The following is a 72,089-nucleotide window of genomic DNA, read 5'->3' on the forward strand; positions in this document are numbered from 1 at the left end:
TCCTGCACAGCAGAGGGGGACAAAAATCACAGCCATAAGTGGCAACGCTTTTTCTAAAATCAATATACAGAACAACAGGAAGTGGACAAGATCAAACTTTTAGTAATATATATTGTCTATTATCTTTATTTTTTACTACGGCTCGCAAAAATGTGTCAAATATATAATGTGGCCCTCCTGCTGAAACGTTTGGAGACTCCACTCGATTAATGGTGAAAACAGATTAAAAAATACTGATACATTGCTAAGCATTATTGAAAAGATTAATCAGTTTTCTCTACCAGGACCAACGAGTTGAACAATTACATGGGTTTCAGTAAATCAGTGTCAGATTGCCACTTCCATCTTGCAAGTCCTCTGTAGCCTTAGCTAGAACACCTATCTATTCTATATACGTATTTTAGGGGTGACAAGGTGCATAGTGAACAAATTGCAGGACTACTTAACTGAAAGGCAATCTTATCAGAAACCAATTACCTTTTGTTCTACATTGTTATAAATACATAAATTTAATATCCTGAATTAATCATCTGTAATGTATGCGAGCAAAAAAATGTAAAGAGAAGATGAACAATAATGGAGTTCCCATTATTATCTCTTAAATTATTGAAAGTACTCCTTCAACAGCACAAAATGCACTGCAGTTAAATCTATCTCCAGTATTCTAATAAACTTGACTTGGTATTCAAGGTGTCCAAAAGATGTTTTAAAAAAACCCACAAAGCACTGGAGAAACTCAGTGGGTCAGACAACATCAGTAGCGAGGGACTGGACCAACGATATTTTGGGTCTCTGAGGTAGGGTCCCGGACCAAAATATTGACTTTGTGTCTTCTTAAATAGGAACTTTGAAGTAGAGAATGTCAATTTAAGTCAGCAGTTGTAATCTGTTTCTTGTGCTGCAGGGAGGGAGTGGAGTAATGGAGACGAGGGGGGAACAGAACAAGAATAGAGTAATTAAAAGTTCTCCTTTACAGCCTGCATCTCTCTGATTCCGATCAAGATCCGGAGCTATATCTTTGACTTTCTTCTCTAGTGATATTTAATTTTTGGAATCTGTAGGAGGGAATTTTGTGCTATACATGTATCCTCTACCTGGATTTGCTCAGATAGGCACAAAACATCCTTCCTTTTAAATGTTAGAATTTTGCTCGAAATATTGACATCCAATGGTAAGAAAAAGCCATTGATCTTTTCAAATTCATCCCCTTCGTATTTAAATTTTCACCTCACAACATTCAGCTGGTTTGAAAATTAAAGGTGCTGTTTACTGTGAACTGCTTTGCAGATTTACCAAATAACTCTCAAAATTCTGATCCCCCATACCGCTTTTCTAATTAAATTTGATGTAATATTTGGATCTTATCTAAATGCCAATTAATATTTAATACCTTGATGTAAAATTAATACTTTCACGCAATAGTTTACTTACAACATTTATGTCTTCTGTGATTTATTCATCAAAATTATTAGTGCAGCAATGCTAAGAATCTGATAACAAAATGTTCTTAAAGTGAATACATATTGAAGAAAATACAGATAGTATCCTTTTATTCTTTTAAACAAATGAGGTAAAATGTCTTCAAACATGGTTCCCAGCCAGGAAGGCAAAATTGAGATGTTCATCCTTTGAAAGAGGATTTCTTTATAATTTACTGCAAATTATTTTTCTGTGCATCTGTAGAGCAAGGCAGAGGTTAGATGTAATCTATTCCCAAAAGGCTCAATTGAGATATTACAATTCTCTGAGGCCTGGCAAAAGCATTGCAGCTCAGACTAAAACAGTGAGGAATAGCAAATGTTATGAAAATGTATACTCAGGGGATTAACTAGCTGGAGTCTTGTAGCTAACCATTGCTTAGTTGCAATTCCTTGTGTTTCTTTGTCTTTACTTGCCCTATAATCTTGGCAGCAATCATGTTAGACATGTTAGAGGGAGCTGCGAGGGTGGAAGATTGTGGTTCTTTTGCGGTCTCTGTTTCTTCCAACTTTATTTGCCTCCACATATTTCATATCCCTCCATGTCCATGTCCCTGTCCAAAAGACTCTTCAATGTTACTATTGTATCTGGCTCAACCACCATCCCCGGCAGTGTGTTGCAAACTCTCTCCACCCTATGTGTGTGTATATATGCAAAAGAAAACTTGCCCTAGGCATCTCATTTCAACTTTGCCCTCCCTTGAGCAACTTCTCAAGACAGGCAGTTTGGGGGGGAGGGTTCTCCTAATGGTGATATAGTGTACCCTAGCTTTCTGCTCAGGCTGATCAGTGCACATGCCTTGCCCATGTGGAACGTGCGGTTGACCTTTCTCCACCGGCTCCCACTGCTGCTGGTGACGTCCTGGCTGTTCATTCTGGCCGGTGACTTCAACTGCATTATTGATGTGACTGCAGACTGGACAGCACCTCCAGACTCCTGATGGAGACCGTCATCAATACAAGGGTTCTTCATCTTCAACATCATTCAGAAAATAAGAGAGAGTCAGTGGGGAATAGTCCAGAAAGACTTCAATTTCCTGCAGTTGAGGGGTAGATATGGCGGAAGAACCCAGAGGTGAAGAACATAGAAACATAGAAACATAGAAAATAGGTGCACGAGTAGGCCATTCGGCCCTTCGAGCCTGCACCGCCATTCAATATGATCATGGCTGATCATCCAACTCAGTATCCTGTACCTGCCTTCTCTCCATACCCGCTGATCCCTTTAGCCACAAGGGCCACATCTAACTCCCTCTTAAATATAACCAATGAACTGGCCTCAACTACCTGAACTGGTAGGCCACGCATTTTGCCTCAGAATCCTCAATGCCTCAATCATCTTGCAATCCAGAGTTCACTATGTTAAGATGCAGGCGAGATGTGCTTGCACACCTTCCAAAAGATTCATAGGGGTGTTTATGATCCACAGCCCAGAGGAGGAGGGTGACTTGGTAACATTCTCACAGACGAACAGATTGAGGATCCCCTCAAGTAAGGGAATCATCCAGAGGGACCACAAGAGTGGCAATGGTGTCTTGTGGAAGGACAGGTGTTAATACTATGACACTAACACTATTGAATGTGTAGTCTATACATGTCTATACTAAATACATTTTTATTGTCTAAAGTGTATTGTGGCTTGTTTTCATATATATTTTTACAATGATTAAAGCTTATTTTTTAAATTAAAAAAGGCACATCCTTTGTCTTTGTAGCAGTCTAAATCACTAGAGTCACCTTATGACCTATCTTCTCTGGTCTATTTCCCTGACCCATGGTACTACTAAGGGATGGAGGGATTCCACAGCTATTCCTAAGTCTAAAACATCTTGCTTGGCTGTGCTCTGCTCTTCTATCATCATTTTCAGGAAGATTGGATCATCCTGACCAACATTGTCTGCACCTGGATATTCTTCCTTAGCACAGACTTTACGCTCCACATAATCCATGGCAGGCTCATCATAACTTATATTATCATTCCCCTATTACTCTTGTCTCCCCCGGTCACTGCCTCACTTCTCCTTTAAAGTAATAATATTATCCTTGTTTCTGGCACTCCTAGATGCCCGTGTAATTTCCTGCACTCCCTGGGCCAGACTGTCCCACATATTCCTTGGCATTTAGCTTTAAACAACACGTAAGCCTATGGAATGCATCTGATGCATTTCAGTAATTTCTTCTAACACGCCAGAATTCTGAATTCCCACAAACAACTCTAAGTGGCAATCGCTCAGACAGAATATTCTGCTTTTCTCCAGGGGTGAGGGACTTATGTATGATGGTAATCAGTGTAAAGGCCTGGTTTAGGTTGTCAGAATCTTGGGGCTGCCATTGTCTGACCTTTAAATGCCATCCTGATAGTTACGGGAGGGAATAGCATCTGCCTCAAGTAATTCTATACTAATTCCCATATTAAATTAAAGAGCATGTACTTAAAACCAGAGAGTATGTATTGTGTAATCTCTCCCTCTGTGTCACTGAGCTCATGATGTCTGCTGTGCTCCCTGTCATGTAACATTTTAAAAGTTTCTGCAGTTCCTCTTTCTTTTTATTTCATTGATATTCATCGCACACGCAGGCGCACACACACACGTGTACTGCCATGCAGTCTTCTGCTCAAGGTCACAGGCACTCCTCTGACGTTTCAAATGGTTAGCAATCATCTTTTGCAACTGGTGGCCCTGTTGCGCCAAACTGTCCAGTTCTGTCTCCTAGCTGTTGCCTTATGGGCTTGCCCCACTTAGGCAACTTTTTAGGCGACTGCAGGAGTCTATGTGAAGCGAGATCCAGCTAAATTCAAAGGGGGAGTGTGATGTTTGCTGGACTGTGTGGTGTGGGAGCACCCGTTGATCCTCCTGTGCAGCAGGTGGCGCTGCACAGGACAAAGGGAGATGTTTTGTATATAGTTTTTTCTGTCTATAGACAGTGGGAGTCTACAGCCATTTTTGAGTTGGCTTGCTGCCATCATTGAGTAATGTAATAAAGATTTCTGTTGTACCTTGAAGACTCTCAAGTTTTATACAGACCTAGAAAAAGAACACGAAAGTGGTGTCAGGAGTGGGATACTTCGATTTAAAAATAAAATGTTTTTGAGTTCTGTAGTGTACCCAAACTAACATGTCTCAGCAATTTGATCATTTCGATCCCAAGCGAGAAATGTGGTTGTCATATTTAATGCAAGCTGAGTTTTATTTTGAAAGTATGGCAATTACTACTGACCTGTAGAAGAAAGCTCTCTTGTGTTCATCAATGTCTCCAGAAACCTTTGCACTGCTTCAAAATTTACTTACAGAAGAAGTAATTGAAGTTTCATATGCTGAAATCACAACAGCTTTGCAGCTGCATTTTCGAAGAGTCAAAATTTCCTCGCAGCTCGCCTCGATTTCTACCGGAGGGTGCAACAGGAAGGGTAATCGATCACCGAATTTCTTGCCGAACTTCGCAACAAGGCAAAGGCATGTGATTTTAAAGCTCGATGCTGCGAAAGTGTCAAGACAATGCATTGCGGGATAGACTGGTCATGGGCTGCAGGTATGCATTCATCTAGCAGGCAATTCTCAAGGAATCGGACGCCTCATTGAAGAATGTGCTGCAGTGTGCAAAGATGGCTGAGCTGCTAAGTAAAGAACTGCACAAAATGGCTGGCGAAACAGCATCGAAGCTCCCTCAGGAGGTGCATACAGTTCGGCAGACTCGGCCGCAATGCCAGAAATCCCTTGATTGACCCAGTGCAAATCTGGAGAAGGTGGGACAGGTTCAGAAGAGCCATCCCCCTGCGGGGGGAGGATCGAAATCTTGCTACCGGTGCAGCTCGACTGTTCATCATCACCGTGAGTGCCCATATATCGAGTCCATTTGTTATGCCTGTTACCGAAAAGGTCATCTCCAGGCAGTGTGTCAATCCGTAGGAAAGCTGAGATAGGGCAAGAAAGCGCAAAACACAGTCAAGCAAATCGTGGAGACCATTTCTATTGAAGTGCTCGGTGTGTCTATGATCACTGACAAGCCGAGGCGAGAATTTTGCTGCGGGTCTCGAACGTTGATCTACAGTTCCAGGTGGACACTGGTACAGCTGTGTCGCTAATGCGTCAGGACATCTGGGAGAGGAATTGAAACCGGCCAACATCCACCTTTTCGGTTACGGACGACAGCCCATTCCCACGAAAGGCAAATGCACTGTCACCGTTTCCTGTAATGGTATGACACAGATGTTGCTGCTGATCGTCGTTGGCAAAGAAGATACATCCTAGTGCGCCATCGACTGGATCCATGCTTTCAAGGTTGACATGCACGCCTTGATCTACGATGGATCAACTATGGCATTGTCATCTACCATGGATTGCAACATGGTTAGCAAGTGCGAGAACAACCTGCAGAAGGTTCTTGTCCCATTTCCAGACATTTTCGCACATGGACTAAGATGAAGGCACGGCTCATACTCAAAGACAATGTTGCCCCTAAGTTCTTAAAACCAAAACCAGTTCTGTTCAGTCGGGTGAACGTCGTCGATAAGGAACTCTGCTGTCTTGAAGAAATGGGAATTATCACCCATGTGGACCATTCAGAATGGGCCACATCCATACTTGTCATTCAGAAGCCTTGCTGCAAGGTGCGCATCTGTGGCAACTCCAAAGTGACTGTAAATCCTCAATTGCACATTGATCGACACTCCATAGCAAGAGTTAATAATAATAATAACTTTATTTATAAAGCGCTTTTAGACAACATCAGTTACCACAAAGTGCTGTACATGGGAAGTCAACAAAAAGTTATTACAAACTACTAAAACCATTAAGATGACAGGACTATAAAAAGAGTAAAAATTAAAAGACATTAAAAGCACTAAAACAGGAACAAAGTCTCAGCCAGTGTCGGAAGCCAATGAATAAAAGTGAGTTTTTAGGGAGGATTTAAAGATGGACAGTGAAAGTTGACGAGCTATTCGTCAAGCTGCAAGGAGGACAGTAATTCTCGAAATTGGACATGTCTGACGTGTATCTACAAGTGGAACTGGACGACGAGACAAAAAACCTGCTCGTGATCAACACGCACAAGGGACTGTTCAGATACAACCGATTGTCATTTGGACCGGCACCAGAACCCCATCTTCCAGAAACTGGTCGACAATCTGGTTGCCGGGATTCCGTACGTAGCCGCCTACGTGGATGACATAATTGTCACCGGCCGGACAGAGGAAGAACACCTGCAGAACCTAAAGCAGGTCCTCGTGGCATTGAACAACTATGGCATGAAGTTGCGAATGGACAAGTGCGCATTCGTCCGACAACAGGTCACATATCTTGGACATGTGATCTCGGCCAGAGGTCTGAAGCCATCGGAAGAAAGAGTGGATGTCATTGTGAAATTGCCAATGCCCGAAAATGTGAAGCAGCTTGAAAGCTTCATTGGCAAAGGTGAAATATTATGGCAAGTTCATACCAGCACTTTCGACCTTGTGCACCATTGAACAACTTGTGAAAACAGGACGTCGAATGGCACTGGTCCAAAAAGTGTGACCATGCATTCACCAGGTTAAAGAAGATGCTCGCCCAGAAGACGTGTTTGGTCCACTATGACCCATCAAAGCTGATCTCGCTGTCTTCCGATGCATCGCCGCATGGTCTTGGAGTTGTAATCTCACAAACGGCGCCAAACGGCAAGGAAGGACCGCCGAGAAAAACTACAGTCAAGAGGAGAAAGAACAGCATACAGAAAAAGCAAATACTGATATCTCTTCAAAAGAGAACGCTGAGGAAATCTCTGTTGCTTCTGAACCTTTAGCAAGAGTTGTGAAACGCTAAAAAGGCTGGGAAAAAATGAGTGAAGCGAGTTCCAGCTAAATGGAGACTTTCAAACTGGAAAAGGGGGAATGTGTTGTTTGGTGGACTGTATGGACCTATTGCTCCTCCTGCGCCATGGAGAGTAGCGAGAATTCTTGTGCCATCGATGGGTCGCCAGGAGTTCCTAATGGGTTGCCAGGAGGTCGAAGGTTCTCGGAGGTTCTCGTAGGTTGTAGCCAGTGCTGACCGGTGAATTTCATTGGCTCATTGGGAAAAAAAAGGAAAGCAGTAGTTTCCAGGACCAAGGATAACTGACTGGTAATGTTAAATGTCTGCCGAGCTTCACAGCCGTGTATCTCTGGCTTCTTAAAAGTTGTCTCCACTTCTTCTCCCCCCTTCTCCACCTCTCTCCCCCCTCTTTTAATGGACTTACCGTACACAGTGCTTTAGTCGTCTTTTTACAGCGCCATCCTTCCTGTTCATCGCGGCGTGTGCTGTTTCATCTTGGCTTTGCACCGTGTGAATTTTTTAGACAGCACTCCCCCTGCTTGCCCTGATCCCTGCCTGCATAATGGACTGATGAAGAAAGCGATGTGTTTGTGTGTGTTCCACTCTGACAGTCGCCGTTCCAGTTGCCGGTTTTTCAGGCAACTGCCGGCCACTTGACTGTCGCCGGCAGTCTGCTGAAAAATCGCCTAAGTGGAACAGGCCCATTATACATACTTTTATGTCTATCTCTTCAGCTCTCCTTTGTGATCTGGCCTGAACGGATTTAAGGATGGGGTTCTGTACTTAAAATACGTGCCCCCTTAGATGGCTAAGTCTAAGGTTGATGGCCACATAATAGGCCACAACGCATCCCAGAAGAGCCCCCAAATGTTATGATCTTTTGAACCAAATCACTAGGAGGCTAAAGCTGGTTGAAATAAATGTCTTTATTCATCAAGAGGATTGGACATTCTCTTGGAGAGTCCCTTCAGCAGAATCTCCAGACTCAAGGACAGCAAGTTTGTGTTTTTTAAACACAAACAATAGACGATTGTTTAGTTTGAATGGCTATAATTATCAGCACATTTTCAGTGTAGCAAGAAACCGCAGCATTACATATTTACAGTGGGGGCATATTGTAACTTTCAAGTCACCTCTGAATATTCAGACACCTTTGCTGGAGCATATTAATTCAAATCCATGGCCTAAAAGCTAAGGACAGAAAACACAAATGCCCAAAATTGGTGCTGCGAGGGCCGAATCTTGAATACACAATATATTTTATATATTTCAAAAATAACCTTTATACAGAATACAAAAAATGTACCAAAACGTTCTATATTCTCAGAGTCTATACATTTAATAGTGACATACTCTGTGGTGTTACCACCTATCTTTAAACAAAACACCCTTCTATTCATGTGGCCTCCTGGGCTCAGCCCCTCAAAGTCCAGCAGTGGAAGGACCTTAGGCTGTGATCTTACCCACAGAGCCTTCACATTGGCTGCATCAAGCTTCAGTGTGTCCCTCAGCATGTGCTCCCATCTATTGATAAACAGACAAGTATTCTTATGACCATGCTTGATGTGCCAAGTGATAAATATTGTATTGATTTTGCATGTTTAACCCCTACCCTTAGCATTTATCAATGCTGAAAGTGTAGATTCATTTAATTTCCAGGGATGGGGGAGGTAAAGATAATAGCCCTTGGCACTCCTATTATGTTTGAAAAATTGTCATCTTCTCAACATACTTCATGGCTAAGAGTAATGGCTGTTAAAAGATTCAGGGCCACTTGCTTGTCAGATTTTGAAGAATAATGGAGATGATGAGAAAGAGAGATATATGAGCATTCCATTACTCTTTTCATTCAAAGGCAATGTTTCTGTTTGTGTTACAGTCGGCAGCCTGTGCTAGTGATACAATGAGAAGCAGGGGAAGTTGCTCCATCTGCTTTTAGCTTTATCAGAATATACAGACTGGAAATGCAATCCTAATTTGATGTCCTGTGCAAATTAGTAAACTCAAGGAAACTTAATATAAATACAGAAGAAAAATCCTTTGCAATTTACTGACCACTTTCTACAAAACAAGATGTGCCTGGTTAAACATTGTGGCATCATAAATCATGGGCTACTCACTTTTAGGAAGCTTACAGATAAGGATGGCAGATCAGGGCTTGACTGTCAATGTATATTCTTCTTCTTCTTGCGTATGGCGTGCACAGCTTAAAGTTGGTCAACTTGTTCTATTTGATCTTATTTGATTGTGCACGTCAGGTTGATTGCATTCGTTGAAACAGGGCGGACCACGTAAAGGATGCAATCTCCCACCCTACTGTCAATGTATTATAACATTGTTGTATTTCTTCATGTATGTTTTTCATGGAGTTGCAGTGCAAAATTTCCCAATCCAGATGATCAAATGAACATTTTTACAAACTAGTATTTAAGGTACTAAGGAAACTATTTTGGCACATCAAACCCATATTTTATCTGTTTCTACTGCTTCTTCATCTCTATGACATTGCCAGACAGGAAGTGACACAGCTGATGTCCTGGTGCCTTAGTAACAACCTGGAGCTCAATGCTCTTAAGACAGAGGAATTGATAGTAGACTTTAGGAGAGTTCCCCCTCACCTCCCCCCACTCACCATCAGCCACACCACAGCCACATCTGTGGAGTCTTAAATTCCTCCAAGGACCTTAAACAGGACCTTAAACTATCGACTCCACAGTCAAAAAGGCCCAACAGAGGATATACTTCCGGCGGCAGCTGAGGAAACACAATCTGCCACAGGCAATGATGATTCAATTCTATACTGCCATCATAGAGTCTGTCCTCACCTTCTCCATCATGGTTTGGTTTGGCTCAGCCACCAAGCACGACATCCAGAGGTGGCAGCGAAACGTTTGATCAGCTGAGAAGGTTGTTGGCTGCAACCTTCACCCCATTGACGAACTGTACACGGCAAGGGCCAGGAGCGGGTAAGATCATCTCTGACCCCTCTCACCCTGGCGACAAACTCTTTGAAGCACTTCCCTCTGGAAGGCGACTCCGGACTGTCAAAGCTGCCACAGCCAGACATAAAAACAACTTTTTTCCACGAGAAATAGCTCTACTCAATAACCAAAAGTCTGTAGCCTCCTTTTGCTCTGTTATTTTATTTCATTCACCTGTTTAAACTATAATGTTTTATTCTTAATGTTTTAATGTTTTATGCTTTATTCTTAATTGTTTACTGTATGTCATGTTGTTACTTGTGAATGGAGCACCAAGACAAATTCCTTGTATGTGCACATACTTGGCCAATAAACTTATTCATTCATTCATTCATTATTTCTTCAACCACATGTTCTTTTGGTCTAATTAGAACATAATGGGAAAATAGTGGCTGGAAGACATTAATCTGAGGCATGTTATAATAAAATAGTGCACTGCAGGACAGATTTATGAACTGAATTAACTTGACATTTTCACTGAAGCAATTTACTTGTATCAGAGCATTCATGGGGTAGGGAGGAGGAAGGAAGAAGCTGAATGTGCAGTTATACCATTGCATACTTTGTAAGTTTTGGTTGCAAATTAGCACTTTAAAAAGACCCTTCGAAACATTATCACTCACAAATGCAAGTGTTCATATCCTATATTTGTTCCCTAGAATCACTGGGTCATAAAGTATAGAAACTGCAGATGCTGGAATCTTGAGAGAAAAAAACAAATTGCTGGAGGAACTCAGCAGTTCAGGCAACATCTATGGAGGGGATGAACAAATGACATTTCAGATCAAGACCTTTCCTCAACTTGAACTCTTTTGAATACATTACTGCCTTTGTCCTTGCATCAGACCTGCTCGAGTACACCAGCAATATCTGGATTCTAACATTTATTGAATTCCCCTGATTGTGGCCCACCCCATCTCTGTAATCTTCTCCACTCTCCATCTCAAATATACTCAGTGATCAGGCTTCCACAGGCCTTTTGGGTCATGAGTTCTAAAGAATCTTGCACTCCTATTATTTTGGTCTTGTATTCCTTCTCAAATTTATTATCCCATAACAAGTAGGCATGTCTACAGTTGTCAGGTTCCACACCTCTGGCCAGTCGCACGGGATGACAGAAGCACCTGGCATACATTGGCCAGGCTGGCTTGCCGGCTGTGGAACTGGCAACCCACCTGGAGATGTCCGACGCTCGTCCCCTATGACCAAACACCGGGAATCGGTGAGGGGAGGACTGCAGTGGATGCTGGACAAAGGCCTGTTTTCAAGACACCGGCAGATAGAGGAAAGGATTGGTGCCACCAGGCAAACAAGCCTTTAAGGCTAAGATAAGGCTGAACACTTAAGAACTTTGAAAAATTTAACCTCCCACCTGCTTTCATTTATGCTTTGAACCATCTCACAAAGCCCCAATCTCTCCTTCCCAGCAGACTACTAAGGATTAAACCTATTTGTTTCTCTTCACTGTCTCCTGCCACGCATTTTCACAACATGTGATCTATTAGTTTAGCTGACTCCTGTTTGGAAAATGAAAGAAAATCAATACAAATTAAGGACATCTGCAACTTTTTGTTCCCTGCACTACTTCTCTCTCCCCTGTATTCTCTCCACATAAATCAGGGGCTATTCCTTTAAACTGTTCTGCCCATAACTTTTGTTCCTTCTTCAACTAATGCAACTTGTATATACTTTGTTAGGTCAGTACAGGTTAAAAATAGATTTGGTAGTATAGTGTATTCATTCTGAGTAAACCCAGGTTCAGTTCCACCTTGAAACATTGATTATCAGCTGTGTAAAGCCTTCATTGCATATGTAGATGTCACTATCTGAAGGCTTACTTCAAATTTGCCTGTCAGGAAATTTGTTCAGTCCTCTTTCAGGCATTCTTACATGTTAGAAGATCTGCCAAATTCACTTTGTGACAAAACATTGTTTACAACATAATCCATTTTCTATTCGACTGGGACACTTTTTTTAGGTTGGCTGCAATATCAGGCATTTTTTTTAAAAGTCCAGACCTTGCATTATTTCCCACACCATGCTCTGCAATTGAGTTACTATGTCAGATGCCCTACTTGCTCCATTGCACAGTTATATTGTCTGAATGTTTTTTAACCTTGTCCTGTGGACACCTCAGCAATTTTCCTCCATTTCTCCTTTACTGGGGGTCACCATTAGCTCAATTACATAAAGAGTGCACTGGACCTTTTGAATGTAACTCTTATAGTTGTGTGTCACATTTGCTTGGTCAGCTTCATTTGGTTTAATGACAAACTCAGGTTCATTTATCATAACTCTTTCCCAAAGCTGCTTCCGCCACAGCTCTCCTTGCATTTAATATGGCATGTTACATTTCTTTGTCAGTTTCTACATGGTCGGCCATGTAGCTTTTATCCATTTAACAAGCAGCTTTATTTATTTTGTTCCTGTAAACTTATGTGCTGCTTTGCAGATCTGTTTCCTATATTATTGTAATTATGTTTTGATTGCTTGTTGGAAAATGTATTATTCGTACTGGCTGAATATTATTTTTTAAATCTGAACTTCAACTCAACTGGACAACGTTGCCCAACAAACAGGACACAATATGTAGGAAGGAACTGCAAATGCTGGTTTATACCGAAGATGGACACAAAATGCTGGAGTAACTTAGTGGGACATGCAGCCTCTCTGGAGAAGAGGAACCAGGACACATTTAAATATGTAAAAGATACTAAACAATTATTACCTACAACATATTGCAGAAAATTAAAATGTAGGAAGCCGTTCTGTCCATCACATCCAAGGCATAAGTCAAACAATGGTGTTTGGTGTCAGCCGTTACCTCAAACTCGATTGCTAATTCTTTTAATCTCTTCCATGTACTCATGCCTCTACTATCTATTTCAGGCAGAAATCCCATCACTTGTTGAAGGCAATATTATTTTCTCAAAGTTCCCTCTAATTCCTACTCTAATTAACTTAAGTTTATGTTTCCCAGTTATTGACCTCTTCTGTAAGGGAAACAGGTCTACATCACCTGTATTTTCTTGTCAATAATTCAATCCTGCTTAAGCCCAGTTAGTAAACAGAAATTAAAAAGAAATATAACACAACAGAAATAGCTTAAACCATAACTTTTTGTTTTTAGAGATACAGCATGGAAACAGTCCTTCAGCACACCGAGTCCATACTGACCAATGCACAGTTCCATCACACTAGTTTTGTGTAATCCCACTTTCTCATCCAGTCCCTGCGCATGAGGGACAATATTAAAGAGACCAATTGACCTACAAACCTGCAAGTGTTTGCGATGCGGGAGGAAACAAAGGACCCAGAGGAAACCCATGCAGTCATAGGGAGAATGTGTAAACTCCACGCAGACAGCACCCGAGGCCAAGATCAAGCCTGGGCTTTAGGCGCTTTGAGGCAGCAGGTCTACCAGATGCACCACAGGGCTGCCCAAGCATTAGCTGTGTGCAATGGTTAATAATAACTGATATGGCCACAAAAATATACATATGTCAGAGTCAGTTGATTACATCTGTACATAGTAGTTTCTGCAAACAAAATTGGAAAATAACATTAGATAGGGCTTAAATAGTTAGCATTCCTGGTTTGCATTAAAATATCTGATAAACTTCAACTAATATTTGCTCAACTCAGTTTGCCCAAACTTGAGTGGCATTTGATGGAATATTTATCCAAATATACATTCACATAAATGCTCCCTCAATTTAAAGCTCATCTGTCCAAAAATCAGTTTGTCAAATTTTCTTTTGTGCTCTTTAACATACTCTGACCTGTCTGAATAACATTCTGTGTTTATATTTGAAGAGTAGCTGCTTTTATTTCTTATATTGTCCATCACCGAAGCAAGGCAGGTTATTTCATATAAAATGCTACTGAACATGTCTTATGTTTTATCTTATGTCTATTTAAGAAGTAGATTGAATCACAGGGGTTTTAAGTAAATATAAAAACTGCTAGAGCCGCAGTAGAGTTGCTGGTTCACTGCACTAAATACCTGGGATCAATTCTAACGTTGGGTACTGTTTGTGTGGAGTTTTCACATTTTCCCTGTGACTGCATAGACTTCCTTCAGATCATTTGGTTTCCTCCCACATTCCAAATATGTGTGGATCTGTACGTTAATTTGCTTTAAATTTCCCTTTGTAGAGAGTGGGGTAACACAGAACTTGTGCCAAGGCTGGCAAGGACTCGGTGGGCCGAATGGCCAGTTTCCATGCTGTATCTTTCAATCAATCAAAATTGGCTATTTGAGGATGTGACAAGCTCAGGAGTTTAATTAATAATAAAAGTATTCACTTGTTTCTAGTCCACAAAATGCAAGATAAATGCAAGATAAATCTAATCTAATTACAATCCAATCAGTCTACTTTCAAATATCAGCAAGGTCATAAAAGGTGTGACCGATAATGTTATCAAATTACCTTTTCAAATGTGCTCCACAGACTAGTTTACTTTAGTTTAATTTAGTTTAGTTTAGTTTATTGTTATATGTACCTAGGTACAGTGAAAAGCTTTTTTGTTGCATGAATCCAGTCAGTGGAAAGACTGTACATGATTATAATCAAGCCATCCACAGTGTACAGATACGGGATAAAGGGAGCAATGTTTGGAGCAAGATAAAGTCCAGTAAAGCCTGATTGAAGATAATCCAAGGAATTCCAATGTGGTAGATGGTAGGTCAGGGCTGTTTTCTAGTTAGTGATAGGATAGTTCAGTTGCCTGTCAACAGCTGGAAATAAACTATCCCTGAATCCTGAGGTGGGCATTTTCACACTTCTGTGTGTGATGGGAGAGGGGAGAAGGAGTGACCAGGATGCGACTCATGCTTGATTATGCTGCTGGCCTTGCTGGAGCAGCGTGAGGTATAAATAGGGTCAATGGAAGGGATGTTGCTGATGGTCTGGGCTACTTCCACAACTCTGTGCAATTTCTTGCAGTCTTGGATGGAGCTGTTCCCAAACCATGCCGTGATGTATTCTGATAAAATACTTTTTACAGCACATCTGTAGAATTTGGTGAGAGTTGTTGGGGACACTGTCCAAGCCTTTTAAGGAAGAAGAGACGTGGTGTGCTGTCATTGCTTTGATATGGCTGGTCCAGGACAAGTTGCTGGTGATATTTACTCCTGGAAACTTGAAGCTTTCAACTATCTCTACTTCAGCACCATCAATGTGTACCGGTGCATGTGTATCGCTTTGCTTCCTTAAGTCAATCGCAATCTTCTTGGTCTTGCTGACGTTGAGGAAAATGTTGTGGCCTTGGCACTAGGTTACGAGGTTCTCAATCTCCTTCCTGTACTCCATCTCGTCATTATTTAATATTCGGCCAACTACGATGATGTCATCTGTAATTGAATCAGATGACAGATCTAGCAGATGACAAGAACAGAGATTAAGCCAACTCATTGAAATGTACAAGAAAGAATTGTAGATGCTGGTTTAAATCGAAGGTAGATACAAAATGCTGGAGTAACTCAGCGGAACTGGCAGCATCTCAGGGGAGAAGGAATGGGTGATGTTTTGGGTCGAGACCCTTCTTCAGACTGAAGTTATTTCTTTTTAATTACTTTGCAAACATTTCTAAACACCTGTTTTCGCTTTTTTAATATGGGGTATTGTGTGTAGATTCATGATTAAAAAAAAAAGAATTTAATCCACTTTAGAACAAAATGTGGAAAAAGTGAGGGGTCTGAATACTTTATGAATGCACTGTATCTTTGGAATGCGGGAGGAAACCGGGGCACCCATGGAAAACCTACACAGTCATTGGGAAAGTATACACACTCCCTCCAGACAGCACCTGTAGTCAAGATCAAACCCGGATCTCTGGCGCTGTGGGGCAACAACACTACTGCTGCACCATTGTGTCCATCTTTTATCATTAAGAAAAAAAAAAGACATAAAATAAGTATTAATCAGCAAATTTCTTTCCAGATTAACAGCCTCATTGTTGCATGACAGAAATATTCAATTTAACTTCATGATTGAGTTCATTGCTACATCCACAGGAAGACCTGATTGAGTGCTTTATTGTGTATGTATGCATTATTTATATTTGTAAAAACCTCTCCAATAAAGTGTTGTCATGATCTTCTCAAATAAAATCAGCACTTTTTATTCAGTGATGGAGTCAACACTGTCATTGTTTATTCTATTTGAGAAGCCGTCACCCACAATGGGTGACTAAATTTGTTTAACTGCACAAGTAATTATGTAAATAATTGACAAGAAAATATCAGTTTTCACTCTACAATATAGAACATACTTACAGATATTCCTCAATAAAATTAATAAATCAGCCAAAATGTAAGCATATGTTTTTTGTGTTAATCTCATTTATTCATCCTAAAAGGAAATGTTGTATGTACAAAACATGTACATAAGATGGCCCCAGCCTTGACTTAGTTAATAGTTTCCTCAACTCTTTGTCATAATCTTCAAGGCCTTGAGCACAATGTTTGTCGCTGCTGTGGGAGTGCTGCCCTGTCAGAAGTTATTTTCAAGTAGAAAATAATACAGTAAATGCTGGAAATACTAACAATATTCCTGTTTCATAGAGGCAGCTTGACTTGTTGTGAATTTCCAGCATTTCTGTCTTCGAATAAATCTCAAAAGATCTATATTAAGAATACTAGACATAGGATCAAAATTAAGCCATTAGGTATATCAAATCTGATCCACCATTCGATTGTGACTGATCAATTTTTCTCTCTCAATCCCATTCTCCTGTCTTCTCCTCGTAACCTTTGACACCCTTATTAATCAAGAATATCTCTAAAAATATTCAATGACTTGACCACTACTGCTGGCTGGGGCAATCATTTCTTCTCCCAATCATCAATGAAAGGGTTATCTGCAACAGGATTTTTATTTAATTTTTATACCCATCAATTATTTCCCTATCAACATCCGTTTGGCTATTTTCTCATGAACCATGCTGGTTCTTTAGAATTTAGACTCTAGACTTTAGAGATACAGTGCAGAAACAGGCACGCATCTGCAAGTGATCACCTCCTACAACAACACTATCTTACACACTAGGTACAATTTATAATTTTAGTGAAGCCAATTAGCTTACAAATCTGTACATCTTTGGCGTGTGCAAGGAAACTGAAACACCTGGAGAAAACCCATGTGGTCACAGGGGGGAGAACGTAGAACAGCACCCGTAGTCAGGATCGAACCCAGGTCTGTGGTGCTGTAAGGCCGTAGGTCTATCGCTACGCCATTGTGCCGACCTTTGCGAAACAAAGTCAATAGAGCCGCTGCCCACTTCCTCCTTCCCTCACCCTACTTGGTTCAATCAGTCTTGTTTTTTGCCTTATAGAAACATAGAAACATAGATAATAGGTGCAGGAGTAGGCCATTCGGCCCTTCGAGCCTGCACTGCCATTCAATATGATCATGGCTGATCATCCAACTCAGTATCCTGTACATGCTTTCTCTCCATACCCCCTGATCCCTTTAGCCACAAGGGCCACATCTAACTTCCTCTTAAATATAGCCAATGAACTGGCCTCAACTACATTCTGTGGCAGAGAATTCCAGAGATTCACCACTCTCTGTGTAAAAAATGTTTATCTCATCTCAGTCCAAAAAGATTTCCCCTTTATCCTTAAAGTGTGACCCCTTGTTCTGGACTTCCCCAACATCGGGAACAATCTTCCTGCATCTAGCCTGTGCAACCCATTAAGAATTTTCTATGTTTCTATAAGATCCCCCCTCAATCTTCTGTTTCCACCCGTCACCCACCACCCTTTAGTAAAAGCGGACCTCATTGCTTATGATGGGAGGATCTATAAGTAACTCAGCTATGCATGACAAATTAACATTTTAGGTTTTTATCTCAAGCATCAGCGCACATTGAATGGTTGGCTTCTGTTCAATTAGGTAAGCAACAGCACTTTTAAATGGTTCAGTTCAGATTACTTTACATTTTCTATTCCATTGTAATATCCCACATACAGCATTGTATAGATATAGAAAGACACAAAAAAGTGGAGTAACTTAGCAGATCAGGCAGCATCTCTGGAGAAAAGGAATAGGTGAAGCTTCAGGTCGAGACCCTTCTTCAGACTGATAGTCAGGGTGACTGACTCCTTGTCACCCTGACTCTCAGTCTGAAGAAGGGTCTCGTCATGAAACGTAGCCTATTCCTTTTTTCCAGAGATACTGCCTGTCCGCTGAGTTGCTCCAGCTTTTTGTGTCTTTCTTCGCTTTAAACTAGCATCTGCAGTTCTTTCCTACACTTTGTATAGATAAACTTACTTCTACACATATTATGTGATTGTGTTTGTGCTGTGATTTGGTCTTGCCCGATCAGGCAATGAACCGTCCATCGCATGAGCTGCCTCTTTTCCCACTGACTTCTGGTAATGATGATTCTAAAACTATCCTCGAATGCGATCATTAGTTTGTAAGACCATCAGCAACTTGCTTTATTTGCACGAGTGAAGCTAAGTGCAGCAATTCAAATGTTGCTGACAATGGGGCATTGTTGAAGATTTCACACACCCAATCAACACTAGGTAGACAATTTCACAATAATTTTAACCACTTGCACTGTATTCTTGCTCGGCAACAGAGACACCTATGTGAGAATGCTGTTCATCGACTTTAGCTCAGCATTTAACACCATTATCCCCTCCAAACTGATCACCAAACTCATCCACCTGGGAATCGACCCCTCCCTCTGCAACTGGATACTGGACTTTCTAACCAACATACTGTTAGGTTACGCAACCACCCTCTTCAACGCTCACCCTGAACGTTCCACAGAGCTGTGTGCGCTGAGCCCTCTCCCCTACTCCCTCTTCACCAACGACTGCACACCTGTACATGGTACTAATACCATCATCAAGTATGCAGATGATACAACGGTGATTGGCCTCACCAGCGACAATGATGAGTTGGCTTATAGGGAGGAGGTCCAGCTCCTAGCAGCATGGTGCGCTGACAACAACCTGGCCTTAACACCAAGAAGACCAAGGAGCTCATTGTGGACTACAGAAGATCTAGGGGCGGCATGCACACCCCCATCCATATTAACGGGACGGAGGTGGAGCATGTTTCCAGCTTCAGGTTTCTGGAGGTCAACATCTCTGATGACCTCTCTTGGACCCACAATACCTCAACACTGATCAAGACGGCTCACCAGCGTCTCTTCTTCCTGAGGAGACTAAAGAAGGTCCATCTGTCTCCTCAGATTTTGGTGAACTTCTACCGCTGCACCATCGAGTGCATCCTTACCAACTGCATCACAGTATGGTATGGCAATTGCTCGTGAAAGCGGAAAGCATTGCAGAGGGTGGTGAAAACTGCCCAACGCATCACCGGCTCCTCACTCCCCTCCATGTAGTCTGTCCAGAACAAGCAATGTCTGCGAAGGGCACGCAGCATCGTCAAGGACCCCAACCACATACTGTTTACTCTCCTCCCATATGAGAGACACTACAGGTCTCTCCGTTCCCGAACCAGCAGGTTCAGTAACAGCTTCTTCCCTGCGGTTGTTACCCTACTTAACTCTGCACCTAGGTGATTGCCAGTCATCGCCCCCCCCCGGACACTCCTTCCCTCAGTGACTGATCCCCCCCCCCCCCGAAAGTTGCAATACTGCTACAGTATATACATATATATATTTTACTGTTCCATTATTCTGTGTTCACACTTCTGGGTGAGATGCTAACTGCATTTCGTTGTCTCTGTACTTGTACATTGCGCAATGACAATAAAGTTTGAATCTGAATCTAAAAGTTATTGAAGTAAAATTTTGCATACCGAATCATAACTGAGTTTACTATACTATGATCTAATTACTAAAGAATAACCTCTCAAATTAATGGTTAATTTTAAAAACATGGAATATTATTATCCTTTATTACTCAATACAAATGCCATATAATTAAAACAACAAAATATAAGGAATAGTGGATCAATTGATCCCCAAGTTCTGCCATTTAAAAAAAAATAAGGTTTATCTTAGGCACCAACTCCATATTCTTTGCCTTTAAGATAATTATTTTATGGAGGCACTTATGATAGTTCTGTTTCCATCTTAACCTAATGGGCATGCCTCAAATATTATTAAGCAATCTATAAAATCAATAATTGATTAGTTACGTGTAACTTTTACTTTTTTTCTTGATGACTGCAGAAACTCTTTAGTCTGAATAGTTCATTTTAATTAACAATGCCATTGTTTCTCGACACAGCAAATCCCCAGTAAATAGTGGAGACTGAAAGTCACATAGGAAAATGGCAAATCAATGCCTCAAAATTGATTATATATCTATAAACAGCTTTCTTCAAGGCCAGCAGTACTGTCCCTTCAGCATTAACCAAAATAAATCTAGAATCAATATTGCTCAAATCAACACTGTCCATGAGATATTAATTGATCAATGAATGCATCATAGATATTAAAAACTTTTCAGGATAATCCACCACTTTGCTTATGATAAAGTTGGCCCATGCTTTGTAAGTCCACTAGGTGGGAGCATCACATCAGTAGAAAACGTGAAACTGCAACAACCTGTGCAAGATCTTTCCTTCTAGCAAGTTCATGTAGAAAAAACAAAACGCTCTGTTCTTATTCACCATTTTTGTTGTAAATTCCCATCATCACTGTTTGCATAATTAATGTGTAATTTATGAATAATTTACATTTTTGTGTGATGTCTGAGTCTAAATGTCTGTGATGTTGCTGCAAGCAGATTTTCAGTGTAGCTGTATCTGACCATACTTTTTGCTCATGATAATAAATTCGACTTGAATTAGCATTTCTGTATTTAGGGTACACAGGTCTACAAGAGTCAAGAGTCCAAAGTGCTTAATGGTCACAGGTACCAAAACTGAACAATTAAATTCTTACTTGCAGCAGAAAACCAGGTTTATAAACACGGTACTCAATAGAAAACATAATAAATAAACAAAAAAAGAAGGGAATTCAATTAATAAAAAAACTTAATGTAGTGCAAAACAAAATAAAAGCCCAAAGTCCCTGGTTCAAGCAAGACAGTTCGTAGTTCAAAGTTTAATTGGGTGTTGATGGGATTAAATAGCTTGATGGTTGTAGGGAAGAAGATGTTCCCGAGCCTGGAGGTTATGGTTTTCAGACTCCTGTCTTCCCGATGGCAATAGACAATAGGTGCAGGAGTAGGCCATTCGGCCCTTCAAGCCAGCACTGCCATTCAATGTGATCATGGCTGATCATCCCCAATCAGTACCCCGTTCCTGCCTTATCCCCATATCCCCTGACCGCTTACTTTAAGAACCCTATCTCGCTCTCTCTTGAAAGTATCCAGAGAACCAGCCTCCATCGCCCTCTGAGGCAGAGAATTCACAGACTCACAACTCTCTGTGAGAAAAAGTGTTTCCTCGTCTCCGTTCTAAATGGCTTACCCCTTATTCTTAAACTGTGGCCCCAGGTTCTGCACTTCCCCAACATCGGGAACATGTTTCCTGCCTCTAGCGTGTCCAAACCCTCAACAATCTTATATGTCTCAATAAGATTCCCTCTCATCCTTCTAAACTCCAGAGTGTACAAGCCCAGCCGTTCCATTCTCTCAGCATATGACAGTAATCCTGGGAATTAACATTGTTGCACTCCCTCAATAGCAAGCATGTCCTTCCTCAAATTAGGGGACCAAAACTGCACACAATACTCCAGGTGTGATCTCACTAGGACCCTGTACAACTGCAGAAGGACCTCTTTGCTCCTATACTCTTAAGGGGTTGGACAGGCTAGATGCAGGAAGATTGTTCCCGATGTTAGGGAAGTCCAGGACAAGGGGTCACAGTTTAAGGATAAGGGGGAAATCCTTTAAAACCGAGATGAGAAGAACTTTTTTCACACGCAGAGTGGTGAATCTCTGGAACTCTCTGCCACAGAGGGTATGTGAGGCCACACAGTTCCATGGCTATCTTTAAGAGGGAGTTAGATGTGGCCCTTGTGGATAAGGGGATCAGGGGGTATGGAGAGAAGGCAGGTACGGGATACTGAGTTGGATGATCAGCCATGATCATATTGAATGGCGGTGCAGGCTCGAAGGGCCGAATAGCCTACTCCTGCACCTAATTTCTATGTTTCTATGTTTCTATACTCGACTCCTCTTGTTATAAAGGCCAACATGCCATTCGCTTTCTTCGCTGCCTGCTGTACCTGCATGCTTACTTTCATAGACTGATGAACAAGGACCCCCAGATCCCGTTGTACTTCCCCTTTTCCCAACTTGATGCCATTTAGATGGTAATCTGCCTTCCTGTTTTTTTATACCAAAGTGGATAACCTCACATTTATCCACATCAAACTTCATCTGCCATGCATCTGCCCACTCCCCCAACCCTGTCCAAGTCACCCTGCATTCTCAAAGGATCCTCCTCACAGTTCACACTGCCACCCAGCATTGTGTCATCTGCAAATTCGCTAATGTTACTTTGAATCCCTTCATCCAAATCATTGATGTATATGTAAATAGCTGTGGTACCAGCACCAAGCCTTGTGATATCCCACTAGTCACTGCCTGCCGTTCTTAAAGGGACCCGTTACTCCCTACTCTTTGTTTCCTGTCTGCCAACCAATTTTCTATCCATGTCAACACTCTACCCCCAATACCATGTGCCCTAATTTTGCCCACTAATCTCTTATGTGGGACCGTAGCAAATGCTTTCTGAAAGTCCAGGTACACTACATCCACTGGCTCTCTGTTGTCCATTTTCCTAGTTAAATCCGCAAAAAATTCCAGAAGATTAGTCAAGCATGATTTCCCATGCTGACTCAGACCAATCCTGTTACAGCTATCCAAATGTGTGGCTATTTCATCTTTTATAATTGACTCCGGCATCTTCCCCACCACCGATGTCAGGATAACTGATAATTCCCCGTTTTCTCTCTCCCGCCTTTCTTAAAAAATGGGATAACATTAGCTATGCTCCAATCCACAGGAACTAATCCCGAGTCTATAGTACATTGGAAAATTATCACCAATGCATCCAATTTTTTCAAGCGCCACTTCATTAAGTACCCTGTAATGCAGACCATCAGGCCCTCGGGATTTATCAGCCTTCAATACCATCAGTCTACCCAACACCATTTCCTGCCCAATGTGGATTTCCTTCAGTTCTTCCGTCACCACAGATCCTCTGGCCACTAGTACATCAGGGAGATTGTTTGTGTCCTCCTTAGTGCAAGAGTGAAATGAGAGCATGGCCAGGGTAGTGTGGGTCCTTAATGATGCAGGCTGCCTTTTTTGAAGCAGTGCCACCTATAGATCGCTTCAACGATGGGGAGATTAGTACAGTTGATTGATCAGGCAAGAAATCACAAAATAGGTCAAACAGAAATTTGTAACAGTGCAAGAATGGCGATACAGGACCTGCATGATTCCCAAGAGGAACTCATCCAGTATAAACATTCTGCCACTTTATAGTATCGCGACCAAACAATATTTAATTTATTTCAAGAGGGCTAAAATACAAAAACATGGATGTAATGTTGAGGCTCTATAAGCCGCTGGTCAGGGCGCATTTGGAGTATTGTGAGCAATTTTGGACTCCATATCTGAGGAAGGATGTGCTGGCTCTGGAGATTGTCCAGAGGAGGTTTACAAGAATCATCCCAGGAATGAGTGGGTTAACATATGATGAGCATTTAATGGCACTGGGCCTGTACCCGCTGGAGTTTAGAAGGATGAGGGGAATCTCATTGAAATTTACTGAATACTGAAAGGCTTGGACAGGGTGGATGTGGAGAGGATGTTTCCACCAGTGCGAGAGTCTAGGACCAGAGATCATAATGTAGCATCAGTATTAAAGGAAGTTCCTTTAGGAAGGAGATGAGGAGGAATTTCTTTAGTCAGAGGGTGGTGAATCTGTAGAATTCCTTGTCACAAAAGACTGTGGAGGCCGTCAATGGATATTTTTAAGGCGTAGGTAGATTATTGATTAGCACGGGTGTCAGGAGTTAAGGGGAGAAGGCAGGAGAATGGGGTTAGGAGGGAGAGATAGATCAGCCATAATTGAATGGTGGAGTAGACTTGATGGCTAATTCTGCACCTACCACATGACCTTATATCAATTTCCAAAGGTAAATCAACGTAGCAGACCACCATGCGTAGCACATATTTTGATTGGCATAGAGGAGTGTGTAGTGATGAGAGACCTCCCACCTTCACTCATTGGGGCATTTCGCTCCTCCTCAACAATGCACCTGCAGGAGATATATGCTGTGAGCTTGGCTGCGGCGATGAGAGGCAACAGGTTGGTCAGGCAGGAAACCTGGCAGGTTCACCATTAGAAGAGTATGACAGGAGATGCTTGCAGTAATTTCCTCCATGGAGTTCAGGCATGAGGATGTGACTGAATGGTGTCCTGCATAATGGTACATTGTCAAAGAAGTCAGCATTGAAAACTTGAACTTACAAATATATTGTTTATTGGAAAGATCTATGTAATTTTTTAATGCCAAGAACTACTTTGTCTAGTTACTACTGGAGTACTAGTTGTAGTTACTACTAGAACTACCATGAACATATCTATATGGATACCAATGATATATCTATGTGTTGGAAGAACTGCAGTGCTGGTTTAAATCAAAGACAGACACAAAATGCTGAAGTAACTCAGCAGATCAGGCAGCATCTCTGGAGAGAAGAAATGTCTATCATTGTCTCCAGAAATTCTCTGGTTGCTATCTCTTCACTAATCTTCATCCCCTGTGCTACGGCCCCTGACCTACACTCTGTGGTCCACCAGTTACATATCCATTTATCGAATGTACAGTTGATCACCTCTGAAGCACCTATCAAATGAGTATCTTAACAGATTGATGGATCGACTGGGCTTATATTCACTGGACTTGAGAAGGATGAGAGGGTAGATGATAGCAACATATAAAATCCTTAAGGGATTGGACAGGCTAGATGCAGAAAAAATGTTCCTGATGTTGATGGAGTCCTGAACCCAGTGTCTCAGTTTAAAAAATAAGGGGTAGGCCTTTTAGGACTGAGATGAGAAAAAACTTTTCCACCCAGAGATTTATGAATTTGTCGAATTCTCTGCCACAGAAGGCAGTGGGGGGGGGAAATCTACTGGATGTTTTCAAGAGAGAGTTAAATTTAGCTCGTGGGGCTAATGGAATCAAGGGATATGGGGAGAAAGCAGGAATAGAGTATTGATTTTGGATGATCAGCCATGATCATATCGAATTGCAGTACTGGCTCGAAGGGCCGAATGGCCTACTCCTGCATCTATTTTCTATGTTTCTATAGACGTTGAGCGAAACAGACCCTCTTAGTTTAATAACATTCTGTGGTAGTTGGATTGCGTTTGAGTAGTCTGCACTTTTATTTTTATGAAGGTTCACACACTATTCTCCCAAAGTCAGCAGAGATTCCCGTTAATTAGTGATAAAAAGAACATACAAAAGATGTGTCCCTAATTGCACTGAGACTATACCACAATTATCCAATTGATGTCAGAATGGTATATGTAAATGCGGTCACATGAATAAAGGCTTTATCAGGCCTTGATCACCACGTACACTAGCACTATCCTACACACTGGGGGTAATTTGCAATTTACAGAAGCCAATTAACCTACAAATCTGTACGTCTTTGGAGTGTTGGTGGAAATTGGATCACCCAGAGCAAACTCACGCGGTCACAAGGAGAACCGTACATCGCTCCTAGTCAGGATCGAACCTAGGTGTCTGGTTCTCTAAGACAGCAACTTTACCCCTGCGCCACTCTGCCGCCCATAATTATTGTGCTGATCATAATTATTTCTTGAGAAGATAATACATTTAAATTAGGTAGAAATATTGGAATGAAAATCAAATAATAAAATAAATAAAAATTCATTAATAAAGCAATATATTAATATAAAGCTGTACATATTTACATGGATTATACAATATCAAGAATAGATGGTTCTAAAAGGAATTATTTATTGAACGTGACCAGATTCATTGATTTCAAAACACAAATTATTTGACTAGAAAAACATTACTATAAAAGGATGTGAATTAAAAACAAAATGCTGAAAACATTCAGCAGGTCAGGCAGCTGTCGTAGGAGAGAAAGGCAGAGTTAGCATTTCAGTTATATTACCTTTCATTTGTGCCAGCTTTTGAAGGGCCATTCATGTGAGAAGTTAACTCTACTTTCCTGTTTAGTTTTGTCTGGCTAGATTAGTATTTCTGATCTTTATTGCTTTTTATGTGCAGCTTTGAGTTAGCTGGATGAAGGTATAGGAAATACGACAAATTAAATGTGATATCAAAGATTAACGATAAAAACAGGAGTTAGTATTCTCTACTGTCCTCAACATTTTAAAAGGAGGATTGCGAATTAGAAACCTGGGTCATCTGTGCATTGGAGGAAAGGAAGATGATTAAATAGAAGTATTTGATGAAATTTGATCCTTAAATTATCTTACACATCCAACAGAATCTGCTCTTCACTTTGCAAATACATAAATCATTAATAAACACATTTTGACATTTCTATAGAAATATCCTTTTCATTTTAGTGAGTGATAGATAACCATATAACCATATAACAATTATAGCACGGAAACAGGCCATCTCGACCCTTCTAGTCCGTGCCAAACACATAATCTCCCCTAGTCCCATATACCTGCGCTCAGACCATAACCCTCTATTCCCTTCCCATCCATATAACTATCCAATTTATTTTTAAATGATAAAAACGAACCGGCCTCCACCACCTTCACTGGAAGCTCATTCCACACAGCTACCACTCTCTGAGTAAAGAAGTTCTCCCTCATGTTACCCCTAAACTTCAGTCCCTTAATTCTCAAGTCATGTCCCCTTGTTTGAATCTTCCCTACTCTTAGTGGGAAAAGCTTTTCCACGTCAACTCTGTCTATCCCTCTCATCATTTTAAAAACCTCTATCAAGTCCCCCCTTAACCTTCTGCGGTCCAAAGAAAAAAGCCCTAACTTGTTCAACCTTTCTCTGCAACTTAGTTGCTGAAACCCAGGCAACATTCTAGTAAATCTCCTCTGTACTCTCTCTATTTTGTTGACATCCTTCCTATAATTAGGCGACCAAAATTGTACACCATACTCCAGAATTGGCCTCACCAATGCCTTGTACAATTTTAACATTACATCCCAACTTCTATACTAAATGCTCTGATTTATAAAGGCCAGCACACCAAAACCAAAAGATGTTTAATTTGATCATTGAAGTTCCACTTGTAAATTTCTCACCATAACAAGTTGAAAGTAAAATGGTACAATTTAATTTCAATGCTGATTGTTCATGCCACACTTTATTAAAACCCATATATTTTAGCAAGGGATGTAAGGTGCAGATATCCCATGGCCTTCACTGTGATTTATTGTGTCATTTAACAAAGAAATTAGTGCTGTGAAGTGACTTGAAAGAATAATCCCCTAAAGCAAGAAATCTAACAGAGGAACTCAGGAATACTCAGAAACTAAACCAGGGCTAAAAGGATGGCTCAAAGCAAAGTGGCACAGGGACTCACCTAGTAAAACCACCACCGCCCAGCTCCACTGACTTGGATTCAATCCTAACCTCAGTTGCAGTCTGTGCAGAGTTTGCATGTTCTTGCTGTGGCAACATGGGTTTCCTTCAGGTGCTCTGGTTTCCTCACAAATGCCAAAGTTTTGAGAGTTCCATGCTGCATCTCTGATTCTATGTTCTACGACAAGAAGCATTGAGCACTACAAAAATGAACAATATGGACTATTTATTTCATGACCTATATTAAGCAAATCAAACATATTATTAAATAAGAACTGTAGATGGTTTATGCATGCAACCTATAATGTAGCTACCTCAATACCACTAACCACGCCCAGTCATCTCAGTATAACTGTGATATCTTCCCCTTGCTCCTCCCTTGGTTCCAGTACGCCTGAAGACTAGATGCAGTCAGTACTGGGACGTGTTTGACATGTGCCTTTATTAAAGACTCAGTAAAGTTACAGTGTGTCAGACTTAACTCCTTTACATGGTGTCAGTAAGTTAAACGCACGCCTCCTGTTTATCGGGTTTTATTTGCTCCTAGTTTTACTAGTGTTTAATTCCCTATTTACCATGGCATTCTCGTGCCGCAAGCCCTCTCCCCTTGTCTTTGACGCTGACATTGCGGAGCGATGGGCTACTTTCGTGATGGACTACAACCACTTCATCAACATCGTGCACCGAAACGACCCTGATGCGGTCAAAGCCTCACTCCTGCTGAACCTTGCCGGTCCCGATGCTATGAAGCGTGCTCAGGCTTTCACTTACAATCAAGCAGTCCTGGATGACAACGACCAGGTCGTCGAGCCGGCGGAATCTGCCAACGACCCGGTATGTCCCTTACGCAAGTTTGCGGAGATTTGTGACTTGCCCTCCAACCGTATATTGGAGCGGGCTAGATTCTTTACAAGGAAACAGCAGCCTGATGAACCTGTTGAATGTTTTATCGCTGACCTGTGCTACCTTGCTCAGTGGTGCCGTTTCGAGAACATGCGTGATCAGCTCACCAGAGATATTTTGGTCACCGGCATGCCTGATCAGAAGCTACGAGTGGAGCTACTGCAAAGACCGGATCTCACCCTGACTGAGGCTATGCATGCATGCCGAATAGCTGAGGTGGTTGCCCCGCTACATGGGCAGAGGGGATCTGACAATCGGGCTATTAATCTGACTGGTGTTGCTATGCCCCGTCGCAAGCAAGACAACATTCGCCCTGCACCGCGGCTGACTTATGCCGCTCGGGTCCCGCTTGTCAAGAAGTGCCCCAACTGCAATTATGTCCACTCTATGCAGTCGCAGTGCCCAGCATTTGGTAAAGCTTGTAATTTCTGTAAGAAGATGAACCATTTCTCAGCTGCCTGTCGCTCCCGTGGGAACGTTCCTCCAGCTCCCAGACAAGTTTTAAACAACCTTCAACAAGTTGATAACGAATTTGGTTCCCAGTCTTCTGTCGACACTGCCCTCGACTCTGAGCCCAGTATTTCCATGGGAGATGCCAGTGTTTATTCTCTCCTTCATAATCAATCTCGCCTCCCCGATCCTTCTGTGCTTGTCACTGTCAACAACAAATCCTTCACTGCTAAGCTGGACACGGGGGCGAAGGTGAATGTTATGTCAACATCCCTGTTCAGGAAGATAAGGAATAATGAGGTGTTAACTGCTGATCGCTCCATATTGCGTGCTTATGGGGGAGAGGAGCTAAAACCTGTGGGGAGGGCCACCTTCCACTGTGTGCTGAAGAAATCTTCGCGTGACCTGTCGTTTTTCATTCTTGACTGTGACTGTGTGACTCTGTTGAGCAATCAGGCGTGTCATGATCTCGGGCTGGTGTCCTTTGACCGTACTGTCCACAAAGTGCGGGTGATGCTGAATCCACTCTCCGAGTACCCTGACCTATTAGATGATGAACTGGGTAAGCTGCCCCTTGTATACAAGTTCGCAACTGACCCGTCGGTTGTACCAGTGGTCCGTGCTCCACACAGGGTGTCATTTGCCATGAAGGGCAAGGTCGAAGCCATGCTGAAGAACATGGTTGATATGGGAGTGCTTGAAGCTGTCAGCAAACCAACCGAGTTGTTCCCCACCATGGTCGCCACCGTGAAGAAGGGTAAGAGCGAGATACGGGTGTGCATCAACCCCAAAGACTTAAATCTGGCAATAAGACGTCCTCATTACCCCGATGAGGAGTGTAGAAGATGTTGCTGCCCAGGTCGGTCAGGCCACGGTGTTCTCTGTCCTTGATGCCAGGAGCTCATTCTGGCAAATACCTCTAGACAAACACTCCTCAGACTTAACCACTTTTGACACCCCCTTCGGAAGATTCCAATTTTTGCGGATGCCATTCGGCATCAACTCTGCTAGCGAAGTGTTTCAACGCTCCATGGAGCAACTGTTTGCCGGCCTGCCGTGTGCCATTATCGTGGATGACATCCTGGTTTATGGGAAAGATGCTGCTGAGCACAACCACAACCTCCGACGGATTCTAGACCGCGCTCGCCAGATCAACTTAAAACTTAACCCATCAAAGTGCAAGTTCCGTGTAGCTGAAGTACCCTATGTTGGCCACATCTTCACAGCCCACGGGCTGAAACCTGATCCGCAGAAGACCAATGCTATCTCCGAGCTGCCTGCCCCGACCGACGTGACCAGCCTGCAGCGTTTCCTGGGCATGGACAACTATTTGGGAAAGTTCATCCCCGACCTCAGCGAGTTGAGCGCACCCCTGAGGCAACTGACGAAAAAAGACAAGATTGCCTGGTCCTGGTTTCCCCAACACCAGCAGGCTTTCGACCTTCTCAAAACAAAGCTGATTAGCACACCAACTCTCAAGTTTTTCGATCTGCAACGTCCAATTGTAGTTACGTGTGATGCTTCCCGCTTCGGACTCGGTGCTGCCTGCCTGCAACTCCATGATGACGGCTCACTGCAGCCCATTTCTTATGCCTCACGTACCATGACAGACACTGAGCAGTGCTATGCACAAATCGAGAAGGAGCTTCTTGCGGTTGTATTCGCCTGCTCCAAGTTCAAGGACTTCCTTTTCGGTACCAGGTTCACCGTCGAGACGGATCATCAACCCTTGGTGACTATCCTCAATAAGCCTATCCATATCGCTTCAGCTAGATTCCAGCGCATAATGTTACAGCTCCAGCGGTTCGACTTTCTGATCATGTACAAGAGGGGCACCGAGATGCATGTGGCCGACGCGCTGTCCCGGGCCCCCCGGTCCTCCTGTGACAGGCACCCCTACGAGCAGGAGGATCTGCAGTTACTCAATGTCAACTTTGTTCCCTCTAAGCAGCTGCAGTGTCTGGTTGAGCACACCGCCAATGACCCCTGCAACAGCTCACATCTGTCATCCAGCGGGGGTGGCCCAGCAGACGCACCTCACTGCCTGCGGGCGCCCACCCTTTCTTTCTGGTCCGCGACGAGCTTGTGCTCCGGGATGGCATCATTATCAAGGGTCACAAGGTGGTCATCCCTGCCTCCCTATACGACTTGTACTACAACACTGCCCTGAATCACCTCTGAAGGTTATTAGTAAGCTGCGCAGACACTTTGCTACCTTTGGGTCCCCGGTCCGCTTGCAGACCGACAACGGCCATCAGTTCGCCAGTGCAGAATTCCAGGTTTTCGCTGTGAAGTGGAACTTCACTCACTATACCAGCAGCCCCGAATACCCACAGAGCAACGGCCTGGCCGAGCGAGCTGTCCGCAGTGCCAAGAATTTGCTCGAGCAGTCTCGTCTCTCCAATGGTGACTTCTACCTGGGTCTACTAAACCTTCGCAACATCGCACGGGACCCTACCATGCGATGCCCTGCCCAGCGTCTGATGTCCCACGTGCTTCGCCCACCGATGCCGATCGCCCAACAATCCCTGGTGCCCAAGGTCCTCCAGCCTGCCGCCGTTCAGCAACGGATTGCTCACAAGCATGAGGTACAGCGCCGCTCTCACGACAAGTCCTGCCGCCCGCTCTCAACACTACTGCCTGGCATGCAGACAGCCACCGGATTCTCCCGACTCGCAACCGTTGTTGGTGTGGACACTTCTCCGAGATCTTACCTGGTGGACTTTGATGGAACTGTCTACCGCCGGAGCCGCCAGCACCTGTTGGCCGTTAACGAGCCTCTGCCTCCTCCTGCGGATCCCTATGCTCCTCCGTTGCGTTTCAAGCCTGTCATTACTAATTACCCCACAGCTTTCTGCATGCCCCGGTCAGTTCGCTTGCCGCGTTCTCCTCCCTCTGCGCTTCCTGGTTTCGGGCAGATGATCTCCTCCCCTGCTCGTTCTCCTTCTCCTCCTTCTCCCCCGCCTCCTCCTCCTGGATCACCTGTGCCGGTTGGGTCACCTCCCGCATTCCCGGTTGGGTCTCCGCCGACTTTCTCCTTCCCGGCTGCTACTGCTCCGCCTCCTCTTCTATCTGGTGGGGAGGGTGATGGTGCTATACGCACACGCTCGGGTCGGGTTGTCAAACCTCCTGTCCGCTACAGTGATTTTGTTTAAATTTGCATGTGTTGTATAATCACACTGCCACTGTTATAACTTCAATTTTAGATTTCTAAGGGAAAGCATGTAGATGGTTTATGCATGCAACCTATAATGTAGCTACCTCAATACCACTAACCACGCCCAGTCATCTCAGTATAACTGTGATATCTTCCCCTTGCTCCTCCCTTGGTTCCAGTACGCCTGAAGACTAGATGCAGTCAGTACTGGGACGTGTTTGACATGTGCCTTTATTAAAGACTCAGTAAAGTTACAGTGTGTCAGACTTAACTCCTTTACAAGAACAAATTCAAAATGTGCCCTCTACATTAAACCATTAATTTAACTCTGCAAGGATTAACTGGTTTATTTTATGTGAGGATATGATTTATTTTTATGACCTGAAATATGTCACAAATCAAAATTAATGGGTAAATGATTGTGAACTAGATTATTGCCATGTAGGCTTTCATATCTGAAACAAAAGATGCTGTTGGCAGCTGCATATAGTGCATTACTGCAATCGTGCATTACTGATAAAGCAAACTCTCCACTTATAGATTTTTATAAACACAGCTGCACATGAGTATTTCATGGAGTTGAACCCTATCAATTTATGTGTACTGGGTATAGGTTTGCATAAAGGATCATCTATAATAACAAGGTCACATTATTATCAATTGATTTTTAAACTAGTGGTGCATGCAAAGAAAAATATTAATGGTGATACTGATTTATGTTTCCAGTTGCATTGATAAAAATTCAAGGAAATAATTCCAAACCGATACAAAACATTAGTTAGACCAAACTGATGCGGATGTATAGAAAGGTCTATTAAAGAGTGGGTAGGCTTAAACCAAGAATGAAGGAAATATGACTATTATTTCTCACTGAATCAGGGAGAGATCAAGGACATCTAAAAAGAGTGAACAGGGATCAGCTAAACAGAATCCAATGGCATAATTTAAAATGCAGTTTATTACAAATCAGATTATTACCACAAATTACATTAACATGGGAGATTACAAGTTGAATTTTCAGTGAATTCATGAATTAAATTCCCAAGCAGTAGAGGATAGTCATTTTAATTGTGAAGCCTGACATAAATTGAACAACCTATATCTCCCCCCTGGAGAGACTGCGTGCATTTATTGGCAACAGTATATTTCATAAACCTTAACTCTGAGAAAATAGAAGGAACAATTTTCATGGAAGAGATAGTTGAGGGAAGCTACAACCTTGTCAAAATGACTTTCTTGTTCAGGCTTAAGAACCATTGGGATTCCATTGATGATTTAGTCCGCTGATTCATATACATTCACGTGACTTCTGCCTGCAGAGCCCTTAAGAGCTGAAGAATAATAGTGAAGATGACTGCATATGGACAAGTTTAGAGAATTAAAATTCTAACTTTATTGTATAGATGCTTATTCAGCCAGTTTCTGATGAATTTGTTAAAGTCAATCATTATGGCTGCACTTAAGGAGAGATTAGATAAATATTTTAAAAGGTGGAATATAAAAGTCATAATGGAAAGAGAGAAAATAAGAATAAAGTAGAGAACTCCGGTTGAGAATGTAGCCTTCATTTGTGCTACAGTATACTTTCTATGATTATGTGAGTAAAATGATGGTAAATTATAACTGACTTTTCAACCATTAGCACTGTTATTCTGAAATTAGATCATTATTTAGATGGCATGATTAGATAAAAGAGAAAACCAACATGGGTTTGGTAGCAAATGTTTGTCAGGAACTTTGAAGATTTTGCAAATAATTTAACAAAAAATTAGAATAGGGATTAGTGATACAAGATTCAAGAGAGTTTATTGTCATGTGTCCCAGATAGGACAATGAAATTCTTGCTCTGCTTCAGCACAACAGAATATAGAAGGCATGAATACAGAACAGATCAGTGTGTCCATATAACATTGTATAAATAAATACACACATGAATAAGTAAAACAGATAAAGTGCAAATAAACAGATAATGGGCTATTAATGTTCAGGGTTTTGTTTGAGTTGAGTTCAATAGCCTGATGGCTCCCCGGTACCTTCTACCTGAAGGTACCGGGGAGATGAGTGTGTGGCCAGGATGGTGTGAATCCTTGATGATGCTGCCAGCCTTTTTGAGGCAGCGACTGCGATAAATCCCCTCGATGGTAGGGAGGTCAGAGCCGATGATGGACTGAGCACTGTTTACTACTTTTTGTAGTCTTTTCCGCTCCTGGGCGCTCAGGTTGCTGAAGCAAGCCACGATACAACTGGTCATCATGCTCTCTACTGTGCACCTGTAGAAGTTAGAGAGAGTCCTCCTTGACATACCAACTCTCCATAATCTTTTCAGGAAGTAGAGGCGCTGATGTGCTTTCTCAATAATTGCATCAGTGTTCACGGACCAGGAGAGATCTTCAGAGATGTGCACGCCCAGGAATTTGAAGCTCTTGAAATGAAAAAAATGAAATGATTCAATTTATTGTCATTGTCAGTGTACAGTACAGAGACAACGAAATGCATTTTTAGCATCTCCCTTGAAAGGGAGACACAGGGCGTCGCGGTGTGCCCGCGCCTGCCGCCGTAACATTCCATTACAGGCAAAGGTGGGTGAAGTGTCTTGCCCAAGGACACAACGACAGTATGCACTCCAAGCGGGATTTGAACCGGCTACCTTCCGGTCGCCAGCCGAACTCTTAGCCCATTGTGCTATCTGTCGTCTTGACCCTTTCCACCATCGATCCATTGATATAAACGGGACTGTGGGTCCGCATCCTACCTCTTCCAAAGTCCACAATCAGTTCCTTGGTTTTGCTTGTGCTGAGGGCCAGGTTATTGTGCTGACACCACTTGGTCAGTCGGTCGATTTCTCTTCTATACTCTGACTCGTCCCCATCAGTGATACGTCCCACAACAGTGGTGTTGTCAACAAACATGATGATGGAGTTCGCACTATGACCAGCTAGGCAGTCATGAGTATAGAGTGAGTACAGCAGGGGGCTGAGCACGCAGGGGGTTGATTGTTTTCGAGGCCGACACCAGTGAAAGATTTCAAAGTATCACCAGCGTTCATATATGTTTTTAAGAAATAATCTGTGGTGAAGTTAGAAGAAACATTGCTCGCATCCCTGCTCCACAATCGATATTAATGATTTGGATGAAAACTAAGAATGCAACATATTGAAGTTCTTTTGATGATACAAAGTTAGATGGGGAAATTACTTTACAAGAGAACATAGACAGGATACCTGATTTGGGGAAGAAGTTTACAAATCGAATGCAATGCAGAGCTTTTACATTTTTAAGGAAAATAAAAATTAAAATGCTTATTTTTAAATGGTGGCAATCGAACAAATGTTTGTGTATAGAGGAATCGTGGTGTGCTGTTTCATGCACAGAAAGGTAAAGATTCAGGCCTAGCAATTATATGGAGACATGAGACAAGTAAACTGCAGGCGCTGGATACTCATGCAAAACAAACAAAAAACAAAGTGAGGGAGGAACTCAGTGGGTCAGACAGCATCTTTGGAAGGTTTGGACAGATGACGTTTAGTGTTGGGACCCCTCTTCAGACTTATGGGAGTAGAGAGAAAAAAATATGTAAATGAGAGGTGGGGCAGGGCAATGTCTGGCAAGTGTAAGGTGAATATAGGTGAGGAGGTGGGGGGTCGATGGCAGCTAGGTGGAATAAGTGACCACTAGCCTTTGTGGGGTAAAGGAGACAAAGGGGTGACAGATATGGAAAGAACAGGAGTAGTTGAATGTAAAGCTGGACGGAGAGATATGGGTGGAAGGTGACAGGTGGAGAGAAAGGGGAAATATTGGACTTGGGGATAAGAGGTGAGTGTATCAAGAGGAAATAAGCTATAATTGTTGGAGAATCATAATACATCAATCATTTAAGACAAAGCTGAAGATTTTCTAAACAGTTTTAAATCTCAGGAATCTGCCACCACAACAATGGAAATGCTCAGATCAAGGCTCTGCTTAAGGCTGAGCAATAGATTTTCAGACATTAAATCAAAAGGTATGGGTATTGACTGCCAAAATGGATTTGAGGTACAGGATCAACCTTAACTGCAGTGAATATGGAGCAGCCTTAAGGGGCAGCATAGTTGTTTTGAGCTTTTATTTATTTGGTTCTTCCTAACTCTTTTCCAGCTGACACTAAAGAATGCTCATCTCCTGCTATTCGCCCTACCATTCTCTTCAGTGTCTCCAACTTAATTTCTGAGGAATCCAGAGGGAATCATTGTCTGATGATCCATGCACATTAATAATAACAATTACAGCACGGAAACAGGCCATCTCGACCCTTCTAGTCCGTGCCGAACACATAATCTCCCCTAGTCCCATATACCTGCGCTCAGACCATAACCCTCCATTCCCTTCCCATCCATATAACTATCCAATTTATTTTTAAATGATAAAAACGAACTTGCCTCCACCACCTTCACTGGAAGCTCATTCCACACAGCTACCACTCTCTGAGTAAAGAAGTTCGCCCTCATGTTACCCCTAAACTTCAGTCCCTTAATTCTCAAGTCATGAATAATGTGGTATTATTCCAGCTTCTTTAGTACTAGAGGTTAACTTCAAGATTATAATTTATCGTCCATTTGAAATAGCTCCCAAGAGCTTCTAAAAATAATTTGTCGTCTGTTTTTCTTCAAAACATCAATGCACAGTAAAAATAACCCATTATAATTGCTATTGCTGCAACAGAAAAGCATACAATGCCCAGGTTTAAAAGCTTATCATATTGTTTGCACTCATCATAAACACCAAAACAAGGGAATGTAATTGAGTCCATTCTCAGAAAATGCTTCATAGTTTGAGCCTTCTGATAAAAACACAAACTGTTTTTCACTTCGCATATTATATCCAGAGGTAAATGGGCAAAAATAACATTAGAAGGAATCTGTGTTGCATCAGATAGAAATAAAATTATCCATTGTTTAGATTAATTACACATGACAATATTACTCACACCCATGGGGGCAATTCATATTTTTCAAAATGTTTAACTTTCTCTGTGATGCAGTTCCACATATATCATGAACATCCAAATGGCAGATAGTGGGAAACAAATTTCTATTCATAGAAGTTAATTTATTTTACCATATTTGCAAAATTTCAGGCTAAATCCTCTTGCCTTTAATCTCAATGTGCTGATAAACAATTAAAATATCAGGTTTGGACATAATTTTTTATAATCCCAGAGTAAAAAACACCAGTGACCGAAATATTGGTGGGAAATATAATCAGTTCTACACAAAGTTGGTATTTACAAGTAAAAATGCCAGTGACTTTTAGAACTCCAAGCAAATGATTTTGATTTCTATGCGTCTGGGGATGGAGAGAATCTTGCTGAAATCGCTAAGCAATTAGGTTGAGGAATCTGCTCTTGGACTCAGCTCTGAATTAGATCTTTGGCTGTGTGCTGAGGTGTACGTTGAGAGTGAGTGTTAAGGCTCAAGGGCCTGTCCCACTTGGCCGTCATTTGCGGATCATTTACGCAACATCATATACGCATCACGACGCACGACCTGCGTGGCGCGCAAATGACGCCCAAGTGAGACGGGCCCTTTAGGCTCGGTGGGCTTCAGCGAAGAGGGAAAGGGTCAAGTAAGATGAATAAGATAAGTGATCATAACTCCATAAGTTTTAAGATAGTTGTGAGTAAGGACAGGTCTGGACCTTGGACGAGGGTAATAAATTAGGGTAAAGCAGATGACAGCATTATTAGGCAGGAGCTCAGGAAAGTAAATTGAATGCAGTTGTTATTGAGAAACACCACATCTGACCTGTGGGAGTCATTTAAAGGACAGCTGATCAAAGTTCAGGACTGGCATGTTCCAGTGAGGAGGAAGGATAAAGATGGCAAGGTAAAGGAACCTTAGGACAAACAAAGAGATTGTAGATTTCATCAAAATGAAAAGGCTTAGAAAGATTAAGGTTTAGAAAGATTAAATCAGACAATTTGAAGAATATAAAGTAAGCAGGAAAGAACTCAAGAAAGCAAGTATAAAGGTCAAAAGGGGAATCAATGTTACATATAACATATACTAGACTGTGGGACCCGTTAACGCAATATTCCACCTCTCCACCAATTCCAATATTCGTGGCCAGTGGGAGTGGGGGGGGGGCTTTCCGGAGCGCTAGTATGGGTGATGTGGGCTGCAGGGGCTGGTTTCCAGAGGGATAGTATGGACATTGTGGGCCAAATGGATTCTTGGGGTGGCAGCTCAGTCACTCAAGCCTGATGTGCTGGCAGCTCACTCATGGCTGATGGGCTGGCAGTTGACTCATGGCTATTCTTAGAAATTCCATTTCAAGCAGGGTGCAAGGCTACCAAATTCAAGTGCCGTTTCTTACCACTTCAAGCAGGGTGCAGGGCCACCAAGCTCATGCAGTTTCCTACCACTTCAAGCAGGGTGCAGGGCCACCAAATTCAAGTGCAATTTCATACCATTTCAAGCAGGGTGCAAGGCGACCAATTTCAAATGCAGTTTCATACCATTTCATGCAGGGTGCAAGACCACCAAATTCAAATGCAGTTTCATTCCATTTCATGCAGAGTGCAAGGCCATTACATACAAATGCAGTTTCATACAATTTCAAGCAGGGTGAAACCACCATAACACCACACAAAACAGCATATAAACACCACACTCACAGTTCCGTAGACATTCAGTGTGTTCGGTTGATTCACAGCTCAGACAATGTCGTGACCTCTCCCTCCTCCATCTTGCAGAGACTGGGCCATACCCACACTTCCGGGTTTAATAATCCCTCCCCCCTCCCACCGGAATGGGTGTGGCCTTCATGGCATGATTGACAGGAGAGAAATTCTCAACAATTTTTAACACTAATAACACTATTTGTCATTGATGGGAAGAATCCTCTGCACCTGATGAGCGGAGGGGGACTGAGTAAGATGGCCAAAAATCACAGCCGTAAGTGGTAGCGTTTTATCTAAATTCAATATACAGTGCAAACAGGAAGTTGTCAAGTTTAGACTTTTCATCATTTGCCTTATTTCCATCCACCCACCACCAACCATTTGCTGTGCTTTATTTGTAACCAACCACGACCAACCATTTGCTGTGCTTTATTTCAAACCAACCACCACCAAACATTTGCTGTGCTTTATTTCAAACCAACCACCACCAACCATTTGCTGTGCTTTTTCAAACCAACCACATTCTCATTTTTCGCAAACCACATTAAGGGCACTCAAGGTCAATAAAACCCACTCACAGTTTAGTAAACATGTGTTCAGTGATATTCACAGCTCAGACTGAGAGACGTGACCCTCTCGCTCCCCCATCTTGCAGAAACTGACTGAGGCACTCAACACTTCCGGGTTTTATAGTGCCTCAGGAAGGAATGTGGCCTTCAAGAGAGAGAATTTCAACATTTTTTAAACACTAATAACTCTTTTATTTTTCATCAATGGGAAAAGTCCTCTTGTCCTGTGCAGCGGAAGGGGACTCTGAATAAGATAACAAAAAAAATCACAGCTGTAAGTTTTTTCTAAAATCAATATACAGAACAACAGGAAGTGGTCAAGATCAGACTTTTAGTAATATAGATTACGCATACATTTACATTTATTGCATAAAATCCCAAGGGTTTTGAACATCCATTAAAAACAAGAGGGCAAATAGGGAGAGGGTAGTACCAGTCAAGGATAAAGGAGGTATCTTATGCATGGAGTCAGATGATGTGGGTGAGGTATGAAATAAGTACTTCATATTTAAACCAGCATCTGCAGTTCCTTCCTACTCACTTAGGATTGTTCTCTTTGGAAGGCTGGAGACAAAAGACTTGACAGAATACAGGTACACTATCAATTTTCCGACAAATGATGGTGCGGCTCCAGCGCCCATTCCCAACCCAATGCTCTAATTTGACCAGTGTAAACCGACTGGTGCCCCAAACTGCCCACACCGCTGAGTGACGGCACCTATGGAGGAATCGCCAATGTGGGTATTAAGCATGCAAAATCTGCTATATTATGCACAAAGTATTGGGCCTCCTGTGAAGTAACATTTTGTTACACGGACCACTTGCATACAATTTATGTTTGAATTGGATGTGGAAGAGTATCTTCAAAATTCAAGAAGTTTATCATGATATGTTGGAAATAATAAATATCACAAAATCACGGCTTGGAAAATCCTAGTCTGGCATTACTTAGAAGTAGCTTTTAAAAAATGCTTCAAACTATTTTCTGCAAACAAATAATAAAACTGCAAATGCTGCAAATCTAAAATAAGTATGAAAACATTTAGCAGGTTAGAACATTTCAGTGGAATGGGAAACATGGCTAATTTTTCATGTCAAAGAATTTTCAACATAATTGCTTTTCCCTATAAATTTCTAGCTTCAAATAGTATGCTCTTTGTCTTAGTTTAGCTCTGTAAATAAAGCACAGGGATGATTTAAATTAAACTACAACAGAATATTTGCAAATAATTCAAAAGTGATTAAGCCTGTTAAATATAATGATTAAAACACAATTACATGCAATAAACAGCCCCTCAGAAAAGCTGAGCAGAGATTCAAAAATAGCATCACTGCAAATTCAGATTAAAACAGATTATTGATTTATCACTGCAAACCCAGTGTGGTAAAAATAATCACTGTGGGTCATATAGCATGACATATTTTCCACGTGCCTACCTACTATAAATTGTTATGCAGAAGCAGAGACGGATATTTAATTGCTTGTGATTATTTTACTGATTTGAGTAAATCCAGCTGCCGGAATTGGACTGAATCTGGTTATATTTTCTTTCTTGCTTGCAATCTCCATCTTACAATATCTTTTACATAAAGCTTGGTGATCTTCCCAGGGCTCAGGGGCAGAAATCTCGGGGGGGCCAAGGGGACACACAACCCCCTTTGTTTTGAGAGGTGGGGGACGATCCTCCCCAGTTTTTGTAATCCGGATTTTAAAACCCGGTGAAATCTCCGCTTTCCGTGAGACAGTGGGGGTGAGACTGCTGATCGAGGGCGACGATTGGATGAGAGAGACGTCGGTCAGCAGGCAATGGTGGCGGGACATGATGATTCAGCACGATGATTGGAGGAGGGAGGAGTAGGGGGGCGAGTGGGATCGAGGATAGAGCGTGGTGATTGGAGGAGGGAGACGTGCCAAAACACTCCTGGCACAGACTTGCACCTCATCCACAGCCAAGATCGATCCAGGCTCTCCAGCGCTGTCCTGTCCCCACCCGAGTGCTACCCCCCCCCCCCCCCCCACCACACCCAGTGGTGGCCAGAGAGGTTGGGAGTCAGACGGGAGCTGTACCCCCAGGCCAACAGCTAGCGCAGAGAAGCAGTGCTTAACCCAGCTCCTCTGCCTGTCCCGCCAGGTTAGAAACTATAGGCAGAAACTAAAAGCTGCTAAGATCACTGAAAAGGTGGGCAAGCGAGGGCATTGAGTACCTACACACCTGCTTCGACTGCACGGATTGGAATGTGTTCAGGGAAGCAACCACAAGCCTTGATTATACGGACATTGTATCATCATATGTCAGCTTTTGCGAGGACAGTTGCATTCCAACTAATCCCCGGACATGGTTCAACAACAACAAGCTCTGGTTCACTGCAGAAGTTAGAATAAAGGAGAGGTCATTTAAGACTGAGGTGAGAAAAAACTTTTTCACCAGGAGAGTTGTGAATTTGTGGAATTCCCTGCCACAGAGGGCAGTGGAGGCCAAATCACTGGATGGATTTAAGAGAGAGTTGGATAGAGCTCTAGGGGCTAGTGGAGTCAAGGGATATGGGGAGAAGGCAGGCACGAGTTATTGATAGGGGACAATCAGCCATGATCACAATGAATGGCAGTGCTGGCTCGAAGGGCTGAATGGTCTCCTCCTGCACCTGTTTTCTATGTTTCTATGCAAGTTCGATAGCTCTGACGGTCTAAAGAGGAGGCCTATAGGAGCGGGGATACAGACTTCTACAGGCAGGCCAAGTACAAGCTGAGAATAGGAATCAGAGCTGCCAAGGAAAGGTACTCTGAGAAGTTGAGGAGCAAGTTCTCAGCTAGTGACTCTGCTTCAGTTTGGAAGAGCTTGCAAGAAATTACCAGCTACAAAAGGAAAACCCCCGCTCTTTGGACAATCGTCAGCTGACCAACGACCTGAATGAGTTTTACTGCAGGTTTGACAATCAGAAACGTAACCCTGGAACGCCTCCCCCCTCTCCCCAACCAACACAGCCAGACCCCAGTCTACAAAAAATGCACCCTGCACCCTCTCCTTCCCATTCACCACTTCATATCAACAATAAAAATAGAGGAGGTGGAGAGGCTTTTAAGAGGACAAAAGAGCCGGGAATCTCCAGGACCTGACAATGTTTCCCCTTCTACTCTTAAGCTCTGTGCCAAACAGCTGGCACCAGTCTATAAAGACATGTTTAACCAGTCCCTGCAAACATGTACTGTCCCAAAGTCTCCACTAATGTCTCTGTACCCAAAAAGACAAGGATTACTTGTCTTAATGACTACAGGCCTGTCACACTGACCTCTGTAGTCATGAAGACACTCGAAAGGTTTGTGCTGGCCAAGCTGAAAAATGTCACAAACTCCCTGCTAGACCCTCTGCAGTTTGCATATCGGGCAAATAGATCTGTGAATGATGCAGTCAACCAGGGCCCACACTTCATCCTACAGCACCTAGACCGCCAGGGGACCTATGCGAGGATCCTGTTTGTAGATTTTAGCTCTGCATTCAACACCATTGTGCCAGAGCTACTACACTCCAAACTTTCCGAGTTGACTGTGCCTGAACCCTTCTGTCAGTGGATCACCAACTTCCTGACAGACAGGAAGCAGCATGTGAGGCTGGGAAAGCACATCCCGGACCTGCAAACACTTAGCATAGGAGCACTCCAAGGCTGAGTACTCTCTCCTCTCCTCTACACCACCGACTGCACCTCCACAGACACCTTTTGTCAAGCTTCTCAAGTTTGCGGATGACACACCCTGATTGGACTGATCCAGGATGGAGAGGAATCTGCCTACAGACAGGAAGTGGCACAGCTGGCATCCTGGTGCCGTAGCAGCAACCTAGAGCTCAATGCTCTTAAGACAGTGGAATTGATTGTAGACTTTAGGAGAGCTCCCCCTCCCCTCACCCCACTCACCATTAACAACACCACAGTCACATCTGTGGAGTCTTTTAAGTTCCTGGGAACCATCATCTCCAAGAACCTTAAGTGGGGGGCTACCATCGACTCCACAGTCAAAAAGGCACAACAGAGGATGTACTTCCTGCAGCAGCTGAGGATGCACAATCTGCCACAGGCAATGATGGTCCAATTCTACACGGCCATCGTAGACTCTGTTCTCACCTTCTCCATCTTTGTCTGGTTTGGCTCAGCCACCAAGCACAACACCTGGAGGCTGCAGCGAATTGTCTGATCAGCAGAGAAGATTATTGGCTGCAAATTTCCCTCCATTGATGAACTGTACACTGAAAGGGCCAGGAAGCGAGCAAGATCATCTCTGACCCCTCTCACCGTGGCCACAAACTCTTTGAATCACTTCCCTCTGGAAGGCGACTCCGGACTGTCAAAGCTGCCACAGTCAGACATAAAAACAGTTTTTATCCACGAGTAGTTGCTCTACTCAACAGCCAAAAATCTGTAGCCTCCCTTTGATCTGGTATTTTGTTGGTTCACATGCTTGATCAATGGTGTTTTATCATTAATGTTTTATTATTATTAATGTTTAGTGTTTTCTGAGTCATTCGTAACTGTCGCTGTATGTCATGTTGTTACTTGTAGTCGGAGCACCAAGGCAAATTCCTTGTATGTGAATACTTGGCCAATAAACGTACTTACTTAACCTACAGCCCTGCCTGGACTTACGGGAAATATGGCCCAGGCTTACAGTCAGCGTGGAGAAGCAGCGCTGGTGACCCGTCAGTCCAGGCAGGGCTGTAGGTTAACCCGGCGAGACAGGCAGAATTCAGCTGCATTTAGCGCTGGATTGAGCCTCCGAAGCCTCGGGCGTGTTTGTGTGAGTGCACATGCGCGCACGCTCGCCAAGAAATTGATTTCCCCCGTCCCCCGGTCCCCTCCATATTTTGATAGCGATTTCTGTGCCTGCTGTGGCTTATTTAATACGATTCTCACCTCTGAGCAGGGAAATCAGCTCGACTTCTATCTTTCTTTACAAACCCCAACCTGCCCTTTCCATGATCTACAAATATTAAGGACCTATGGAATGATAGCTACCACTGGTTGCACAGCCATCCACTAAATCTTTTTGATTCCTGCATAAATCTGCCATTAGGTCTTCAAGAAAGATGGTACTGACCAGATGGTTGAGAATCTGAGGCCTACAATGAATTCCTTTCGTAAGATTCATAGAAATAATTTGTCATTTGGCTAAGTCACATTCCCAGACTCCAACAGCTTGAACACTTCTTAATGCCTTTGACATTAATTATTAAAAAAATATTTTACTGCTTTATAAAAAATAACCAAAAATAAAATTAAATAGCTTAAAACAATTAAAGTAACTAATGAATTTACCCGTCTCCATTCCGACCATTCTACATCACTGTAATAGATAGAGTTTTGGAATCCACAGCAGATCTAACCAGAGCCTAACTGGCGGGATGTTCAGGGAAATTTGTGTTCCATTGTTGGATTCCAGAGTCCAGTCGATCAGCTGCAAATGTTTGGAATTCCTACATTCACTTATGCAGTTGTAGAATTCTCATCGTCCTGACTGTGGTAAATCCTACAGTTCCATATGAAGTGGTTAATTGTAGAAATGTGAGGAATATGTGTGGTGTTTATTGATCAAACAAACGGGGTGGAAGATTGCAACCTTCCTGTTTCTACTAATGCAATCAACTCGACGTGCACAAATGGAAGATCAAATAGAACAAGTTGTCCAGCAACTTTAGGCTGTGCACACCACACGAAAGAAGAAGAAGTCAAACAAGCAAGAGTTAATTGCAAACCCAGCAGGACCCAATGTAGATTTATTTTGTTAATACAGTATTTCAATTAATGGATTTTCCACTGACTATTCCAAATCCTCACCTCAATCACTGGGCAACAGCTTTGACTGTAATAACTCATCAGCATGTTCAGCCACCAGTAGCACAGTTGTAGAATTGCCAGAGACCCGGATTCAATCCTGACTGCAGGTACTGTCTGTATGGTGTTTGTACGTTCTCTCCATGATCTGCATACGGTTTCTCCAGATGCTCCGGTTTCCTCCCACACTCCAAAGACATTCAGGTTTGTAGGCTAATTGGCTTGGTAAAATTGTAAATTGTCCCCAGTGTGTGTAGGATAGTATTAATGTGTTGTGATCGCTGGTCGGCGTGGATTCAGTTGGCCGAAGGGCTTGTTTCCACTCTGTTGCTCTAAACTAAACTAAACACAAAGGAGCAGCCTCACTTCCAACAAACCCCAAAACTAGTGGCTGATTTTAGATAATATTTACCTAGTCATATTTATTTCTGCATTGCTGTTGATATTAAACAAACACAAAGTGATAATTTAATAAAACTAAAAAAAAAAAAAATTGTCTCTAATGCTGCCAGAAAAAATAAATCTATTCTGCGGAACAGAAGGAATAAAACCCTCACATAAGCACAAGGTACACAAAATTGCTGGAGAAACTCAGCGGGTGCAGCAGCATCTATGGAGCGAAGGAAATAGGCAACGTTTCGGGCCGAAACCCTTCTTCTAACTGATGGGTCTGACCCTCACATAAGCACATCCGATTCAGCTGTGAAAAGGTTAAATTAATGTTATAATAGTCACATGGCCCAGAATGATGTTTCCAGATAAACAGAAAAATTAAACAGCTAATTCAGTTCTGATTTATACACGTTGAACATTATCGCTGTTTCCCCCCAAGATTACTGGAAGTTGGGAAATCCAGAACATGAATTGGAGTTAAGGGGCAAAGAGGAGTGTGGAATGTAATCACTGTGTGGCTAGCAATCATGTTTAACTGAATTCAATTGCTTCATGGAACCTTCCTAATGTACAATTGCATTAAACTAATTAAAGAGAATCAGATAATTCAAAAATCTTGCTCAAGGTTATCATCTTAGTGTTAAGACAATCGTCTACCTTTAGTCTTCAAATCTAGCCAGCTTTCTCAAGCATGCAAAACCGGAGAAAACAAACAAATGCATCTAGATTCAAATTCCTTAATCACTCTTTATTTCATATTGCCTCTCCTTTTCCATTGTAGCTTTTATTTATTTTATCTCCAGTTGTTTCCCTCCACTTTCAACTTTGCTGAGTCAGGTTAAATTAATTTCATGACCGCCAGCTGACCTTCAACGCCTTGTCTGATCTGGCATATTTAACCCTAGATAGCTTGCTTTCAACTAATATCTATTTGAGGCCATCTGGTTGGTGACCAAAAATGAGCACCTAATTGATTTTTCCTGCCTACATCAGATCAATGTGTGCCACTTTACACAGCTCACAGTGAAATGCTTTTTTAAAGAAAATAATCATGACTCCACTTGGGTATCTCTTAATGAAGTAATAAATTGTATTCTAAGAGGTATTTTCACTTCATTAATTTGTAAGCATTTTTTTAATTGTCTCTTAAATAAGAATAACCAGTCATTATGTATTTTTACTTCATTCATACAGCAAGCAGACACAGTTGTCATTTTATCGCTGACATTCCACTTCCAATAGTGGTAACAGATTGAAACATGCCTTTATAATTCTACTAGACCTAGTGGGACCCGTTGGGTCCCGTCCTCTCAAACCGTGGTTGCAGGGGGTGGCCTGCAGCATCACACACATACTAACCACCCAAACCCCCCCCACCCCCACACACACACACTAACTACCCCCTTGATATTATATTAATAATATAATGTATTATTTCCCCTTTCCCCCCCTTCCCCCCCTTCCTCCCCCCCCTCCCCCTCCCCCCCCCCCCCTCCTCCTATGAATTTGAAATTAAAAAAAAATCTGAAAATATTCAACAGGGTAAAATAGGTTGGGTGGAGGAATAAGCATGAAGTTCCAGAATTATGTCTATATCTCCATTGAAACACTGAATCTGTGACCATGTATGTTTTCCTCTGTGTATTTACTGCATTTTAATTTCATTCTTTAAAGCCAATACATGCAGCATGCAGGTAAGCATTAGTCTATCTGGCAGTACTGGAGATCTTTGGTCGGATTGGCATGAATTTGCAAAGAGGAGTCGGAGTTAGCAACAGTTTTCAACTAGAGCATTCTTATTAAATAATCCTCCAAAACTACTCCCTTCTTTCATCTCCCATGAAATTTGAAAATATTGAAAATGGACCTCTGACCCAAGCACAGTTCACCAGAAATAACTTTCATCTTCATAAATACTTGCCTTGAAATATTTCCAAAATTCTGGTACTTGATCACAGGAAACAAATCCCTTCAGAAGTTTCCGTGAAGAAAACAATGAGAAAATTAAAATAAATATTCTTTAAAAATATAATGAAACCAAATATTTTATAAATATTGTTTCCAAATGCAAAAATTCTAATTAAAGATTGTGAGTGTAGTTGGAAAAAGCTGCTCTCTTTCTCTCTCTGGCATTCCCATCTCTGGTGACCAAATTCTGACTGGATACAGTGCATTCAGAAAGGATTCAGACCCCTTCACTTTTTCCACGTTTTGTTACATTACAGCCTTATCCTAAAATGGATTAATTTTTTTTTTTTTTTTTTAGCATGAATCTACACATAATACCCCATAATAAAAAAGTGATACCAGGCGTTTAGAAATTTTTACAAATTAAATAGAAATAACTGAAATATAACATTTACATAAGTATTCAGACCCTTTACTCAGTATTTTGTTGAGGCACCTTTGGCAGCGTTTACAGCCTCAAGTCTTCTTGCGTATGATGCTACAAGCTTGGCACACCTGTATTTGGATAATTTCTCCCATTCTTCTCTACAGATCCTCTCAAGCTCTGTCTTTGCTCCGTTCATCTTTCCCTCGACTGATGGGGAACGTCGATCTTGCACAGCTATTTTCAAGTCCCTCCTATGAGATGTTCCAAAGATTTAAGAATGACGGAGTGTGTTCACCTGCAATGCTGCAGAAATTGTTGGTCTTGACACAATCCTGGCTATGGGCCATCTCAAGGACATTTCACAGATGTGGACTTGTCACCAATCAATTTAACCACTGCCACTCCAATCAAGTTGCATTGTCTTTTTTTTTTTTTTTTTATTTTTATTAGAAGTAGGCTATGTGCTTAGGGTCGTTGTCCAAGAGAGTGTTGAAGTGCAAGAGTGTTGGGAAAAGAAAGCCCCTTAGGAAAGAAGTTAGAGAAAGGAAGTAAAGTGAGAAAATAGACCCTAGAAAAGAAAGAAAGAGAAAATAGAACAATCTCTGCCCCCAGTCTGTGGTCCAGAATGCTCTGGAACATAGAGGTTTTCATGGCAAGGATCTCTCTCTGTACTTTGCTCCGTTGGTGTCATCTTTTTCCCTCGACTTTACTAGTTTTTTCTCCTAATTCCTAAACCGCCTGAAAAGATAATCCATTCTGGTTTTGGTACCAGTTTTATTTTGATCAATTTTGAAAAAATATCAAATATTTCATACCAGAAATTTTTGATTTTTATACAAAAAACAAAAGAGTGCGCTATGGTAGCTTCTTGACACAGGCATTTATCACAGATTGGTGAAACATTAGGGAAGATTTTATTTAATTTAGTTTTTGAATAATATAATCTATGTATTGTTTTAAATTGAATGAGCGTTTCTATGTTTAAAATGATATTATATAGGTACGATATTAAATTAGCTGATTCTTGGTCTTCATTGCTTCCATCATAGACCAAGGCCCTTCTCCCCCGATTGTTCAGTTAGGCCGGGCAGAAGAGTCTATGAAGAGTCCTGGTGGTTCCAAAGTACTTCCATTTAAGAATGACGGAGGCCACTGTGTTCTTCAGCACCTGCAATGCTGCAGAAATTGTTTTATACTTTTCGAGCCCCACTTCTGTGTCTTGACACATTGGTATCCTGTCCATCGGAGGTCAAATTTATGGACAATGGTCCTTCATCTTCATGCCTGCTTGGTTTTTTTTAATATTTACTGACATGCAGCTGTCATTACTATTTGTGGGACCTTAATGTGAGTCCAATTTTTTGAAGGTGAGATATATAGGTATTATAAATAGGTATAGAATCATGCATTCCATTAAGGACAATTTAGAATTTACCACTGAGTAAGGGATTATAATTGGCTTTAAACATATCCTGGTAATTTCAAATTTCAATTCCCAAATATTTGTTTTTCTGTAGAAAAGGGAAATTTCCGAGGGATAATCAAATGGAGACTAAAACCTGGTTGTATGTTCCCCAACCAGGGAAGCATCATTCTCAGAGCAAATAAAAGCTTTGAGAAGCCCCTGCAACGATATTCTATTATAGTTAATATTCCCGTATAAGACCATGCTTATTCTTCTCCCAACCTCCAGGGAATAATGGAGACTAAAACCTGGACCGAGAAGCCCTTTCTGTTGGTGCCATAAGACATCTTATTCTTCTAACCTCCAGGGCTAATAGGACCGGTTTACTTAATCTTTCTTTGTTTTTCCAGATCACCACTCACTGGGTAATAACCTGGTAAACTGTCACTGCACTTCTGTTGCAAAAATATGCTTGCTTAGATGGGGAGACCTGATATCTACACAACATTACACATGTGATCTTACTCAGGGCCTATATGATTTAAAGATGTCTTTATTCGTATTCTTCAATCCTGGAATAAGATTGACATATAATTTGGCCTCCTGATTGTTTTTGCTGATCTGTGAACAAGGATGCCCAGGTCCTCTGAACACCAACACCTTTCAATTCGACAAAATATAAAATGTTATTTTTCTACTCACATAGTTCCATATAATATTCCATCTGCGATGTACTTAACCTGTCCATATCCCCTTGAAGCTTATCTGCACCCTTCATAGCCCATATTGCCATCCAACAGCATAACTGGATTTATTTCCTTTCATCAATGATTTCCAATCATTGATGTATATTGTGAATGCTGCGGTTCCAGAATAGCTCATTGCAGCACTCCTCTAAGCTTCCTTATCTTAGTATTACTCATGTATTCCTGTTGTTGACTTCTGCAATATCGAACTAAGGATTGACCATTTAACAACTAAGAAAAACTGCAATTTGATTTCAAATAATGTTGATAAATGTATAATCGCAATTGATCTTTTATACTGTAAGGAATACCCCCATCTCATTTTCGCGCATCGGAGACAGTAGTGTCAGAAAGAGAAAACATCCTTTCCCAATAGGAAACTATGCTTTTGCTGTTCATTCAGGTGCGTGACAGCGTGATGGATGGACAAGAGGAATAGTGGGTATTTTATACTATTTAAACCTACTTGGGAATGGGACTATGATTAAAATAGCTTTTGAACATTTACCCGCTTTTAGTTATTTCTTGCCTTCCACAATCTTAACAAAGGCTTTATTTTAGATGATTAAGATGTGTACCTAATTCAGAAGAAATGTTCATATTTATTATAATATCATGCAAGAATGAATATCAGTGCTGACTGACAGCAGACTCACATTCATATCTTTCCTGATTGAAACTCAAGTGTTCAAGCTGAAGGTTTATCGTGTTAGCATTATGGAGGAAGTAAGTTTCCCCATTCTAACAAGTTTAATAAAGGAATTTGACAAGTTTAATTTACTACAGAAAATGTCATACATTTTTCTGCTCTGATGATTCACGGTGAAACAACATTGTGCAATAATTTTCAGCTTTACTTCAAAGAAAGATGGAACAAATATGAGATTTATTTTCTGTCACATACCCATAGAAATCAATAACCCTTCATTAATCACTGAAGATGATGGTAATACACTCATGCCTTTGGGCTGCTTATCAATAGACCTAAACTAATAATCCAGGAATTGGCTCAAATCTCACCAGGGCAGTTTAAAAATTTACTTTCATAATATTTAAACTGGTCAAAGACCAGAGCCTCACTAATGCATCATAATATCACAACAGATCCTTACTTTACTGTACTCCAGATGACATCCGACTCAATTTCCAAGATTAAGGTCCTTTACACTATCATTTGTAACACATCTCTGCAGCACAGACAAGGCAAGAAACAGTTTAAGGCAGGAAAATGTATGGGATAATCTAATGTCCCATTCTCTTGATTAACCCTCCCTTGCCGTGCTCTTTCCCACTGGCTGGACATGCCAACAAGAGACAGGGGCACAGTAAATTATCCAGGTTATTTTGGGGAAAGTGGTCCGGTAGTTCCAAGCATTGAATCCATGTCCAATGAAGAATTAATTCAACTAGTGAACAAGGAAGTTCATTCCAATTTCCTGTCAGTTTACAAACCTGCATTCCTTCGATTAGACACCACACACAGGAGAGTATGGGTATTGGAAATATGTTGTCCAATGCTATTTACTGTTCATGGTCAAGAGTGGCCCAATTGGATTTTCACTGATAGTTTGCACAAACCCTGAAGGACGTAGTTGACGGACTGAATTTCTGAGAGGTTGCAACTGCTTCTCCTAATACTCAGCAAACTATCTGTCACAAATGGAAATGCCAATAACAGCAATGATAGCAGTGTTGGAATATACATATCTCTAGTATAAAACAATAGAAATAATACAATCCTCATAAGGGAAATAAAATGATTTAGAGTTAAGATTAACCAAACAGCTACTGCAAATTTACAGCCAATGTCCAAAATGAATTCAGTCTACAAACCTGAGCAAACTCAATTAAGAATGAAAATTCTGCTGTAATTGGCTGAGATCCCGGCGGGCGGGCCAAGGTGGGGGGGTCGCATCACTGAGAACAAAGGTTGATCCAGGGTGTGGGGGAGGGGTGGCTGCAGAGAAGAAAGGGTGACCTGGCATGGGTAGGCTGTCGAGGAATTAAGAGGGACCTGGCGTGGATGGGGGGGATGGGGGGGGGAGGGTTACTGTACTTAGGTACATGTAACAATAAAGTATCTTTGAATCATTGACAAGGAAAATTAGAACAGCAGGTCTCTCAATAGTTTTATAACCTAACTACTGTGTAATGACATCAATACAATATATGAGGTTTGTCAGCATATCAGCATAACAATGTCCGAAAGACAAACAGCACAGAAACAGGCCCTTTGGCCCACCGTGCATGCTGACCATTAATAAACCATTTACATTAATCCTACCCTAATCCATCCATGCCATTAGCCCCACTCATGTGCTTTGTTTATGCTCATTGCAAGAGAAAAATGCAGGCAACAAGAGAGAGACAGAGAACCAAAGATGCCTCCTCGGTCATCTCACATCCGAGTGAGAGGCACTGGACAGCAGTGGAATATCAGACACCTTTTGACTTCAAAAGTAGGGAGGTTGGTGTCACATGGCATAAATTCACTCACATCAATCTTTTTAGGGCCTTCAAGCAGCACCTTGGAGATGACCCAGGAGATCGATGGTAGCAGCTCACAGTAGATCAGTCATTCTGGCTCTGCGCCATCACAGAAACACATGCAGTGTCCACCTGCTCAGATATGCACATTTTGATGAGACCAGTATGACTGATAACTTGTATTTTCACCTGAAGACTGAAACAATAAAAGAGCAGACGGTAGAAAGGAAGGACACCAGTGGAGTGCCCACACAGGAGTATAGAATGCCTCATGCATTGGTCAACCAGAAGCAGCTGTTGTAGCTGATGCAGTTGATCAGTGGGCACTGATGAGCAGGATACTTCAGGAACAGCAGTAATAAATTCATGATGCATTGACATATGTTCAACTGCAGTGAGCACATTTGTGAGTTTTAGGTTAGGTAGCTAAAAGTAACATGTAATTTGGTGACTGGGTATTATTGCGAAGTTAAGATAAAAGTGACAGTGTTAGGGAATGGAATGTTTTCTTTCATGGACATTGCTATCATGCACTACTTTATAACAAGGCCAAATTATTTCACAGCACACCAACAATCCAGTTTAAAAGTTTAAAAAAACAAATATCTTAATATCTGTTCAATTCAGTTGACCTTCTGCCTGGTAGTCCAATTCGGGTTGCTGGTTTAATTACAAAAATGCATTTGTTCTTCCCAGATACATGACTGAGGCTAACAAGCATATGTCATGCTATCACATTGCCAATTCAATCGTATTAGAAACACCATTAGAAAATTCAAAATTCATTTGCCACCAAAGTTGACTGGAGGGTGGCTAAAATAGTGTGTCTGTTGAAGAAAGGTTGCAAAGAAAAACCTGGGAAATCTAGACTACCAAGACTAACATTTGAGGTCAGCAAGTTTCTGGAGAGGATTCTGAGGGATAATATATGTGCATTTGGAAAGACAGAAGGATGATATGGGACAGTTATCATGGTTTATGCATGAGAGATCATGTAACATAAATTTGATTGAACATTTTTGAACAACCAAGAAGATGTAGTCTACATGGACTTCAGCAATGCCTTTGGCAAGCTCTGCATGGTAGGCTGCTGTGAAAGATTAGATCACATGAAATCCAGGGAGAGCTAGCTAATTGGATATAGAATTGCCTTAATGGTAGGAGCAGACGATGGAAGTGGATGGTTATTTTTTGGACAGAAGGTCTGTGACTAGTGGTGTGCCTCAGGAACTGGTGCTGAGCACATTGCTGTTTGTCATCTATATCGATTACTTGGATTAATACGTACAAGACATCATTAATACGTGGGTAGCTGATGCTAAAATACATGATATTGTAGATAGTGAATATGGTTAATAAGAATTACTGCAGGATCTTGATCAGCTGGGCAAGTGGGCCTTGGAATGGGTCAAATGTGAACAAATGAGATTATCTTAAATGGAGCATTTTGGTCGGCATGGAACACCTGGGCCAAAGGCCTTTTACTGTGTTATATGACTCCATGACTCAAAGTTGTTTATATGTCACTCCTTCATCTTCATTTAGTCAAGTCAAGTCAAGATCAGTGTCATACACACAAGTATAGTGAGAAATAGGAAGAATAAACAGTTTGCTTGCAGCAGCATCATGGGCACAAAAACAAGTTATACATAAATTCTAAAGATAGATAGATAAAAAGGAAAAAAGAACTGCAAGATAACAAAACATTCATGCAAAACACAATTAGAAGAAAAACATGTTCACGTTAATGTTGCTCCATCGCTTTAAAGGTGGTTCGTAGTGTAGCTGCCGAGTAAGATTTAGGATTGTTCAGGTCGATTCAAGAACCTAGGAAAGTAATTATTATTTAATAAAGGGCGATTTGACAAAAAACCAATAGGTACTATGCTGGATGTAATGTTAAAATGTACAAGGCATATTTCTGGAATAAAATTTTGAGGAAGATTTGACAAAATGTTTACTAGAATTTGCATAACAGAATAGGTACTTTATTCTCTGGAGAACAGAAGGTTACCTGGGGTAAAATGATAGAGGGATAGACATAGTTGATGCAAAGCTTTTCCCTTTGCAATAGCAAATAAACAAGAACAGTGGGGACAGTTTACTTCAATTCAGTGCAGTTAAGTTTCTCCTTTGCATTGTAAATTGTTTCTCCTAAGCATTGAAAATTATTTTTGGATAGGCTATTTAGTTCTATATAGGTTCAAACAACTGATAAACATAAGAGTACGAATAATTTTGTTCCAATTCTCAACTGCAGGTTAAAGACATGCACAACCCTGTGTTGTAATTTTATTTGGATACCAAGAATCAAGAGTGTTTATTTGGCATTTGCACCAAAGATACTAGAGGAGTTCCTCTAGTATCTTTGGTATGTACCAGGAATGGAACTATGAAATTCTTCCTTGCTGCAGGTTTACCGTCACATTAATGCAACAGCACAACAAATAAATATCCAAGAAACAAATTATCCCACATACAAGGTAAACAGAACATAATAATACAAACCAAAGTACGCACTGCAACCTTTAAAAAATCCATTGCAGATCTTTGCTGAGGTTGGGTTGTGCAGATTTGTTTTTTTTAAAACCCAACGGTTGATGGACAGAAGCTGTTCTTGAACTTAACGGTAATGTTCTCAGGCTCCTTCACCATCTTACCAATTGTAACAGCAAGATGAGAGGGTGGCCAGGGTAGTGTGGGTCGTGGTTGATATTAGCTGCCTGCTTAAGGCATTGCTTCCTTTATATCGATTTGATGGGGATGGGAGAGGGTGGGGGAGGTCAGTACCCTTGATGGGAACATAATCCCAACATTGTTGCGATCACGAGAACATTTCCTGTCCAACAATCAAAGAGTGTCCATACAGTGTGAAATAGATTTTGTTTGCATGAACTGAGAGAAAAATAGATTTATTTTGGTGTTTGGTAACTAAAACCATTGCTCCGTCATGTCACGTGTGATATGGTTTGACTTTATTTTGCACACACTGTCATTTTCCATTTACTCATGAGACGTGAGCATCACTGAATAGGTTAGCATTTATTGTCTATTTCTAATTATCCACTAACTTCAAGACCATTTCAAAGGGAATTGGAGTTAACCCCATGATTGTGTCAATTGTCTTAAATCAGTTAACCTGTTAAAAGGGAATTACAATCAGGTTATTTCACCCTTGTTGGTACCAATACTAGCGTTTTAATCCAGCTGTATATAATTAATTGAATGCAATTTCTTCAGCTAACAGAGTGATATTCAAACATGTCTCCAGGTGAAGATAGGTCTCTAGTTACAACTCCAGTAACTTAATCAACATTTTACCTTGTCCCCTGTGTGTGTCAAATCCCTGGCTGGTTGTCAAGAATGATTTCTAATTGGATTTGATTTTCAGAAATGTAATTGGAGAGATACAACACTTATGTTCAAACCACAGCATACTTAAAGCATATTAATGTAATGAAGAATATGTGCTGCCCTGCAACGGTATGGGATGGATGTCGCATTCAATACACAATCTGGGCTCTTCCTCACAGATGGGTTCAATAAGAAGATAACTAAAAATGTATTCCCCTACTCTAGCTGTGCATGAGTACTTCAGTATATACAGCAACCAATTCATAAGGTTCCACTGGAGTTTTGTTAAATATCCTCTGTTTTTATGTTACTAAATGATTTTAGTAGCATTATATAATTCATAATATTCTGAGGCTGTGATCATCGGTGAGGTGCATGGACATATGTCAGCTAGTTAAAGCTGTATTTGTTGCACCACCTGATTCCAAAAGATGAGATATTGCTGTTATTCCAAATTCTATTTGGAAACAAACAAATTCCTTTTAGCCAATATGCTTAGCAATCTGGCTCTCAGCAGTTTCATCACTTCTGAGATATTCAAGGTCATTCTGCTTAATTTCTCCATTATTTTATCCTGCAAATTATTCATTGAGAAAGTGTGATATCTTGTGGGAGTAGCCAAGGAATTTTTGAGTATTCTTAACATCTGGCCGTGTTAAAGGGGCCGTCCCACTGCGGCGACCTAATCTGTGAATTCGGAAGAGTCTTTGACCTTCAAGCTCGAGGGCACTCGCCTGAAAAACTTCGAGCTAGATCGACCGTCAGCGATGAAACCGCGAGATGGATCGTTCGACCACACACACACACAAACACATCGCAAAGGCGGGGGCCAGGTAAAGCGCGGGAGCGCTTGTCTGAAATTCACACCCGCGATGAAGAGGAAGTTAAAATACGGCTTCACAGTGTACGGTAAGTCCTTTAGAGAGCACGGGGGGGGGGGGGGGGGGGGGAGAGAAGGGGAGAAAAGGGGATAGGAGAGAGAAGGGGAGAGAAGGGGGGAGAAGAAGTGGAGACACTTTTAAGGAGTCAGACAATGTTTAATAAACTTTAGTGGGCATTTAACCTACCGGGTGGTTTTCCTTGGTCCTGAAAACTCCAATGAGCCAATTAAAATGCCCGGTCAGCAAAGGAGATTGCCTACGGCTGCCCTCGACTGCCTGTAACTACATAACGACCCCACTCCACTGCACTATGTTAAAAAGAACCATGCCAACCAATTTTTACTTGCGCAAAATTTTTCAACATGCTGAAAAATTTTCAGCGATATAGCTGAGGCCACGAGTATTCGGGAACTTCAGTCGAGCATGAAGGAGAGTTCCAGTGACCTCATAGGACCCCCTCGGACCACGTGTCGATCATGCTGCGATGAATCGAGGGCAAACTCTTCTAAACTCGCAGGTTCGGTCGCTGCAGTGGGACAGCCCCTTAGAGCAGCAAGTCATTATTTAGATACAAAGAAATCAATGGAGACTTGAAATCAAAGTTTATCCACTCAGTATCTGGGAAATTCTTAATATTTGAGACCAGTTGCAGGACATTTGCTAATGGTTTAGTAAATGTTAGCGGAATTAGATGCCTGGACATGCTGTCGGTGGTGGTAGTGGAGGCGGATACAGTAGTGGAGTTTAAGAGGATTTTTAGATTTTCAGGCACATGGATATATGGGGAATCAAGCGATATTGATCATGTCCAGGCAGATAGGGTTGGTTCATCTTGGCATCGTGTTGAAGACAGACATTGTGGGTCAAGGGGCCTGTTCCTGTGCTCTACTTTTTTATGGCCTTTAATCTAACGTAGGGTTTAAACCTACTTCTCTGCACATCCTCACTGCATTACCAAAGAGCATTTGGCATTTTGATATATTGCATTAACATGATATGAACAGAAAATATCATGCAAATAATTCCACATCACATTGAGATTTAATGAGTTCAATTTACTGCAGAACGAAAAAGGGCATTTTTCTCCGTTCATTTCTCCAGATGAAAAGATTTCACATTCTTTCAATACTCCTGAATCGAAGATCTGGAATTTGCATTCTAGAACTACATTTACAAGAGGATTTCAGAAGTTCAAAAACATGGCTTGACACTCTCCTCTGATGCATGAACAGAAGTGGACAACAATGATGGAATCTCAATTTTAGTTCACATTTCAATCCGTAATAGTAGTCTGGCAAACCGAAAGATTTGGAAAAAGTCATAGGAGTCTAATACTTGTACTGGTGAAGGCAAGATGCATGTCTGCAACAATGTTGGTAACATAATAGATATTCTAACCAGAATTCAGAACTTGATTGGCTTCCTCATTGGAGTATTTCTGACATAGAGAACAATTGTTGAAGGCCTTCAACAGAAGTTTATCAAATAGAAGTTTTCAAACTAGCTGATTTTTATTCTAAACTAGACTAAGTACAGACGCGTTGGGTCTGCTACCCCAACGCAATATTCCACCACTTATCCATTCCCCCAAAGCACCCCGTTCCCCAATGCAACATTCCACCACTCACGAATGGCCCCCAACTGCACAGGCGGGGCTCTTTTCCCCTCATCCCCCAGCACTCCTTCCTCCTCCTTTTCACCCTCCCTCTTCTTTCCCCTCCCCAATCCTCCCTCACCTCTCCCTCCAGCTCCTTTCCCCTACCCTGTCACTCCCTCCCTCCCTCCATCCATAACTCCTTTCCCCTCCCTACCCCCCTCCTATCCCTACTCCTCACCTTCCCCCCTATCCCCCCCACTATCCCTCCTGACCTCCCACACTGCCCTCCTCTCCCTCTATTCTGCACTCCCTACATACCCCACTTTCCCCTCCTATCCCTCTATGTTCCCTCCTTCACCACCAGACATTAGATAGGAAAAAAATGAAAAAAGAAGAAGAGATTGATTTCTCTGCAGATTTTGAAATTCATTAAAGCCCCATCGCCGCCCCTTCGCCGCCACGAAGCCCCGCCACCACCGTGTGACCCCACTGCTGCCGCACCACCCACAAAGTGTGGCCCCACATGCTGCCTCACCACAGCTCAATCGCCCCACAAGGCCCTATGGCACTGTCACCATGCGGAAGTGGGCTCGGCCACTCAGCCCACATCATCGCGAGGCATTTGTGATGCTCACCACCGCAGTCTCGATGCAGCTAGTCTGGTTTATTATTTTCGCCGCATAGAACCCCAGCCGGGGGTTTCCGTCGCGGGTAGAAGACCGGGACTCGGATGAAGCAGCCTATGGCACTCATGGCTGGGCACCATAGAGGCTGTGAAGTGGGCTCAGCCACTCGGCACCACAGAGGTGCCTGGCCTTATCCGGCGGAGCATTTGTGATGCTCACTCCACTCCTTCAGCTTTATATTATCTTCACCGGGCAAGGCAGGCGCCGCCCATGACTGACAGTGGACCCAGCCTATCAGTGTGGCAATGGTGCAGGAAGGGGCGTCATCGTCCCAGCGACTGACAGGAGAGGAGACCATTCTGCATGGCGGCGATGACAGGAGAGGAGACCAATCTGCGCATGCGCAGTTTTTAAGGTTTTTAAAACTTAATAACATTTCAAATATACCATCGATCGGAACAAAACCTGTTGCCCTTGTAGCACAGGAGAATGGTGTGAGGTAAGAATTGTGTGAGGTAAGGGAAACAAGTAGAGTAGCTATGGAAACTATGAGATTCAAAGAAGAGGAAGTACTGACACTTTTGAGAAATATATAAGTGGATAAGTCTCCAGGTCCGGACAGGATATTCCCTAGGACATTGAGGGAAGTTAGTGTAGAAATAGCAGGGGCTATGACAGAAATATTTCAAATGTCATTAGAAATGGGAATAGTGCCAGAGGATTGGCGTACTGCGCATGTTGTTCCATTGTTTATAAAGGGGTCCAAGAGTAAACCTAGCAATTATAGACCTGTTAGTTTGACGTCAGTGGTGGGCAAATTAATGGAAAGGATACTTAGAGATAATATATATAAGCATCTGGATAAACAGGGTCTGATTAGGAACAGTCAACATGGATTTGTGCCTGGAAGGTCATGTTTGACTAATCTTCTTGAATTTTTTGAAGGGGTTACTCGGGAAATTGATGAGGGTAAAGCAGTGGATGTTGTATATATGGACTTCAGTAAGGCCTTTGACAAGGTTCCTCATGGAAGGTTGGTTAAGAAGGTTCAATGGTTGGGTATTAATGGTGGAGTAGCAAGATGGATTCAACAGTGGCTGAATGGGAGATGCCAGAGAGTAATGGTGGATGGTTGTTTGTCAGGTTGGAGGCCAGTGACTAGTGGGGTGCCACAGGGATCTGTGTTGGGTCCACTGTTGTTTGTCATGTACATCAATGATCTGGATGATGGTGTGGTAAATTGGATTAGTAAGTATGCAGATGATACTAGGAGGGGTTGTGGATAATGAAGTAGATTTTCAAAGTCTACAGAGAGATTTATGCCAGTTGGAAGAGTGGACTGAAAGATGGCAGATGGTGTTTAATGCTGATAAGTGTGAGGTGGTACATCTTGGCAGGACAAATCAAAATAGGACGTACATGGTAAATGGTAGGGAATTGAAGAATGCAGGTGAACAGAGGGATCTGGGAATAACTGTGCACAGTTCCCTGAAAGTGGAATCTCATGTAGATAGGGTGGTAAGGAAAGCTTTTGGTGTGCTGGCCTTTATAAATCAGAGCATTGAGTATAGAAGTTGGGATGTAATGTTAAAATTGTACAAGGCATTGGTGAGGTCAATTCTGGAGTATGGGGTACAATTTTGGTCGCCTAATTATAGGAAGGATGTCAACAAAATAGAGAGAGTACAGAGGAGATTTACAAGAATGTTGCCTGGGTTTCAGCAACTAAGTTACAGAGAAAGGTTGAACAAGTTAGGGCTTTATTCTTTGGAGCGCAGAAGGTTAAGGGGGGGCTTGATAGAGGTCTCTAAAATGATGAGAGGGATAGACAGAGTTGACGTGGATAAGCTTTTCCCACTGAGAGGAGGGAAGATGCAAACAAGGGGACATGACTTGAGAATTAAGGGACAGATGTTCAGGGGTAACATGAGGGGGAACTTCTTTACTCAGAGAGTGGTGGCTGTGTGGAATGAGCTTCCAGTGAAGGTGGTGGAGGCAGGTTTGTTTTTATCATTTAAAAATAAATTGGATAGTTATATGGACGAGAAAGGAATGGAAAGTTATGGTCTGAGCGCAGGTATATGGGACTAGGGGAGAATACGTGTTCGGCACGGACTAGAAGGGTCGAGATGGCCTGTTTCCGTGCTGTAATTGTTATATGGTTATATGGTTTTAATGGTGAGTAAGGTGGCATTAAATTGGAGCACTATCATGTACCGTTTTTGTGCAAATAAACCCAAAAATGGAAGAGCATGAGATCAGAGTTTTAGTTAGGTATAGATAGCAATGTTACAAAATTTTGATATTTAAAAAATCAAGTCTTTAATTTAACCTATCAGATAAAGCATAAAAATAAGTTTAATTTGATACCTAATTCACTTTCATATCTTCAGTATTAAAAAGGTTATGGCCATTTTCATACTTGGAAATTGGCATCTTGTTCCCTATTGCTTTTTCATTGATTTAACATAAAAGCTGTGATCGAGAACATTTAAAAGCCCATAACTTTCTTAAAATTTAAGAGAACTGAAAGAAATTTTCAGTTATTATAGATTGAAGCATTCTGAAACAAATATGAAACAATCTTACTTAGATGACTTGAAATTAAAGCATATCATTAGTTAGTTACCTAATTGTAGCTAATTACAAAATCCAATTACTAGATCAAAACATCTATCCATTTCTTAAGAATAGATTAACATTTTTAAATAGCCTAAGTGTCCAAATAACATTTACACAAGAATTCAGAATATAACATAATTTTTAAATCTCATTGTCATGGGTTTCTAGGCCAAATGGAAGGAATTTAATGTTTAATACCTGTAAATTAATGGCCATTTAAATCAACTTGCCTGTGGGATTCTCTGGAACACGATCATTTGGAACGTTGAGGTTGTGGTGATTTTAATCCACATATCGGCAGCAAATACACTGCCGGTTCTTCGGGGAAAAAAATCATCGTTTTGCAACTTAAAATGTGAATTAAATGCATCTTAAGAAACACTTTTATACATACAAATAAACTACTTTATTTTACCTGTCCCCTACATAAAATCCGGCCCCGTTGTCGGCATTGATGGCTTCAGAAGCTGATTTTAAAATCACTTCAGTGATTAACTTGTCGGGCGAATTAAAAACAAAAATACACAGAACGGCCGTCGGAATGATTCTTTAGCAACATCTTGCACTCCAACAAATATAATCCAGGACCAGGTCGATAAAAAAAACGCGTTTTAACCCCGCCCCCCTCAAACGCGCCTAAATTGCGCACACGGCCAGTGGCAAAATTGCAGCGCCGCTAAAGGTAAGTATTGTAACATACCTAGTATAGATAGATTGACAGCTGAAGTGCTCTGAAAGACCAGGCCAGTAAGAGATGTAAAAGTCTCCAAATCATGAATTCAATTTGGATCACTGTTGTTAAAACAACTTTGTTAACACGGCACTTCTTTGTTAAGGATACATAACAGGAATTCTTTTTTTTTAAATTCTATTTTAATTAAGTCCTTCAGTATGTCTGATGAAATGGTCTTTCCAGGCACAATTACTCAATCATCCCATTTAATTGCACTGAATTTTAATGGATTTATTGGAAAGATTTCCTGAAATGCCATTCAATTAATCCAGCATTAATTGTTCAAGATTGTGCATTTATTCATTAAGACTAATTTTTAAGTATTAACCAAAAAGAGATTAGGCTGAGAAGCAGGAAGAAACTGAGAACTAACCCTAGTCTCTCACCGAAAAATGAATGAGCTGTTTAATCTGCTTCAGAAAGAAAATCACTCTGACCCAGAAAAACATTGATACCTCTAAAGGCATCTTAATTTAGTGGCATTTCTTGAAAATAAGATTCAAAATTGCACTACTTTTACCATTTCCCTGATGTAAGTTTATCTCACTTTGTCCATCTTCATTACTCTACACATCCATCAACACAGTCTCATTTCTTCGGGGATCATAACATGGTTCTGTTCTACACGATTAAATGCATGTGTCTTGTAGACTATTCCTTTCAGGTTCCTTCATTAATAATATTCTCATTACTTATTCCCAGTTCTTCTGCCCCATTCTTTCTGGATTCAACCCTTTATATCTAACTGAGCACTCTGCTGAACAGTTGGTCTTAGCTATATGAACAACCACATATTTTTGAACATGTAATGTGTACAGCTTCAATGTGAGAGAAATCATAGTTCATCTGTACCATTTTGCATTGATGAACCTTCATTTTCTTCCCTCCAGCTCTTTGAGGGTAGTTAAAAGCAATAATACTGATCATAATAGTATAATATTAACAAGGTGATTATGCCCATTACCTTCAAAGGTTTCAAAGGTTTCCAAGGTCATTTATTGTCACATGTACCAATTAAGGTACAGTGATATTCGAATTACCATGCAGCCATACTAAAAAAAAAAGCAACAAAAGCACACAACTACAAAAAAGTTAATAAAAACATCCACCTTAGCGGATTCCCCACATTCCTCATTGTGATGGAAGGCAATAAAGTCCAATCTTCTTCCCTCTTTATTGTGGTCGGGGCAGTCGAACCATCCGTTGGGGTGATCGAAGGTCCCACAGCCGGCGGTTGAAGCCCCCGTGTCGGGGCGGTCGAAGCTCCTCCATCGGGGCAATCAAAGCTCCTGCAGCTTGGAGTTCCTGAAGTCGGTCTCTAACCAGGAACCGCGAGCTCCACGATGTTAAAGTCCACAGGCTACCGCAGTTGGAACCCCAAGATCGATCCCCGATTGGGATCACCCACTTCATGATGGTGTCCCGCAGGCTCCCGCCGTTGGAGCTCACAAATCGATCTCCAGCAAGGGGCCGCCAACTACTCAATGTTAGGCCGCAGTGCGGATGGATATACGATACAGAAGAAAATCGCATCTCCGTTGAGGTAAGAGATTAAAAAAGTTTCTTTCCCCCCAACCCCCTCCCCACCCCCCACATAAAACAAGCTAAAGAACTTTAAAACATACATTTAACACATACTATTAAAACAACAAAGAAAGAAGGGACAGACAGACTGTTGCCGAGGCAGCCATTGCTGACGCGACTTGGTCAAACATAGACATTAGGTACAGGAGTAGCCCATTTTAACCATTCACGTCTGCTCTGCAATAAGAACATGACTGATCTGACTGTGAGTTAACTCCACAATCCTATCTACCTGCAGTAACCTTTCGCCTCTGCTTTAGCAAGATTCAAAGACACTGGCTTCACAACCCCTCGAGGGAAAAAGTTATGAGAGAAAAATATCTCATCTCCGTTGAGGTAAGAGATAAAAAAAGTTCCCCCCCCCCCCCCCCCCCCCCCGCTTTTCCACATCATCGTGTTCATTATCTAGGATTTCTCACTAATGTCCTTCTACATTTCAGTGTGTATTCTTGTATTTTGAGATTCTTGCTCCCTGTGCAGACATGTGTGGGGGCTGTAGGAAGGATAATCAACCTAACCATGGCACCTTGGATCAGAGAGATATTCAAGAGCGGAGAGAAGAGACATGTAGTTATCATTGGGATAGTAGTCAGGAGAATAGATACAATTCTCTGTCATGAAGATTGAGAGTACCAAAGGTACTATGCTGCCTGCCTGGTGCCTGGGATTGGGACCATAAAATCATAAGTGATAGGAGCAGAATTAGGCCATTCGGCCCATCAATTCTACTCCACCAGAGTAACTCAGCAGGACAGGCAGCATGCCTGGAGAGAAGAAAAGGGCAACGTTTCAGGTCGAGACCCTTCTTCGGACTGAAGTCTCCCAACGAGAAGTCTACTCTGCCATTCAATCTCTTCCTCCTAACCCCATTCTCCTGCCTTCTCCCCATAACCTGACCTGCAGAGGAATGTGGATTGGGAGGGGAAAGATAGAGTGGATGTGGAGAGGATGTTTCCACAAGTTGGAGTTTTTAGGACCAGAGGGCAGAGCCTCAGAATAAAAGGACGTACTTTAGAAAGAATATGAGGAGGAATTTCATGTCGCAGCGGCCTCTGCAGTCCATCTGTCTTTTTGTTATTTTTTGTCCCGTTTTAATGTAGTTTTTATTTATTTTTTTTTGATGGGGTATGTGTGTGTGTGTGTGTGTGCGGGGGGTGGGGGGTAAACTTTTAAAGTCTTTCCCCTGCATGGAGAGCCCGACCGTTTCCCTGTCGGGTCTCCATTGTCGTTGGGGCTGCAACGTGGAGCGGCCTCCGGCAGGAGCGATCTGGGGCTCCAGTCGCGGAGCTGCGGAGCTGCACACCATCGTAGAGCTGGCCGAGTTCGGAGCGGGTGGAGTTGTGGTGGCGCGCTGCTGTGGCCCGACCCTCGGGGATTCGGAGGCTCCAGCCGCGGGTCTGGCGGACAGTAATATCGGGAGCACGCGGGTCCCTGCTGGGAGACCGCTTTTCGGGGCTTCCGCAACGGCAACTTCTCCCGCCCGAGTCGCGGGGTCGAGGATGACCTGGAGCAGGGCCTGACATCGCCCGGCGCAGCTTCAACGGCTGCAGGACTTTGCTAGCGCCCGCCGGGGGCTCCAACAACAAGACCCGGAGCGCGGCCTTGCATCGCACGGCGCGGCGTTAATGGCCGCGGGACAATTGCCATCGCCCGCCGTGGGCTTTGACTCTGACATCGGGAGGGGAATGGGGAGTGCAGGGGAGAGATATGTTTTTTTGCCTTCCATCACAGCGAGGAGGAGATGCGCTGTGATGGATGTCTGTGTAAATTGTGTTGTGTCTTGGGTCTTTTTTTCTTGTGTGTATGACTGTAGAAACAACATTTCATTTGAGCCTCTATGAGGTTCAAGTGACAAATAAATTGAATTGTGTATTGTGTGATTGTGTTTGTAAGTTAAATGGCTTTGGTATAAGCGTAAATTGTCCCTAGTGTGTGTCGGATAGTATTAATGTGCAGGGATCGCTGGTCGGTGTGGACTCGGTGGACCGAAGGGCCTGCTTCCGCGCAGTATCTCCAAACGTAATTAAACTAAATTCATGTTCCTTTATACTTAAACAAAAAATCTTTTAAGAGACAAGTTTAGTTTAGTTTAGTTTAGTTTACAGTAGTTAAAGATACAGCATGGAAACAGGCCCTTCGGCCCACCGAGTTCCTAATTGGTAAAACATGCAACCAATTTAATGAACAGATGCAGTTTGTCTGATGTTTTACAACAATTGCTCAGTGGCTTCCATGTGCCATTAATTATTTCACAATGTTTATTTTATGATCTATATATATACGTGCCAACAGACCTTAGCATACCAAAACTAAGTTACTGTTATTTGTTTTTAAATCTCTGAATGGGCTCGCCCCGCCTTACCTCTCTGAGCTGCTCCACCCATACACTCCTGCCCGGTCCCTCAGGTCAGCTGGTCAGCTGCTCCTGGAGGTACCGAGGCCTAGTCGGAGGCTCAGAGGGGATAGAGCCTTCTCACAATGTTTATTTTACTCCACCCTGCCGCTGATCTATATGTATAAATCGTGTTAAAACAGTACCTTAGCATAGGCTTTGCTTCTGTTTGTGGTGTTTTTGATGTTTCTTTATTTTACATGTCACTATTTCAGTTATTTTTGGTGTGTAAACTTTTTTTGTCATGATTAGTGAAGCACACTTTGTTGCAGCTATGTTTGTTTTTAAAAGTGCTCTATAAATAAAATTATTATTATTATTATTTATTAAAACAATCAGGAAAAGGTATTTTTGAAGCACTTTGTGGTGAAAATAATAGTACTGCAAGTTTCAACAGGCTATTCATGTTTTACTGTTTTACTGACATGTTCAATGTTTCAGAATTTTATAAAAATATGCATATCATGATGAGCAACAGTTTTTTTTTATGATTCATCAAAGGATTAGTAAAAATAAAATGACCTGCATATTCACATCCAATGCTGTTGCCAAAATTATGTCTTAACCCCTTTGAAATTGCAAAGAAGCAGAGTTGTTGGCCCCCAATATTCAGTCAAAATTTATCAATAAAAGATACATTTTGGAGCAGAGCAAGGAGACAAGTTTGCTGCCATGGAATACAAATCGTGACCGAGTAAAACTGTTTGGCACCACTTCATCTCATGTTTTTGGCTGAGAAAGTATGAAATGGGAAATAATGAGAGAGAAAATCCAGTCCAAATTCAGGTAAGTTTTTGTGGAGAGTGAAAAGTCGTCAAATTTATTGTCAAATGCACAATTACAGTGAGGTACAGGTATAATAAAAATCTTGTTCTGCAGGAGTTAACAGATAACCTTTGACAATAGTGAAACTAAGAGCAGGTAGATGGTTCTGTCCCATCATCAGGAATGCCGAGGATTGCCTTTGGAAAGAATAAATCAGAACTTGGTTGCCATCTGAAACCACCTTTGGCTCATGCACAGGAGCAAAACGTTTAATTGATAGCAGGCTTGGGTATTGCACAGAAACAATGAGTGAGTCATTGATTAAGATATCTTGCTTGGCTGAGCACTGAATAAAACATTAAGAGAAGCCAGATCAGTGTGGAGATTGTTATGCCCCAGTGATCCATCAGCAGTGATTCATAATAGAATCTGACAATTAAGTGCCTTTTATCATTAGTGAGTATAAGAAGAGGGAAAGGCAAGTGACTGGGGACACTATCTGTAGGAAATGTATTGTGATCAAATGTCAGTTTGTTGGTCTCTATGCAAAGATGCCATTAGTAAAGGAGTACAGTGGGCCAAATTTCTGCAAGAGATGAACGCAGCAAGAGTAGACAGGCAGTGTGGTTAGCCATTGCAATCCCAGTATGAAGGAAAACAGTTCATTGTGAGATATTTCCAAGCCCACCATAACAGAAAATGTTCCAGATGATAAGATAAATCAGTGTAGGCCCACAAAGGAAAACTTCATTAAACACAATTTGGGGTGCTGATAGTAGTAGTTTTAGATTTAAATGATAAATCCTCACCTTGTGGAGATAACACATCCTCAGTTCTCCCATTATTTCCAGTTCATTTCAGAAAGGATTGTGAAATCATTGTGCACTTCAACTGGGAGAAGCATATTTGCTAAGTAATGGCCTGAGATCTTAACTGACATGAAGTTTGGTATTGCCTCTCCACCATCCAATGATATGTAATAATCACATTTCTGTTTTATTTCAACTTTTTTAAAGCGTCTGCAGCATTTATCTTTGTTGCAAATTAGGACCTTTCGTGCAATGCTTTGGATACTGATGGGATATCATTTTTGTGAAACAGACACCACAATGGTTTGAAATATAAATGAATAACTTTTAATAATGACTATTTATACAAGGCAGAGGAGAGAACACTGTAAATAAGTGGCCCTGTAACGTAAAATGGAGTAATAATGGAAAATTTTGTAAAACACAAATTGACTTGCAGACTCATGAGGCTTTTTGTTTCATTCCAGAGGCATTTTTTAAAAACATATTAATTTGACTTTATTACTCTATTACCAATGAACAAAATTCAACATGGGAAACAATGCAGCAAGGTTTATGGAGATACAACAGGCTTCCTTCTCTCCGGATATGCTGACTGTCCCGCTGGGTTACTCTAGCTATTTGTGTCTATCTTCGGTCTAAACCAGCATCTGCAGTTCCTTCCTATGCATTAGAAGGAAACGTGTCAGCCAAATACATTTTGTATCCACGTTGCAGATCATTGCTGGCTCTTGCCTCACACCTTTTCCCTTTTATGCTGGCTGTCCCTTCAATTTTTCAGTCGAGAGGGTCTCGACCCAAACATCAACGGTTCATTTTACTCCTGCTGCTTGTCATGCATGATAGCTTGCATTGTGTCAGCACTTCATCTTTCTGTAGAAATGTGGCTACGTGTGCTATGTAGGCTGAGAGTTGGATGTTGATTGATGAGACAGATACAGTTCATTTAATGTATTGTGGGAATGGATTGTATTCTGGAGCAGTGTTGCATGGGAAATGATGAAGTTTTCACGATATGTGTAGAATCTTAAGTATACTGTCATTCTGCATGGAAACGGGTCCTTCTGCTTTAAGTATAAAAATATCTGTTACACAAGCTCATGGAATTTCACCTGGGACCAGGATCGGAACAGTGCCTGGACCCTTGAGTTCTCCAGACCAGTCATCGCAAGCAATAGTCTCAATGGGTAGAAGGCCATGAGGCTCAGTTCTGTTTTTGGGTGCACTTTTTCAAAGGGGAGAGAGAGAGAGTGACTCCATCACACCAGAGTGGTGCTAGGGCTCACAAGTTCTTCGAAGGATCTCCAGTCCAAGTTTTTTAACAGAGTTGCCACTTTTCAACAAGCTTTTGAAGTTATGGCCTTCGAAATTGAAGGATGTCCGAGAGTCAGTGTTTATTTGCCTTTTTCTATTGCTATTTATATTGTAGTTTGTGTCCTTTATTATTGATTTAACTAAAGTTTTATTGCTATTCTATTGCTATCTTCTCGTTGTTTAATGTTACTTGATTAAATGTATGTGCTTTAAATTTTATATTGTCTGAGTGTTCTCCCTCCATTATTGACCTAAATCCTTAAAACCTGCTCTTATGCTGCAACAGAGTGAAGCAGAGAGGAAGTAGCCAAGATAAAGAGGTGATGGTGAGGGAAGGGGCTAGAGCTTGCAAGCGATGTGGTTAGAGGTGACGAGGGCTTGATTGACAGATAATAGTTAGATGGGGGAGGGAAGTGTGAAGATTGTGACAGGGGCTAGGAGAGCAATTAGGAGAGAACAACTCAATGGCATAAACATTGAATTCTCTAACTTCCGGTAACCTGTCACACCTTTTGTCCCTTTCTTTCTACTCCTATTTATCCTGGACCTGTTTTAAACCCCATTATTCTCAAAATACCCTCCATCCCCCTACTATACTCTAGCTTTCCTCTTTGTCCCACCTAGGCTATCTGCCCATCATCACAATTGCCTCTCACTCAAATCCTTTCCCTTCCAACAGCTCACCCTTTCTCACCTTTGGTTGTCCCCCTCTGTCACCACCCCTCCTTATTTAGCTCCACTGCTCATCCTCCTTTCTTACCAGTCTCGAAAATCCTCAGATTTTTGTTCTCTACTATCACCACCCTGGATCTATTACCACAATTAATTTTTCTTTCCCATATTCTGTGTCTATTTTATTTTTTTAATTCCACTCCACGTTTCTAGTTGTCTGCCAGTAGCTTTCTGTCCTTCATATTTATCTGTTGATCTCCTTTTGTTCACAGCTGAGCCCATAGAAGGCACTCCAACCAGGGCTTCTCGTTCATTTATGCATGGAACCACCTCAGAGATGCAACAGGAATCCTTATTTTTATTAAACAATAGTTGTATAACAATTTGAAAGGTTAATAATATTTTTCAAATCATAAAATCCTATTTTGAAGCATGTATTTGACAATCTTCATAATCCTACTTGTAGTCATCTATTTTTATGTTCTAATATATATGGATGCCAAACAGCTTCAAAGCGTAAAGCATTTGTGATGAAATATAGTAGTGTGCAGAATCTGACATTTTGCTGAAAGATAATTTGTGCAAGATTTCTCTATATATTTGCTAATCTCCAAATCCTGAAATAATTAAATATAATTCCCAACTGTACATTTACATGATTTTCTTCAACATAATTCTCAGCATACTTTACAACTGTTTATCTTCTAGTAACGTTAATTATTTTAGTAAGTGGTCCGATACTGTCATATTCTTTTTCATGACATACTTACAAATTTGTTTCAAACTTAATGTACGTTAGAACATGTCATGTTAGTATGTATGACAGTTCAATGGCAGCTTATTCTTTGCTACCATATAAAATTACTAGAGAAGAATCTCTCCAGCTGTGAAAGAGATTACTTTCCGCTTGAGGAAATTAATTCCCTCACAATCTTTTAATTTTTGAGAAGAAAATAAAATATTTTGTCTCTGAGCCTTTTAAGTTGCATTTTTAGCTCACATTAGTCTTTGTATTGCTTTGTGTTGTTCTGATCGCTGTTTTACAGGAAGGAGATGAAGGCTTGGAAAAGGTAGAGAGTGCAGAAGATGTTCACCAAGATGTTGTATAGATTAGAATTAATGTATTAGCTATAAGGAAAGGTTGAATAAACTTGGATTGTTTTCTCTGGGCGAGGGGAGATGTTGTAGGAGCTTCTAAAATGTATAGAGGCTTAGATATAATCTTTACCATGGTGGAAATATCATATTGGCGGATGGAGGTTTAAGATGAGTGGGAGAAAGTTTAAAAAAGAGATGTGAGAGGAAATGTTTTATTTAAACAGTGAGTGGTAGGTGCTGGTGCATACTGTTAGGTGGGGAGAGGTGGAAGGAGATACGATGCATTTAGGATAGGTTAATGAATGTGCACATAATGGAAGAATATGGACCATATGCAGGTAGATGGGATCAGTTTAATTTTGTATCGTGGTCAGTACGGACCAAAATTGGTCTAATTATGTTGTACTGTTCCAAGTGTCGGAAAGAACTGCAGGTGCTAGTTTAAATCGAAGGTAGACACAAAATGCTGGAGTAACTCATCGGGACAGGCAGCATCTCTGGAAAGAAGGAATTGGTGACATTTTGGGTCGAGACCCTTCTTCTGACCTCTTCTGAAGAAGTCTCAACCCGAAATTTCACCTATTCCTTCTCTCCTTCTCTCCATGTTTTGTACTTCATTTAAATGCAATTTATATTTTCCACTTTACACTTGCAAGTTTGAAGTCTGTGTGTATACAGCTTCGCATTTTTTACCTCTTCACAGACGCCTCAATCTACCATATTAGGCACCATTTTGGAAAACACAAATTAGTAGAAATTTCTACCGAAAAGCCTACAAAATGTCTGTGGTTAATCTTTAAGTGGATTCTACACTCTAAGCTCCATATTTTGAGCTCATCCAAAACTCTGCTTGTTCCAGGTTTTGAAACACATTACCCTTGTGGTCCTAGATGGTGCTTGACTGATTAAACCTGACCTGAAACGTACAAATCATATCCATGTTTCAAT

Source organism: Leucoraja erinacea, chromosome 11 (genome assembly GCF_028641065.1).
Source record: "Leucoraja erinacea ecotype New England chromosome 11, Leri_hhj_1, whole genome shotgun sequence".
Taxonomy (NCBI): domain Eukaryota; kingdom Metazoa; phylum Chordata; class Chondrichthyes; order Rajiformes; family Rajidae; genus Leucoraja; species Leucoraja erinaceus.